The 70,968-nt window shown below is 45.2% G+C and overlaps 4 protein-coding genes across 14 annotated transcripts in view; 2 read left to right on the top strand and 2 right to left on the bottom strand.

Moving 5' to 3' along the window:
- Positions 1-892: 892 nt before the first annotated feature.
- LOC139563658 (RNA-binding protein 25-like) lies at positions 893-36,774 on the bottom strand. 2 transcript variants are annotated; one of them, XM_071382508.1, is made up of 18 exons: positions 36,624-36,774; positions 36,138-36,249; positions 34,056-34,105; positions 33,737-33,913; positions 30,666-30,723; positions 28,596-28,756; positions 27,810-28,004; positions 25,331-25,414; positions 19,663-19,958; positions 18,130-18,241; positions 16,459-16,548; positions 15,991-16,064; positions 11,507-11,657; positions 10,542-11,007; positions 7,810-8,120; positions 7,216-7,314; positions 5,818-5,865; positions 893-5,602 (listed from the first exon to the last, which is right to left on the bottom strand). In XM_071382508.1, exons 2-18 carry the CDS (start codon positions 36,229-36,231, stop codon positions 5,510-5,512), a joined length of 2,559 nt encoding a protein of 852 aa, XP_071238609.1. In that variant the 5' UTR covers positions 36,232-36,249; positions 36,624-36,774; the 3' UTR covers positions 893-5,509. The 2 variants fall into 2 exon arrangements, with proteins under 2 accessions (XP_071238609.1, XP_071238608.1); XM_071382507.1 differs by having other exon boundaries at positions 30,651-30,723.
- Positions 36,775-37,796: 1,022 nt separating this feature from the next.
- On the top strand, positions 37,797-49,207 carry arg2 (arginase 2). The gene is made up of 8 exons (XM_071382510.1): positions 37,797-38,047; positions 38,156-38,228; positions 41,636-41,810; positions 42,391-42,550; positions 43,311-43,405; positions 46,539-46,643; positions 47,311-47,447; positions 47,751-49,207. Exons 1-8 carry the CDS (start codon positions 37,937-37,939, stop codon positions 47,936-47,938), a joined length of 1,044 nt encoding a protein of 347 aa, XP_071238611.1. The 5' UTR covers positions 37,797-37,936; the 3' UTR covers positions 47,939-49,207.
- A 7,146-nt stretch (positions 49,208-56,353) lies between these two features.
- vti1b (vesicle transport through interaction with t-SNAREs 1B) lies at positions 56,354-68,503 on the bottom strand. 2 transcript variants are annotated; one of them, XM_071382516.1, is made up of 7 exons: positions 68,214-68,503; positions 64,040-64,098; positions 62,854-63,042; positions 62,253-62,426; positions 58,237-58,298; positions 57,953-58,078; positions 56,354-57,356 (listed from the first exon to the last, which is right to left on the bottom strand). In XM_071382516.1, exons 1-6 carry the CDS (start codon positions 68,308-68,310, stop codon positions 57,985-57,987), a joined length of 675 nt encoding a protein of 224 aa, XP_071238617.1. In that variant the 5' UTR covers positions 68,311-68,503; the 3' UTR covers positions 56,354-57,356; positions 57,953-57,984. The 2 variants fall into 2 exon arrangements, with proteins under 2 accessions (XP_071238617.1, XP_071238616.1); XM_071382515.1 differs by having other exon boundaries at positions 56,354-58,078.
- A 470-nt stretch (positions 68,504-68,973) lies between these two features.
- The window catches only part of LOC139563660 (retinol dehydrogenase 12-like), a 20,883-nt gene continuing 18,888 nt past the window's right edge, over positions 68,974-70,968 (top strand). For 8 of the 9 annotated variants that reach the window (XR_011672608.1, XR_011672607.1, XR_011672605.1 and 5 more), the window contains exon 1: positions 68,975-69,161. Coding sequence is in view for 2 of the 9 variants with exons in the window: in XM_071382511.1 (XP_071238612.1) it covers positions 69,085-69,161 (77 nt within the window). In the remaining 7 variants the exon portion in view is untranslated. Of the gene's footprint in view, positions 69,162-70,968 lie in introns of all 9 variants that reach the window. The other variant, XM_071382512.1, reaches the window with a different exon arrangement.

Raw genomic sequence — 70,968 nt, forward strand, 5'->3', positions numbered from 1 at the left:
TTGACTTAACCAGCATGGCCACCATAGCATTCTGCAGCGATACGCCATCCCATCTGGTTTACGCCAAGTTGGACTATCATTTGTTTTTCAACATGACAATGACCCAACACACCACCAGGCTGTGTAATGGCTATTTGACCAAGAAGGAGAGTGATGGAGTGCTGCATCAGATGACCTGGCCTCCACAATCACCCGACCTCAACCCAATTGAGATGGTTTGGGATGAGTCTGACCGCAGAATGAAGTTAAGCAGCAAAAAAGTGCTCAGCATATGTGGGAACTCCTTCAAGACCGTTGGAAAAACATTCCAGGTGAAGCTGGTTGAGATAATGCTAAGTGTGCAAAGCTGTCATCAAGGCAAAGGGTGGCTACTTTGAAAAATCTAAAACATAAAATATATTTTGATTTGTTCAACACTTTTTTGGTTACTACATGATTCCATATGTGTTACTTCATAGTTCTGATGTTTTCACTATTATTCTACAATGTACAAATAAAGAAAAACCCTTTAATGAGTAGATGTGTCCAAACTATTGACTGGTAGTGTATTCCGCGTAAACACACGAAACACGCATTCTGATTCCTTTTCTTCACCGACGGTTGACTGTTCACTGATTTTAAATGCAAAAATAACAATTATTTACAAAAATAAAACATGCTTTTTGTCCTGACTACAAAATATAAAAACATTTCAGCTGATTGTTATAAAGCCAAATGGTGGTTAATCTTTTCTTGGAATAAATAAACATATTTTCTCTCTCTCTCCCACTCCTGAAACTATCCTCTTTCCCACTCACTCCTGAAACTACCCTCTCCCCCAAAACGATCCTTTCTCCCTCCTACTATCCTTAGCGGAAAACAGAAAACGAAATAATTGCATCCAGTTCTGACATCACATTTCCACACGTTCAAATTTTAAGATAAATTGCACACTTCATTTAAAAATAAAAAGCTTCTTTCATTTTATCATTAGATCAGTGGAGCAAATTCTCCACCAGACAACACCAAGGAGACCGGTACAGAGTCTTCAGAAAGTATTCACACACCTTGATTTTCCCCCACAATTTGTTGTGTTACAGGCTTAATTTAAAATGGATTCAATTGCGATTTTGTGCCATTGATCTACATACAATATCCCATAATGTCAAAGTGGATTTTTTTTAATTTTAATTAATGAATTTAAAAGTTGTCTTGAATCAATATGTCTTCAACCCCTTTGAAATGGCAAGCCTAAATAAGTTCAAAAATCTCATAATAAGTTGCATGAACTAATTCTGTGTTCAATAAAATTGTTTACATGATTTTTTAAATGGCTACCTCAACTCTGTACCCCACACATACATATTATTGTAAGGTCCCTCAATTGAGTAGTGAATTTCAAGCAAAGACTCAACCACAAAGACCAGGGAGGTTTTTCAACCGATGGGTAGATGTGTAAAAATAAAAACAGCAGACATTGAATATCCCTTTGAGCATGGTGAAGTTATTAATTACAGTGTGGATGGTGTATCAATACACCCAGTCACTACAAAGATACAGGTGTCCTTCCTAACTCAGTTGCCGGAGAGGAAGGAAACCGCTCAGGGATTTCCCCATGAGAGCCAATGGTGACTTTAAAACAGTTACAGAGTTTAACTTCTCTAGGATAGGGGGCAGCATTTTTACTTTTGGATGAAAAGCATACCCAAATTCAACTGCCAGCTACTCATCCCCAGAAGATAAGATATGCATATTGTTAGTAGATTTGGATAGAAAACACTCTGAAGTTTCTAAAACGGTTTGAATCATGTCTGTGAGTATAACAGAACTTATTTAGCAGGCGAAACCCCGAGGACAAACCATTCCAAATTTTCTATTTTTTGAGGTCAGATCCTTTTCAATGGAATTTCATTGGGAATACAGATTTCTAATTGACCTTCTTGCAGTTCCTACCGCTTCCACTGGATGTCAACAGTCTTCAGAAATTAGTTGAGGGTTTTTCCTTTGTGTAATGAAGAAGTACGGCCATTTTGAATCAAAGTCACTTGACGTGTCCTGTTAGATAGAGACGCATCTCTATCGTAACAGTTTGTTGAGTTTGTTGAAGGCTGACAGTTGTCACCCACTTCCCTTGAAAAATAGTTTGTCCTACAGCCAATTCTGTCGATTCAAAAGAATTTGCAAAAAACAATCAGATTTCGACAGAAATATGGCTGAGACGCAAAGAAAGTTCAAGGAGAGGGGGTACAAAAATGATCAGATTAATATTGCCATTGAGAAAATTCAAAACAAAAGGAGACATGACCTTTTAAGGGCAGTCTCGCAAAAATACGCATTCTTGCATTGTAACTACCCGCTATTCAAAGCGCTCTGAACAAATTAAGGGAATCGTTCACAAACATTGGCACATTCTAAAATCCGATGATAGTCTCGGTAATGTGTTTTTGGACCTTCCCTTGGTCGTATTTTCGCGGGGCAGAAATCTCAGAGACCAATTGGTACACTCTGATTTACCATCCCAAGATATTCCTGAACAACGTCTATTTGTGCTCCTACTGGATGGAAACTACAAGTGTAATGGCTGTGCTCAATGCAATGGCACTTATAAATGGGGAAATCAGGGAAATCGATCCCAATCAAAGGTGTTATTACGTGCTCCACTAAGGCAGTTATTTATCTTATAACTTGTCCTTGTGGTAAAAATTATGTGGATAAAACAAAGCGCGAATTAAAAGTACGTATCTCAGAGCATCGTAGCACCATTAGGTGCAAAAACCTGACTTACCCAGATGCGGCTCACTTTTTGGAGGCAGGCCACTCGATTTCATCTTCGCGTTATATTGGCATCGAACATGTCACCCTCCCTAGGAGAGGGGGTAACCTTGATAATTTATTGTTAAAACGAGAGGCTGCCTGGATCTTTAACTTAAAGACCCTTGCTCCCTTCGGTCTCAACGTAGACTTTGATCTGAAGCCATTCTTGTGATTATTGTGACTTATTGTGACGTAGTTTGAATTTTTTTGCCATTGTAATTGTTTGTAAGCTTGTGTAGTCTAAAATGAATCTATGATCGTATGCTATCCATTTGTTTTTTGTATGCCATTTTTATATTTGAGAATTAACCAATGATATTAGGCCACTCTTGGCCATGATTACAGACACCTGTGTGTCTTTTGACATTATATAAACGAGTCATCCCGCAGTGTTTGTGATTATACCCTGATGAAGATAGCTTGGCTGTCGAAACGTTGGTAATTAAATTTTTGCATCTGAGCTCCTAGAGTGTGCGGCTCTCCTTTATTTTTAAGTTTTCTACTCCGCTAGCCAGCACCTCGCTTAAATAGGTGTGCGTTTCTCTTTCTTCTAGATAGGAGGCGCGTGACCAGAAAGCATGCTACAGATTGTTTTAATCCTGTATTGAACACAGATCATCCCGTCTTCAATTTTATCGATTATTAACGTTAAAAAATACCTAAAGTTGTATTACAAAAGTAGTTTGAATTTTTTGGGCAAAGTTTACAGGTAACCTTTGAGATATTTTGAAGCCACGTTTGAGCAAGTTGGAACCGGTGTTTTAATAAAATTTTGGGATATATATCGACGGAATTAATCGAACAAAAAGGACCATTTGTGATGTTTATGGGACATATTGGAGTGCCAACAACAGAAGCTCGTCAAAGGCATGAATTATATTTTTATTTCTGCGTTTTGTGTCGCGCCTGCAGGGTTGAAATATGCTTATCTCTTTGTTTACAATGGTGCTAACTCAGATAATAGCATCGTTTGCATTCGCCGAAAAGCCTATTTGAATTCTGACATGTTGGCTGGATTCACAACCAGTGTAGCTTTAATTTGGTATCTTTCATGTGTGATTTAATGAAAGTTTGATTTTTATAGTAATTTTTATAGTAATTAATTTGAATTTGGCGCTCTGCATTTTCTCTGGCCTTTTGCCAAGTGAGACATATAAATATGAACTTTACCGAACAAAACATACATGTATTGTGTAACATGAAGTCCTATGAGTGTCATCTGATGAAGATCATCAAAGGTTAGTGATTAATTTCTTCTCTATTTCTGCTTTTTGTTACTCCTCTCTTTGGCTGGAAAAATGGCTGTGTTTTTCTGTGGCTATGTACTGACCTAACATAATCTTTTGGTGTGCTTTCGCCGTAAATCCTTTTTGAAAACAGACATGTTGGCTGGATTCACAACAAGTGTAGCTTTAATTTGGTGTCTTCCATGTGTGATTTCATGAAAGTTTGATTTTTATAGTAATATATTTGAATTTGGCGCTCTGCATTTTTACTGGCTTTTGGCCAAGTGGGACGTTAGCGTCCCACATATCCTAGAGAAGTTAACGGCTGTGATAGGAGAAAACTGAGGATGGATCAACAACATTGTAGTTACTCCACAATACTAACCTAAATGACAAGAGTGAAAAGAAGGAAGCCTGTACAGAATAAAAATATTCCTTAACACGCATCCTGTTTGCAACAAGGCACTTAAGACTGCAAAAATGTGGCAAAGAAATTTACTTTTTGTCCTGACTACAAAGCATTATGTTTGGGGAAAATCCAACACAGCCTTGCCAATGACAAGCATACCCATAACATGATGCAGGCACTGCCATGCATGAAAATATGAAGAGTGGTACTCAATGTGGGAGGTTTTTTGGGGGATAAAAAGAAACGGAATAGAGCTAAGCACAGGTAAAATCCTAGAGGAAAACCTGGTTCAGTCTGCTTTCCAACAGACACGAGGAGACAAATGAACCTTTCAGCAGGACAATAACCTAAAACACAAGGCCAAATATACACTGGAGTTGCTTACCAAGATGACATTGAATGTTCCTGAGTGGCCTAGTTACAGTTTTGACTTAAATTGGCTTGAAAATCTATGGCAAGACTTGAAAACGGGTGTCTAGCAATAATCAACAATCAACTTGACAGAGCTTGATTTTTTTTTTTTTTTAAGAATAATGTCAAAATATTGTACAATCGAGGTGTGAAAAGCTCTTAAGAGACTTACCCAGAAAGACACAGCTGTATATCGCCGCCAAAAGGTGTTTCTAACATGTATTGACTCAGGGAAGTCTATACTTATTTAAAAGAGATCTTTTGGGGGGAGCGGTAGAGGAGGGTTGGGGCAAAGAAGGGGGTTGTGGGGGATAGAGGGGGGTTGGGGCAAAGAAGGGGGTTGTGGGGGATAGAGGGGGGTTGGGGCAAAGAAGGGGGTTGTGGGGGATAGAGGGGGGTTGGGGCAAAGAAGGGGTTTGTGGGGGATAGAGGGGGGTTGGGGACTGGTAATAGGCCCATGCTCATAGGCTCAACACCCTAGTGAGTGAGAGGGTGTCCGTGTGATCAGTCAAGAGAAATAAAAGAGACTTGAAGCCCAGAGGAAAAACTGTCCCTGACAGCAGTAGTACTGTTGTAGTACTAGATAGTAGTACTAGATAGTAGTACTGTAGTAGTACTAGATAGTAGTACTAGATAGTAGTACTAGATAGTAGTACTGTAGTCCTAGTCTTCATTTCCCCAGACCAATCTTCTTGGCCTCTGTTTCGTAGATCAACAGCCTCCACATTTTAACTATGAACACCTCTGCCTCCTCGTCCAGAACCTGCAGGTACAATACATCAGTTAGTGGTCTCGTCTCTTAATAACACACGTTCTAATACCTGTTATGTCTAGAGTACTGCACTGTTGACGAGAACAAACTTAGATTTAAAACTAACTCAAATGTAGGCTTACATTTAATAACATATGAACCATAAAACTGGTTAAGCCTATAAGATTGTTCCTATGACCATGTTTTAAAATCATTATTTAACTCACCATGGCAACATCATCCAAGATCCCCTGCGGTGTGCCGTGAGACATGACCTGAGGAGACAACAAGCTGTTAAAACACAGCGGAAGACCAGAACACTCACAAAGCATACTGCAGGGAATACATCACAGCCAGAGACAATGGGTCCTCAATACCTTTGTCTGCCTCTGGGAATACATGACAGCCAGAGACAATGGGTCCTCAATACCTTTTGACGTCTCTGGGAATACATGACAGCCAGAGACAATGGGATGTATTATAATGTATTATAATGTAATGTATTATAGCTTTAAGGTAAAGGAGTAGTCCCAGTCTTACAATGTAGTATAGCTTTAAGGTAAAGGAGTAGTCCCAGTCTTACAATGTATTTTAGCTTTAAGGTAAAGGAGTAGTCCCAGTCTTACAATGTATTTTAGCTTTAAGGTAAAGGAGTAGTCCCAGTCTTACAATGTATTATAGCTTTAAGGTAAAGGAGTAGTCCCAGTCTTACAATGTAGTATAGCTTTAAGGTAAAGGAGTAGTCCCAGTCTTACAATGTAGTATAGCTTTAAGGTAAAGGAGTAGTCCCAGTCTTACAATGTATTTTAGCTTTAAGGTAAAGGAGTAGTCCCAGTCTTACAATGTATTTTAGCTTTAAGGTAAAGGAGTAGTCCCAGTCTTACAATGTATTACAGCTTTAAGGTAAAGGAGTAGTTCACCCCCCACCCCCAAAATGACATATTGGTACCATTGACAAACATACACTGAGTGTACAAAACATTAGGAACACCTGCTCTTTCCATGACATGGACTGACCAGGTGAATCCAGTTGAAAGCTATGATCCCTTATTGATGTCACCTGTTAAATCCACTTCAATCGGTGTAGATGAAGGGGAGGAAACAGGTGGTTAAAGAAGGATTTTTAAGCCTTGAGAAAATTGAGACATGGATTGTGTCTGTGTGCCATTCAGAGGGTGAATGGGCAAGACAACATATTTAAGTGCCTTTGAACGGGGTATGGTAGTAGCTGCCGGGAACCAGTTTGTGCCAAGAACTGCAACGCTGCTGGGTTTTTCACGCTCAACAGTGACTGTGTGTATCAAGAACGGTCCACCACCCAAAGGACATCCAGTCAACATGAGCCAGCATTTCTGTGGAACGCTTTCGACCCCTTGTGGAGTCCATGCCCCGACGTCAGGTGTTCCTAATGTTTTGTACACTCAGTGGTATAGGTACATTGGATTTGTGCCAATAAATGCTAAAAAACGTAAAAGTGTTTGAAAACAGCGACCAGGTAAAACTAAACAAACGCATTGGGGTTGCAGTCATACCTTGTCTATAAACTTCTTACGAGGAAATCAATTGTCATCCATTCCTCAGACAATAAATTCTCTCTCTCCCCACTCAATCAGTTACTAACTAACCTTAGAACAGACAAAGTCGACTAGCGTAGCTTCCTCCTCTCCGATGTACTCGATAATCTTCTTATTGATCCAGGGCCTGATACGACGCTCCATCAGAGTCTGAGACGGGAAGAACAAAAGGTTTCAGACATATACGGTGACGTAACAGAGAATTGCTAGTTCTTCCACATAGCTTTTCAATTTCCAGTCGATCAAATGTGTCAAGAGTAGATTATGTTATCCGCAAGAGGACCAGAACCCATTGGACTTGTTAGTGTGTGAACCCTGCAGGATATTGGAACCACTCCTTAACGCTGCAACCGTCACGTTATTACCAACTGACCCACACCAGAGCTCTGGGGCCGACCTGCCTCGTCATCATCATCATCATCATCATCAGGGTAGCCTAGTGGTTAGAGCGTTGGACTAGTAACCGAAAGGTTGCAAGTTCAAATCCCCGAGCTGACAAGGTACAAATCTGTCGTTCTGCCCCTGAACAAGGCAGTTAACCCACCGTTCCAAGGCCGTCATTGAAAATAAGAATGTGTTCTTAACTGACTTGCCTAGTTACATAAAGGTACATTTAAAAAAAATCCTCCTCCTCATCCTCCTTACCGAGTCCACAGCAGTCCAGTCCAGAGGGTAGTTGAACAGATCAGGTCTGGCCGTAGGAATCTTCTCAATCAGACTCCGGATGTGCTTCCGTTTCTCCTCTGTGTTTGGTCCTCCCTTCCCTCCAGGTACCTCTGCCCCGTCCAGACCCAAACTCTTATCGTCCTCACCGTAGTCCAGCGGAACCAGCTTACGTTTACGAGGCGCCTCGTCGGCCTCCTCCTCTCCAAACTTGTTGAAGACGCTGTCGACGTTGGACAGTTTCTTACGTTTACTCCCGGTGTGGATCTGATGGTTGGGGCTGGCGCCGGCGCCTGGGGACGGAGAGAGACACGGGTTAAAGAGGGGACGGAGAGAGAGACGGGTTATAGTGGGGACGGAGAGAGAGAGACGGGTTATAGAGGGGACGGAGAGAGAGACGGGTTAAAGGGGACGGAGAGAGAGACGGGTTATAGAGGACGGAGAGAGAGAGACAGGTTAAAGGGGACGGAGAGAGAGACGGGTTATAGAGGGGACGGAGAGAGAGAGACGGGTTATAGTGGGGACGGAGAGAGAGAGACGGGTTATAGTGGGGACGGAGAGAGAGACGGGTTATAGAGGGGACGGAGAGAGAGACGGGTTATAGAGGGGACGGAGAGAGAGACGGGTTATAGAAGACGGAGAGAGAGACGGGTTATAGTGGGGACGGAGAGAGAGAGACGGGTTATAGAGGGGACGGAGAGAGAGACGGGTTAAAGGGGACGGAGAGAGAGACGGGTTATAGAAGACGGAGAGAGAGACGGGTTATAGAGGGGACGGAGAGAGAGGCGGGTTATAGAGGGGACGGAGAGAGAGAGACGGGTTATAGAGGGGACGGAGAGAGAGAGACGGGTTATAGTGGGGACGGAGAGAGAGAGACGGGTTATAGAGGGGACGGAGAGAGAGACGGGTTAAAGGGGACGGAGAGAGAGACGGGTTATAGAAGACGGAGAGAGAGGCGGGTTATAGAGGGGACGGAGAGAGAGGCGGGTTATAGAGGGGACGGAGAGAGAGAGACGGGTTATAGAGGGGACGGAGAGAGAGAGACGGGTTATAGTGGGGACGGAGAGAGAGAGACGGGTTATAGTGGGGACGGAGAGAGAGAGACGGGTTATAGTGGGGACGGAGAGAGAGAGACGGGTTATAGTGGGGACGGAGAGAGAGACGGGTTATAGTGGGGACAGAGAGAGAGACGGGTTATAGTGGGGACGGAGAGAGAGAGAGACGGGTTATAGTGGGGACGGAGAGAGAGAGAGACGGGTTATAGTGGGGACGGAGAGAGAGAGAGACGGGTTATAGTGGGGACGGAGAGAGAGACGGGTTATAGTGGGGACGGAGAGAGAGAGACGGGTTATAGTGGGGACGGAGAGAGAGAGACGGGTTATAGTGGGGACGGAGAGAGAGACGGATTATAGTGGGGACGGAGAGAGAGAGACGGGTTATAGTGGGGACGGAGAGAGAGAGACGGGTTATAGAGGGGACGGAGAGAGAGAGACGGGTTATAGTGGGGACGGAGAGAGAGACGGGTTATAGTGGGGACGGAGAGAGAGATGGGTTGGTGGGTTACAGTGGGTTATAGAGAATTAAGGGTCAAAGCTAGAGGGTTACACGCTGACTAGACCGGGCGCGAGTGTGCTCCATCGGACGCATGTTGAATTTGTCCACCCACACCAGACGCGATCAGAACACGCAGGTTAAAATTACAAAACGAACTCTAAACCAAATATATTAATTTGGGAACAGGTCGAAAAGCATTAAACATTCATGGATATTTAGCTATCTAGCTTGCAGTTGCTAGCTAATTTGTCCTATTTAGCCAGCTTGCAGTTGCTAGCTAATTTGTCCTATTTAGCTAGCTTGCAGTTGCTAGCTAATTTGTACTATTTAGCTAGCTTGCAGTTGCTAGCTAATTTGTCCTATTTAGTTATCTTGCTGTTGCTAGCTAATTTGTCATATTTATCTAGCTTGCAGTTGCTAGCTAATTTGTCCTATTTAGCTAGCTTGCTGTTTCTAGCTAATTTGTCCTGGGATATAAACGTTGAGTTGTTATTTTACCTGAAATGCACAAGGTCCTCTACTCCGACAATTAATCCACAGATAAAAGATTAAACCGAGTTCGTTTCTAGTAATCTCTCCTCCTTCAGGCTTCTTCTTCTTTGGACTTTATATGGCGGTTGGCAACCAATTTTAAAAGGTGCATTACCACCACCAACTGGAGTGTGGACCTCAGATCATCTTCCAATCACCCACGTGGGTATATGCTCCTAAAAACCAATGAGGAGATGGGAGAGGCGGGACTTACAGAGCGTCACAAATAGAACCAAGTTCTATTTTAGCGCCTGGCTACGCAGACGCTCGTTGACGCGAGCAGTGTGGGTGCAATGATTGAATAACATGAGTGCGCACATTTATTTTGTAACGCGAGCGGTGTGGTCAGCACATTGAAGCAGAGAGACGATGATGACGATTTAAGTAGTTACTTTCAGAAAGTCCAGTATCCTTCAGCATTACAGATGTGACATTGGCAACATACAAACGCTACCTAACCAGTTTGAGGATGAGGCCAATCTTGTTCTAACTAGTTCAATCTAGTTTTAACTCACCCAGTTTGAGGCTGAGGCCAATCTTGTTCTAACTAGTTCAATCTAGTTTTAACTCACCCAGTTTGAGGCTGAGGCCAATCTTGTTCTAACTAGTTCAATCTAGTTTTAACTCACCCAGTTTGAGGCTGAGGCCAACCTTGGGATGCTGTTCCTCAGTGGGCCGGGCTTCAGGAGAATTTTCATGAGGGATGATGATGCCGCAGGGAGACTCGTTGCCGGGGGAGTTGGGTGTGGCGCCGCCGCTGCCCGACGACACCGAGGGGGCCGATGTGATTGGCCGCATCGTGGGCTTCAGGTTTGGGTTTGGCCTGGCATCTGACGAGTCCTCCCTGTCACAATCATCAAGCTCCTCACCTTCCTCCAAGTCATCGTCTGATTGGGGTTGAAGGTGCTGGAGAGGAGGCCTGTCTGCTCCTCCTCCTCCTCCTCCTCTCCTGTCCCTGTGGTGCTCCCTCTCTCGGTGCTCTCTCTCCCGGTGCTCCCGGTGCTCCCTGTCCCGGTTTGGTTTTTCCTGCTGCACCTCCTCCTCTGGCTCCGGCTTCACTGGGGGCTGCCGTCTCCGCTCTGCCTCCTCCTCCATCTTCAAATCAAATGTATTTAAAGTGCATTTAAACAACAACAAAAAAGTCTCACACTTAAAATAAAAATATATAAAAAGGATGAATGTGCATTGTCGATTCCATGTTGATTCATGTTCATTGTCCCTATTTGACAGGTACAATGCACATTAATGCACATTGATCCACATTTCTCATGTCTGTTGATGTGCCAGTTAGCCAGCTGACAGACAGCAGGGTTGTGTTCAGGAGGGAGGAAATGGTTGGAAACTGGGAGGTACAACCTGAACAATAACAACACAGCGTTGACAGACAGAGACAGACAAACAGCCAGACGGACAGACAGCGATAGAGCCAGCCAGCCAGAAAGCCATCCAGCCAGACGAACAGACAGACAGCAATAGAGCCAGACGGCCGGCCAGACAGAAAGACGGCCAGCCAGACGAACAGACAGACAGCAATAGAGCCAGACAGACAGCCAGACAGACGGCCAGACAGACGGTCAGACAGACGGAGACATACCCTCTGCAGCTCGGCCTCAGGGTCCGGGTGTCCCTCAGCTAACAGTCTTTGTCTGATCTGATCATGCTCCTCCTTCTCCCTCTTCCTGTCTCTCTCATCCAGCTCCGTCTCCTTCTCACGGTCTCTCAGACGCTTCTGTAAAGCACTACCCCTGGAGGGACAGAGAGGAAGGCCAGTCAGTCATACAGCTCAAAGGGATACATCAGGATGTTGGCCCTACTTCCCCAGGGTCAGACGAACTCATGGATACGAACTCATGGATACCATTTTTATGTCTCTGCCTGCAGTTTGAAGGAAGTTGCAAATTAGCGTTAGCGCAATTGCTAACTAGCGTGTTAAGCGCAATGACTGAAGGTCTAAGCTAACTGCTAGCAGATACCATAGACTTCCAGTCATTGCGCTAACGCTGGTAGGCATTTGGCTCGTGAAACTAACTCCAACTTCCTTTATGCTGGATGCAGAAATATAAAAACGGTATCCATCAGTTCATCTCTCTGAGGAAGTAGATAAAGGGCCTCATCTCTCTCTGAGGAAGTAGATAAAGGGCCTCATCTCTCTGAGGAAGTAGATAAAGGGCCTCATCTCTCTCTGAGGAAGTAGATAAAGGGCCTCATCTCTCTCTGAGGAAGTAGATAAAGGGCCTCATCTCTCTCTGAGGAAGTAGATAAAGGGCCTCATCTCTCTCTGAGGAAGTAGATAAAGGGCCTCATCTCTCTCTGAGGAAGTAGATAAAGGGCCTCATCTCTCTGAGGAAGTAGATAAAGGGCCTCATCTCTCTCTGAGGAAGTAGATAAAGGGCCTCATCTCTCTCTGAGGAAGTAGATAAAGGGCCTCATCTCTCTCTGAGGAAGTAGATAAAGGGCCTCATCTCTCTCTGAGGAAGTAGATAAAGGGCCTCATCTCTCTCTGAGGAAGTAGATAAAGGGCCTCATCTCTCTCTGAGGAAGTAGATAAAGGGCCTCATCTCTCTCTCTGAGGAAGTAGATAAAGGGCCTCATCTCTCTGAGGAAGTAGATAAATGGCCTCATCTCTCTGAGGAAGTAGATAAAGGGCCTCATCTCTCTGAGGAAGTAGATAAAGGGCCTCATCTCTCTCTGAGGAAGTAGATAAAGGGCCTCTTCTCTCTGAGGAAGTAGATAAAGGGCCTCATCTCTCTCTGAGGAAGTAGATAAAGGGCCTCATCTCTCTGAGGAAGTAGATAAAGGGCCTCATCTCTCTCTCTGAGGAAGTAGATAAAGGGCCTCATCTCTCTCTCTGAGGAAGTAGATAAAGGGCCTCATCTCTCTCTGAGGAAGTAGATGAAGGGCCTCATCTCTCTCTGAGGAAGTAGATAAAGGGCCTCATCTCTCTCTGAGGAAGTAGATAAAGGGCCTCATCTCTCTCTCTGAGGAAGTAGATAAAGGGCCTCATCTCTCTCTGAGGAAGTAGATAAAGGGCCTCATCTCTCTCTGAGGAAGTAGATAAAGGGCCTCATCTCTCTCTGAGGAAGTAGATAAAGGGCCTCATCTCTCTGAGGAAGTAGATAAAGGGCCTCATCTCTCTGAGGAAGTAGATAAAGGGCCTCATCTCTCTCTGAGGAAGTAGATAAAGGGCCTCATCTCTCTCTGAGGAAGTAGATAAAGGGCCTCATCTCTCTCTAAGGAAGTAGATAAAGGGCCTCATCTCTCTCTGAGGAAGTAGATAAAGGGCCTCATCTCTCTCTGAGGAAGTAGATAAAGGGCCTCATCTCTCTCTGAGGAAGTAGATAAAGGGCCTCTTCTCTCTCTGAGGAAGTAGATAAAGGGCCTCATCTCTCTCTGAGGAAGTAGATAAATGGCCTCATCTCTCTCTCTGAGGAAGTAGATAAAGGGCCTCATCTCTCTGAGGAAGTAGATAAAGGGCCTCATCTCTCTGAGGAAGTAGATGAAGGGCCTCATCTCTCTCTGAGGAATTAGATAAAGGGCCTCATCTCTCTCTGAGGAAGTAGATAAAGGGCCTCATCTCTCTCTCTGAGGAAGTAGATAAAGGGCCTCATCTCTCTCTGAGGAAGTAGATAAAGGGCCTCATCTCTCTCTGAGGAAGTAGATAAAGGGCCTCATCTCTCTCTGAGGAAGTAGATAAAGGGCCTCATCTCTCTCTGAGGAAGTAGATAAAGGGCCTCATCTCTCTCTGAGGAAGTAGATAAAGGGCCTCATCTCTCTCTGAGGAAGTAGATAAAGGGCCTCATCTCTCTGAGGAAGTAGATAAAGGGCCTCATCTCTCTCTGAGGAAGTAGATAAAGGGCCTCATCTCTCTGAGGAAGTAGATAAAGGGCCTCATCTCTCTCTGAGGAAGTAGATAAAGGGCCTCATCTCTCTCTAAGGAAGTAGATAAAGGGCCTCATCTCTCTCTGAGGAAGTAGATAAAGGGCCTCATCTCTCTCTCTGAGGAAGTAGATAAAGGGCCTCATCTCTCTGAGGAAGTAGATAAAGGGCCTCATCTCTCTCTGAGGAAGTAGATAAAGGGCCTCATCTCTCTCTCAGGAAGTAGATAAAGGGCCTCATCTCTCTCTGAGGAATTAGATAAAGGGCCTCATCTCTCTCTGAGGAAGTAGATAAAGGGCCTCATCTCTCTCTGAGGAAGTAGATAAAGGGCCTCATCTCTCTGAGGAAGTAGATAAAGGGCCTCATCTCTCTCTGAGGAAGTAGATAAAGGGCCTCATCTCTCTGAGGAAGTAGATAAAGGGCCTCATCTCTCTCTGAGGAAGTAGATAAAGGGCCTCATCTCTCTCTCTGAGGAAGTAGATAAAGGGCCTCATCTCTCTCTAAGGAAGTAGATAAAGGGCCTCATCTCTCTCTGAGGAAGTAGATAAAGGGCCTCATCTCTCTCTCTGAGGAAGTAGATAAAGGGCCTCATCTCTCTGAGGAAGTAGATAAAGGGCCTCATCTCTCTCTGAGGAAGTAGATAAAGGGCCTCATCTCTCTCTGAGGAAGTAGATAAAGGGCCTCTTCTCTCTGAGGAAGTAGATAAAGGGCCTCTTCTCTCTGAGGAAGTAGATAAAGGGCCTCATCTCTCTCTGAGGAAGTAGATAAAGGGCCTCTTCTCTCTGAGGAAGTAGATGAAGGGCCTCATCTCTCTGAGGAAGTAGATAAAGGGCCTCAGTCATGTATGCATCTAAAGCACAGTGTGACAGAATAACAGAAGTCTCCTGTTTGTAGTTTCCACAAAGTAGGCCAACAAGGTTTGTGTGTGTGTGTGTGTGTGTGTGTGTGTGTGTGTGTGTGTGTGTGTGCAGGCTTGTATTACTATCCTGGTGGGTACCGGAAATCCCCAAAAGTCCTCACTAGGATAGTAAAACAACGAAAATGTTAAGGTTAGGGGTTAAGGATAGGGGTTAAGGTCTATTTCAGGTCATCTCTGGTAACCCCTAACCCTAAACTTACACCCTAACCTTAAAATGTAGGGGTTAAGGTTAGGGGTTAACGTTAGGTCCCCACAAAGACAGTCGCCTCACCTGTATTATTTCAGGTCATCTCTGTGTTATAAAGGTGTGACCTCACCTGTAGTATTTCAGGTCATCTCTGTGTTATAAAGGTGTGATCTCACCTGTAGTATTTCAGGTCATCTCTGTGTTATAAAGGTGTGTTCTCACCTGTAGTATTTCAGGTCATCTCTGTGTTATAAAGGTGTGACCTCACCTGTAGTATTTCAGGTCATCTCTGTGTTATAAAGGTGTGTTCTCACCTGTAGTATTTCAGGTCATCTCTGTGTTATAAAGGTGTGACCTCACCTGTAGTATTTCAGGTCATCTCTGTGTTATAAAGGTGTGATCTCACCTGTAGTATTTCAGGTCATCTCTGTGTTATAAAGGTGTGATCTCACCTGTATTATTTCAGGTCATCTCCGTGTTATAAAGGTGTGACCTCACCTGTAGTATTTCAGGTCATCTCTGTGTTATAAAGGTGTGACCTCACCTGTAGTATTTCAGGTCATCTCTGTGTTATAAAGGTGTGACCTCACCTGTAGTATTTCAGGTCATCTCTGTGTTATAAAGGTGTGACCTCACCTGTAGTATTTCAGGTCATCTCCGTGTTATAAAGGTGTGATCTCACCTGTAGTATTTCAGGTCATCTCTGTGTTATAAAGGTGTGACCTCACCTGTAGTATTTCAGGTCATCTCTGTGTTATAAAGGTGTGTTCTCACCTGTAGTATTTCAGGTCATCTCTGTGTTATAAAGGTGTGACCTCACCTGTAGTATTTCAGGTCATCTCTGTGTTATAAAGGTGTGACCTCACCTGTAGTATTTCAGGTCATCTCTGTGTTATAAAGGTGTGTTCTCACCTGTATTATTTCAGGTCATCTCTGTGTTATAAAGGTGTGACCTCACCTGTAGTATTTCAGGTCATCTCTGTGTTATAAAGGTGTGACCTCACCTGTAGTATTTCAGGTCATCTCTGTGTTATAAAGGTGTGACCTCACCTGTAGTATTTCAGGTCATCTCTGTGTTATAAAGGTGTGACCTCACCTGTAGTATTTCAGGTCATCTTTGTCATCGTCATAATCTTCCAGGAACTCTTTCAGACGCTTGCCTTCTTTAGTCTGGAAGAGGAAGAACAAATGATCGCATACATTTAGCTTCTATGAGGTAAACGGCACATTTAAAACGGCAAATATTATAGATTGTGTATAGGCTTGTCTCCCATATGAATCTTCTCTTTGTGTCCGACTGGTTTCAAATGTCTTGTTTCTCTTTTTCCTGTATTTATTTATCTGGATATGTATGTACATAGAACACCTACTCATTCCAGGTTTTTTCTTTATTTTTACTTTGTTCTACATTGTAGAATAATAGTGAAGACATCAAAACTATGAAATAATACATATGGAATCATGTAGTAACCAAAAAAGTGTTTAAAAATCTGTGGAAATCTGTCCTTTGGTCTGATGAGTACAAATTGGGAGATTTTTGGTTCCAACCGCGGTTGTCTACTACCATCTCACGCCGTCTCTCGTCCTCTCGTTGGTTCTCTTTGTCGTAGTCCCGAGCCTTCTTCCTCTCTCTCATCTCCCAGTTCTTCAGACGCTGAAACAAGAGGAGCAACAGCCAATCAGCATCCCTGAATCAAAACAGGCCTAATAAAACACACAGCTAGAACGCTGTTTCAGCCAATCAGCATCCCTGAATCAAAACAGGCCTGATATAAAACACACAGCTAGAACACCGTTTCAGCCAATCAGCATCCCTGAATCAAAACAGGCCTGATATAAAACACACAGCTAGAACGCTGTTTCAGCCAATCAGCATCCTTCTCATAATGTGCATGCACATAGACAGGTGTTATATTGAGGTCTCTTAAGACAGGCACTGTGTTCATACTGGCTCTGAGTCCCAAAAGACACCCTACACAGTGCACCAGGGCCATTAGGGCTCTGGACAAAAGTAGTGCACTATATACCACTGCAAAATTCTGTAGTGCACTATATAGAGAATAGGGTCATTTGGGTGCCTTAGGCCTGAGAGAATGGCACACCGGAAAAAGTAGACAGACTGGCTGTGTTCCATGCCGTTCCATGCTATGCCCGTATATTGCAGTGGTAGAGCCTCATTTACACCCTACACAAGTATCTAATGGAAAATAGCAATTAGCTAGGCAAAATGGCAATCCTGCATACAAACAAACAAACAAACAAACAAACATACAAACAATCCTCTTCACTGTTGACATTGAGACTGGTGTTTGCGGGTACTATTTAATGAAGCTGCCAGTTGAGGACTTGTGAGGTCGTCTGTTTCTCAAACTAGACACTAATGTACTTGTCCTCTTGCTCAGTTGTGCACCGGGGCCTCCCACTCCCCTTTCTATTCTGGTTAGAGCCAGTTTGTGCTGTTCTGTGAAGGGAGTAGTACACAGCGTTGTACGAGATCTTCAGTTTCTTGGCAATTTCGCACATGGAATAGCCTTCATTTCTCAGAACCAAATTAGACTGACGAGTTTCAGAAGAAAGTTCTTTGTTTCTAGCCATTTTGAGCCTGTAATCGAACCCACAAATGCTGATGCTCCAGATACACAACTAGTCTAAAGAAGGCCAGTTTTATTGCTTCTTTAATCAGAACAACAGTTTCCAGCTGTGCTAACACAATTGCAAAAGTGTTTTCTAATGATCAATTAGCCTTTTAAAATTATAAACTTGTATTAGTTAACACAACGTGTCATTGGAACACAGGAGTGATGGTTGCTGATAATGGGCCTCTGTAACGTCTATGTAGATATTCCATAAAAAATCATCCGTTTCCAGCTACAATAGTCATTTACAACATTAACAATGTCTACACTGTATTTCTGATCAATTTGATATTATTTTAAAAATTGACCAAAAAAAAAAGTGCTTTTCTTTCAAAAACAAGGACATTTCTAAGTGACCCCAAAGCTTTGAACAGTAGTGTACATACAAACAATCCTGCATACAAACATACATACAAACAAACAAACAAACACTCCTGTTGCGTTACAAGGCTGCCCAAATTTGTGGACTTTTACAACTAGGATTAGTTGCAGGATTACCATTCTTCAGTAGCTAATGTAGTTCTTGCGTTGCGTACTTGTGTAGGGGTATAAATTCGGCCTTAAGCCTTGTAAAACATGGGACTACATGTCAAACATACTTCCTGGTAGGCAACCTCCTTGTCCCTCATCTTCCTCTCCAGTTTCCTGCGTTCGTACGCCTCCTCCTGATCCTCCTCGCGGTCGTGTTTCTTCTCATCGCGGCTCCGTTCTCTACAGGGAAGAGACATAGACGTGAGTTCAAACACTCACCACTTCTACAGTTGACCAGCGCCTGTATTCAGAGCAAAAAACGCTGATCTAGGATCAGTTGCCCCGTCTGTGAGTGCTGATCTAGGATCAGTTGCCCCGTCTGTGAGTGCTGATCGAGGATCAGTTGCCCTGTCTGTGAGTGCTGATCTAGGATCAGTTGCCCCGTCTGTGAGTGCTGATCTAGGATCAGTTGCCCTGTCTGTGTTGTCTTATTCATTATGATCTAAAAGGCAACACTGATCCTAGATCAGCACTCCTACTCTGACTACTCAGAGATGCTTTATGAATATGGGCCCAGATGATTGTATAACACTACCCCTGGAAGGAGAGAGGATAGGCCAGGCTTTCAGCGTTAACCTCATACCAACCTGGATCTGTGTTAACTTCTCTAGGGTAGGGTGCACTATTTTCACTATTTTCATATTTTCGGATGAAAAAACGTGCCCAAATTAAACTGCCTGCTACTCAGGCCCATAAGCTAGGATATGCATATAATTAGTATATTTGGATAGAAAACACTCTGAAATTTCTAAAACTGTTTGAATGATGTCTGTGAGTATAACAGAACTCGAAAACCGGAGAAAAATCCATCCAGGAAGTAGGATTGTTTTTAGTTTTGTAGTTTTCTATTCAGTGCCATTACAATATCCATTGACTTAGGACTCAAATTGCAGTTCCTATGCTGTCCACTAGATGTCAACAGTCTTTAGAAATTGTTTCAAGCTTGTATTCTGAAAAATGAGGGAGTAAGAGCAGTCTGAATGACTGGACCCTAAAGTGTCAGAGAGCTTTTTCATGCGCCCGACTGAGAGTGTGCCTTTCTTGTTTACCTTTTATATTGACGACGTTATTGTCCGGTTGAACTTTCATCGATTTATTTAGGCTAAAAACAACCTGAGGATTGAATATAAACATCGTTTGACATGTTTCTATGAACTTTACACATACAATTTCGATTTTCAAACGCGAACAAAACTGAGGTTTTTGTATATAAAGAGAGACTTTATCGAACAAAACAGACATTTATTGAGTAAATTAATGTCTTCTGAGTGCAACCATATGAAGATCATCAAAGGTAAGGGATTAATTTTATCTCTATTTCTGACTTGTGTAACTTCTACTTGGCTGGTTACTGTTTGTAATGATTTGTCTGCTGGGCGATGTTCTCAAATAATCGTAAGGTATGCTTTCGCCGTAAAGCATTTTTGAAATCTGACACCGTGGTTGGATTCACAAGAAGTTCATCTTTAAACCTATGTATAATATTGTATGTTTTCTGAATTTTTATAATGAGTATTTCTGTTTTTGAATTTGGCGCTCTGCAATTTCACTGGATGTTGGCCAGGTGCCCACATCCCTAGTGAGGTTAACCTCATACCAACCTGGATCCACTGCGGTCTTTGCTGACTTCTCGACTTCTCTCTTTCACGCGCTCCCTCTCTCCTCTGTCTCCCCTCTCCCTCGTTCGTTCACGGTCCCGATCGATCCGGTCTCGATCCCGCTCTCTGTCCCGCTCTCTCTCCTTGTTGTCGTTTCGTTCCTTCTCCTTCTCTCTCTCCTTCTCCCTCTCGCGGTCCCGGCGCTCCCTCTCTCGCTCCCTCTCTTTGTCCCTCTCCCTCCTGTCCTTATCGATCTCTTGCCGTTCCTGCTCTTTCTTTCCCTTCTCCTCCTCCAGTTTCTACAGGTAGAAGAGGAGTATCCTGTGTTAATCACTCTACAGTTGTATTCACCATGGACAAAACAGTTTCTACAGGAAGGAGGAATACACTGTGTTAGTCTGTCTTCCTGCATCGGAAGAGATGTCTTCCGTTTTACGGGCTCCTAATCATAATTGTGTGATTTTTCACGTTGTTTGGAACTTATTTTGTACATAATGTTTCTGCCACCGTCTCTCTTTTGACTGAAAACAGCTTCTGGGTATCAGAACACCGATTACTCACCTCGGACTGGACATAGATTTTTTTCCCCTTTAACGAGCCGGACATGAAGGAAATCCCTGTCATTCGCATGAAGAGAAGATGTCGATACAGGGGACGTAGGTCCGGGTGCCTTGTGAGGAATTTGTTTGGCGAGTGGTTAACCCGCCTCTACCGTCCATCCTATTGGCCAACGTGCAATCACCGGGGGAATAAACTGGATGAGCTCCGTTCAAGACTATCCTACCAACGTTGGACATTGAAAACTATAATATCTTATGTTTCATCGAGTCGTGGCTGAACGACGACATGGATAATATACAGTTGGGCTGAGACAGAACAGCTGCCTCCGGTAAGACAAGGGGCGGAGGTCTGTGTCTTCTGTAAATAACAGCATGAAATCTAATATTAAGGAACTCTCTTTTGCTCATCTGAGGTAGAGTATCTCACGATAAAATGTACATCACACTATTTACCAAGAGAGTTTGCGTCTATATTTTTCGTAGCCGTCTATTGACCACCACAAATCGATGCTGGCACTAAGACCGCACTCAACGAGCTGCATAAATCCATAAGCAAAGAAGAAAATGCTCATCCAGAAGCCGGGCTCCTAGTGGCCGGGGTCTTTGATGCAGGGAAACTTAAATCCGTTTTACCAAATTTCTACCAGCATGTTACATGTGCAACAAGAGGGGGAAAAAAACTCTAGATCACCTTTACACAGAGACGTGTACAAAGCTCTCCCTCGCTCTTTATTTGGCAAAGCTGACCATAATTCTATCCTCCCGATTTCTACTTACAAGCTAAAACTAAAGCATGAAGTACCAATGACTCGCTCAATACGGAAGTGGTCAGATGACGCAGATGCAAAGCTACAGGATTGTTTTCCTAGCACAGACTGGAATATGTTCCGGGATTCATCCAATGGCATTGAGGAGTATACCACATCAGTCACGGGCTTCATCAATAAATGCATCGAGGACGTCGTCCCCACAGTGACTGTACGTACATACCCCAAACAGAAGCCATGGATTACAGGCGGCATCCGCACTGAGCTAAAGGCTAGATCTGTCGCTTTCAAGGAGCGGGACTCTAACCCGGACACTTATAAGAAATCACGCTATTCCCTCCGACGAACCATCAAACAGGCAAAGCGTAAATACAGGACTAAGATTGAATCCTACTACACCGGCTCCAACGCTCGTCGGATGTGGGAGGGCTTGCAAAGTATTAGACTACAAAGTGAAGCCCAGCCACGAGCTGCCCAGTGACAAGCCTACCAGACAAGCTAAATTACTTCTATGCGCGCTTCGAGGCAAACAATACTGAAGCATGCATGAGAGCACCAGCTGTTCCGGATGACTATGTGATCACGCTCGCTGTAATCGATGCGAGTAAGACCTTTAAAACAGGTCAACATTCACATTGTAATCCATGATAGTTTGCAAGCACTGCCACATCCATTGTGCATCAGAGCCGGTGTCGTAGGATTCGATCTTAGTCCTGTATTGATGCTTTGCCTGTTTGATGGTTCGTCAGAGGTCTTGGCGGGATTTCTTATAAGCATCCGGATTACTCTCACGGCTCCTCGAAAGCGGCAGCTCTAGCCTTAAACTCAGTGCGGATGTTGCCTGTAATCCATGACTTCTGGTTGGGGTATGTACGTACGGTCACACTGTGAAGACGACTTCGTCATTGCACTTCTTAATAAAGGCGGTGACTTTATCAGAGCCAAAATATCGCAATCTGGAGACGGTGGAAACCACTTTATCTAGTTACCATAAATCATTTAGCTAGCGGCTTTCATAAGATTTCAAAGTGAACCAAAACAACTTTGTTGTTGTTTTATGTATTTTAACAGCACAGAAACACAAATCAAGGTTCATTTCTCAATGAAACAGGAAATAGAGATGGATCCTCTGTGGAGCTAATTGGTTGTTTGTGACTTACAGGTGATGAATTATGGACTCACTCAGCGCGTCTGTCTCTGCCCCTACAAGCCTACAAGCTACTCCTGTGAGGAAGAGCAGGTCAGGTTCACAGAAACAAACTAAAAATTGTAAAAATATCTGTCCATCGATCCCTTACGATGACCAGTGATTAAATTTACTGTACACATTATCCAGTTATATCACAACACATTAAAGACTAGTGCTTAGATACAAAATGGTGATATTTTACATTGGTGTTAGAGAGAATCACAATGCAGGTATGTATTCCAGTTTAGGTAAAAGGAATGAAATCATAGAGCGGGTCTTACCCAGAGGTAGTCTTCTGATGTCCATCATCAGATCGTCTCAGACCAACAGAGTGATTAACACAAAACTCACACACCAGACAGAGAGGGAGACAAGAGTGCCAACAGCCCTTACATACATAGAGATACGGTACCTCACTAATACGGTACCTCACTAATACGGTACCTCACTAATACGGTACCTCACTAATATGGTACCTCACTACTACGGTACCTCACTACTACGGTACCTCACTACTACGGTACCTCACTACTATGGTACCTCACTACTATGGTACCTCACTACTATGGTACCTCACTACTATGGTACCTCACTACTATGGTACCTCACTACTATGGTACCTCACTACTATGGTACCTCACCAATATGGTACCTCACTAATATGGTACCTCACTAATATGGTACCTCACTAATATGGTACCTCACTACAAAAAAATGCTATGGCTATATGCCATTCATTACGATGGCAATAGATTTGAGCTGGTCAAATGCCATTGAATGATGTTTGTCAATTTTGTGCAGGATAGTGGGATCAGTATAAGAGAAACTACAACGTGTAAAAGCTGAACTAAACTGAACTGTGGGTCTCCTGTTCTGTCAGAGAAGAAGAAGGAGAGGAAATAGAAAAGAGAAAGATGGCGCTGAAAGAGATTTAGCGAAGAGTTCCATCCACTACATCTCTCACTTCCCTTTGGATTAAACTGATGTTCTAGAATGTTCCCTGTCCTGTCTGGACTTACCTCTGTCTCAACAGTGTCCTGTCTGGACTTACCTCTGACGCAACAGTCCCATATCCTGTCTGGACTTACCTCTGACTCAACCGTCCCCTGGCGATGAGGTAAAATAGGATCCTGTCACTAGATGTGTGGTGATAAGTTTGGCTAATGTTTACTGTTCTTAACATGTTTGGGCCTTCACGTTCCACCTACACACTGTCTATGGTGGGAATATTGTTCTTCTTAACCCTAAAAACTTCCAAGTCTATTAGATTTGGAAAATAAGCAGCATAAAACAATATTTGACCTTTCTGTGATGTCCCTAAACAAGGTTTTTCTTTAACATAATATAGAGATAGGTAAGACAGATACAAATATAAGAGAAGTAGAAAGGAAAAAGTAAGAGCAGAAAGCTGGAGCGAGAGAGAGGGAGAGAGGGAGAGAGAGAGAGAGAGAGGGGGGGAGAGAGAGCAGGGGAGAGAGGGAGAGAGAGCGGGGGAGAGAGAGCGGGGGAGAGAGCGGGGGAGAGAGCGGGGGAGAGAGAGCGGGGGAGAGAGAGCGGGAGAGAGAGCGGGAGAGAGAGCGGGGGAGAGAGAGCGGGAGAGAGAGCGGGGGAGAGAGAGCGGGGGAGAGAGCGGGGGAGAGAGAGCGGGAGAGAGAGCGGGGGAGAGAGAGGGGAGAGAGAGCGGGGGAGAGAGCGGGGGAGAGAGCGGGGGAGAGAGCGGGGGAGAGAGCGAGGGAGAGAGAGCGGGGGAGAGAGAGAGGGAGCAGGGGAGAGAGAGAGGGTGAGAGAGCAGGGGAGAGAGAGGGTGAGAGAGCAGGAGAGGGGGAGAGAGGGAGAGAGAGAGAGTGAGAGAGAGAGGGAGAGCAGGGGAGAGAGCGGGGGAGGAGGATAAAAGACAGACAGAAAGTCTTACCTGTCTAGTCTTCAGAACTCAAAGTGCTGCTGTGGAGGGACGCTCCCTGCTTTTAGTACCCTACACTACAGACTGCTTAAGCAGCGGCCGTGGTTAATCACTCAGTCTCTACCTTTGGGTTGCAAAATCACAGGTAGTTTCCCCCCCCCAAAAAAATAGCCTGGTTTTCCAAAAATCCCTCGAAATTTCATAAATCTTTTAACCGGGAACTCTGTAAAACTGGGCCATAATTTTGAGTCCCTCATCTGCCTTCCTCAAAACACAACACAAGGACCTGCATCGGTTCACTAGGCTCTCTGGCTTTTGTATTCACACAACCAGTAAGGGCCTTCTTTTACACATGCCAACTAGCTAAAAAGACATGGGTGTATTCAAAATGGAACCCGATTCCTTATATATATACACTGTAGCATATTAACAGTCTCAGAGCCAGTTGCCCCTTTGCAAGTCCTCCAGAAGGGAGCGCCCGAGACGAGAAAATAAATTAAAAGATGATACTTACATTCTATCCTCGCATACTTTTCCCCCCTCAAAAGCTCTGAGATTCATCTTGCTTTAGTCATCATATGATGTCTACCATAATGGTGGGGTTATAATCAATAGATTAGCTTTGAGGAATTTTTAACATTTCGTTCAACCTATCAGGACTTGGGGGGGGGGGGGGGTAACTCCAGTCCTCAAGGGCTTGATTAGTGACACACTTTTGCCCCAGCTAACACACCTGACTACAATAATCAAGCTCTTCAGTTTAAAAATGCAATTAAGTTTAAAAATGAGGTGTGTTTGCTAGGGATGATGGGGGGGGGGACACCAATCAGACCGCCGAGGACTGGAGTTGCCCTGTCCTGCGTCTAACTGGTAGTTCTACTGTAATACTTTCATCCCAAGTCACTGTTGTTAACAGATGATCCTATAACTCCTATAAAACTGTTGGGGAAACTGAAATATATCTGTTGTTGACTTGACGGACATTCCACATATTGTTTATAAAATCCTCAATTTTTTATCAAGTTCAATTGAACAAAATGTACAACAAAATTAGCAAATATCTGAACTATTTGAAATGAATGTTAGGATGTTAGAAATGGGGGGGGGGGGGGGGGGATCAATACATTAATTTGTAGTCCAGTCCTTGACAGGGATGTTGAAACTACACTAGGTATAATCTAGATGTGGGTATTGTAGTTTCTTTCTCCAAAGCCTAAAGTGAAGGTGTTAAGAGAACAATGGACGGGTGTGTTACCTTGTGAGTGTCTCTGAATTTACTGATCTCTCTGGATATCAGGTCTCTTTTGTCATCTTCCATGTCCATCACATTGATGTCCTCCTGAGACACAGGTAAACAAACATGATATCAGGTTCATAACATGTCCCTTCTCCCATCACCAAACGATACTACTGAACAAGGTCCAGGCCGGCCCAGAAGTAGCGTAGCACTTTACAGAAAAGAAAAACAAAATGGGTGCAGGTATAGCGCCTCCTCCTGGAAAACAAGTAAAGAAACAAAAACACACTCCATGGACAACACATTGACAATCGCTCATCACTCGCTTTAAAACAGGAGAAATGGACGCTACTACCTCCTCTCTACGGTGGAACGGACGCTACTACCTCCTCTCTTCGGTGGAACGGACGCTACTACCTCCTCTCTTCGGTGGAACGGACGCTACTACCTCCTCTCTTCGGTGGAACGGACGCTACTACCTCCTCTCTTCGGTGGAACGGACGCTACTACCTCCTCTCTACGGTGGAACGGACGCTACTACCTCCTCTCTACGGTGGAACGGACGCTACTACCTCCTCTCTTCGGTGGAACGGACGCTACTACCTCCTCTCTACGGTGGAACGGACGCTACTACCTCCTCTCTACGGTGGAACGGACGCTACTACCTCCTCTCTTCGGTGGAACGGACGCTACTACCTCCTCTCTACGGTGGAACGGACGCTACTACCTCCTCTCTACGGTGGAACGGACGCCTACTACCTCCTCTCTTCGGTGGAACGGACGCTACTACCTCCTCTCTTCGGTGGAACGGACGCTACTACCTCCTCTCTTCGGTGGAACGGACGCTACTACCTCCTCTCTTCGGTGGAACGGACGCTACTACCTCCTCTCTATCGGTGGAACGGACGCTACTACCTCCTCTCTTCGGTGGAACGGACGCTACTACCTCCTCTCTTCGGTGGAACGGACGCTACTACCTCCTCTCTTACGGTGGAACGGACGCTACTACCTCCTCTCTTCGGTGGAACGGACGCTACTACCTCCTCTCTTCGGTGGAACGGACGCTACTACCTCCTCTCTTCGGTGGAACGGACGCTACTACCTCCTCTCTTCGGTGGAACGGACGCTACTACCTCCTCTCTTCGGTGGAACGGACGCTACTACCTCCTCTCTTCGGTGGAACGGACGCTACTACCTCCTCTCTTCGGTGGAACGGACGCTACTACCTCCTCTCTTCGGTGGAACGGACGCTACTACCTCCTCTCTTCGGTGGAACGGACGCTACTACCTCCTCTCTTCGGTGGAACGGACGCTACTACCTCCTCTCTTCGGTGGAACGGACGCTACTACCTCCTCTCTACGGTGGAACGGACGCTACTACCTCCTCTCTACGGTGGAACGGACGCTACTACCTCCTCTCTACGGTGGAACGGACGCTACTACCTCCTCTCTTCGGTGGAACGGACGCTACTACCTCCTCTCTTCGGTGGAACGGACGCTACTACCTCCTCTCTTCGGTGGAACGGACGCTACTACCTCCTCTCTTCGGTGGAACGGACGCTACTACCTCCTCTCTTCGGTGGAACGGACGCTACTACCTCCTCTCTTCGGTGGAACGGACGCTACTACCTCCTCTCTTCGGTGGAACGGACGCTACTACCTCCTCTCTTCGGTGGAACGGACGCTACTACCTCCTCTCTTCGGTGGAACGGACGCTACTACCTCCTCTCTTCGGTGGAACGGACGCTACTACCTCCTCTCTACGGTGGAACGGACGCTACTACCTCCTCTCTACGGTGGAACGGACGCTACTACCTCCTCTCTACGGTGGAACGGACGCTAATACCTCCTCTCTACGGTGGAACGGACGCTACTACCTCCTCTCTACGGTGGAACGGACGCTACTACCTCCTCTCTACGGTGGAACGGACGCTACTACCTCCTCTCTACGGTGGAACGGACGCTACTACCTCCTCTCTACGGTGGAACGGACGCTACTACCTCCTCTCTACGGTGGAACGGACGCTACTACCTCCTCTCTACGGTGGAACGGACGCTACTACCTCCTCTCTACGGTGGAACGGACGCTACTACCTCCTCTCTACGGTGGAACGGACGCTACTACCTCCTCTCTACGGTGGAACGGACGCTACTACCTCCTCTCTACGGTGGAACGGACGCTACTACCTCCTCTCTACGGTGGAACGGACGCTACTACCTCCTCTCTACGGTGGAACGGACGCTACTACCTCCTCTCTACGGTGGAACGGACGCTACTACCTCCTCTCTACGGTGGAACGGACGCTACTACCTCCTCTCTACGGTGGAACGGACGCTACTACCTCCTCTCTACGGTGGAACGGACGCTACTACCTCCTCTCTACGGTGGAACGGACGCTACTACCTCCTCTCTACGGTGGAACGGACGCTACTACCTCCTCTCTACGGTGGAACGGACGCTACTACCTCCTCTCTACGGTGGAACGGACGCTACTACCTCCTCTTTCTTCTCTCTCTTCTTCTTGCGGGGCTGGTTGTCCCCGTCCTGAGAAGGGGCGTTGAGCTCACTGCCGTACTCCCGGATCAACCCCTCGATCGCCCCTTTTACTATCTGGTCACGACGCTTTGTGTCTTCGTCAAGAACCTCTTCCTCATCCTCTTCTTCCTTGGGCCCGTCCTCAGACTTGGCTCCCTATGAGACATAAAAAGAGAGTAGAAATACCATATATATATTTTTTTTAAGTCTTCATGTTGGATTTTCCAGTGTGTACCACACAGAAGCCATGTTAAAACCCTGCTCTTCCCTGACGAAGACAAGGGCCAGGATAATACCACTATCGCAATATTTTTTCCCCCATGACAAACATAAAAACACAAAGCAGACCAAACTCTACGATGCTAAAAAAATAAATAATCTGCTTTATGTAAAATATTGTGTGTGCTATAGCTAAAAAATATATATTTTTGGACTCTGGATAGAAAACATGTTTTGTTTCCAACAGGCTGTTTTCATAAAGAAGTTTAAAATCTGCTTTTTGTTTTATTTCCTTGCCGTGATACTAACGAGTATCGTGATACTGGTATCGTCCCGGACCTCATAAAAGACCTGAGAGACTAAATGTTGGTAATGAAGCTCACTGCTAGGAGAGAAAATGTGTGTAACTTATATTTTATGAACCCAGTCTGCTCTCCTCCATCACTTCTCATGGTAGACAGGGTGTGTGTGTGTGTGTGTGTGTGTGTGTGTGTGTGTGTGTGTGTGTGTGTGTGTGTGTGTGTTCACCCCGTTGGCACTCCTCTTCTTAGCCTTCCATTCTTCTAGCTGGGCCTTGGTCTTGGCATCCACCTTGACCAGCAGCTTCTTGTCTCCCAGCAACAGCTCATGTAGCAGACGCAGGGAACGCAGGGTGGACTCTGGCTCCTTGTACTCACAGAATCCAAACGCTACAGAGAGAGACAGAGACAGAGAGAGAGAGAGTTTTATAGTCACTGGGAGGGAGAGAGAGAGAGTTTTATACAGTCACTGGGAGGGAGAGAGAGTTTTAGTCACTGGGAGGGAGAGAGAGAGAGTTTTATACAGTCACTGGGAGAGAGAGAGAGAGAGAGAGAGAGAGAGAGAGAGAGAGAGTTTTATACAGTCACTGGGAGAGAGAGAGAGAGAGTTTTATACAGTCACTGGGAGAGAGAGAGAGAGAGTTTTATACAGTCACTGGGAGAGAGAGAGAGAGAGTTTTATACAGTCACTGGGGAGAGAGAGAGAGAGTTTTATACAGTCACTGGGAGGGAGAGAGAGAGCGTTTTATACAGTCACTGGGAGAGAGAGTTTTATACAGTCACTGGGAGAGAGAGAGAGAGAGTTTTATACAGTCACTGGGAGAGAGAGAGAGAGAGTTTTATACAGTCACTGGGAGAGAGAGAGAGTTTTATACAGTCACTGGGAGGGAGAGTTTTATACAGTCACTGGGAGAGAGAGTTTTATACAGTCACTGGGAGAGAGAGAGTTTTATAGTCACTGGGAGGGAGAGAGAGAGAGTTTTATACAGTCACTGGGAGAGAGAGAGAGAGAGAGAGAGAGAGTTTTATACAGTCACTGGGAGAGAGAGAGAGAGAGAGAGAGAGAGAGAGAGAGAGAGAGAGAGAGAGTTTTATACAGTCACTGGGAGAGAGAGAGAGTTTTATACAGTCACTGGGAGGGAGAGAGAGTTTTATACAGTCACTGGGAGAGAGAGTTTTATACAGTCACTGGGAGGGAGAGAGAGTTTTATACAGTCACTGGGAGGGAGAGAGAGAGAGTTTTATACAGTCACTGGGAGGGAGAGAGAGAGAGAGTTTTATACAGTCACTGGGAGGGAGGGAGAGAGAGAGAGAGAGTTTTATACAGTCACTGGGAGGGAGAGAGAGAGAGTTTTATACAGTCACTGGGAGGGAGAGAGAGAGTTTTATACAGTCACTGGGAGAGAGAGAGAGAGAGAGTTTTATACAGTCCCCTCCCTTATCCTTACTTCATTTGCACACACTGTATATAGACTTTTTCTACTGTGTTATTGACTATGTTTGTTTATTCCATGTGTAACTCTGTGTTGTTGTTTTTGTCGCACTGCTTTGCTTTATCTTGGCCAGGTCGCAGTTGTAAATGAGAACTTGTTCTCAACTGGCCTACCTGGTTAAATAACTAAAAAATTACTTGCGTGGCGGTAACGTGGCGGTAACTACACAGACGTGGCGGTAACGTGGCGGTAACTACACAGACGTGGCGGTAACTACACAGACGTGGCGGTAACTACACAGACGTGGCGGTAACTACACAGACGTGGCGGTAACGTGGCGGTAACGTGGCGGTAACGTGGAGGTAACGTGGCGGTAACGGTAACGTGGCAGTAACGTGGAGGTAACGTGGCGGTAACGTGGCGGTAACGGTAACGTGGCGGTAACGGTAACGTGGAGGTAACGTGGCGGTAACGTGGCGGTAACGTGGCGGTAACGGTAACGTGGCGGTAACGTGGCGGTAACGGTAACGTGGTGGTAACGGTAACGTGGCGGTAACGTGGAGGTAACGTGGTGGTAACGTGGAGGTAACGTGGTGGGTAACGTGGCGGTAACGGTAAGGTGGCGGTAACGTGGAGGTAACGTGGCGGTAACGGGGCGGTAACGTGGAGGTAACGGTAACGTGGAGGTAACGTGGCGGTAACGTGGAGGTAACGTGGCGGTAACGGTAACGTGGAGGTAACGTGGCGGTAACGTGGAGGTAACATGGCGGTAACGTGGAGGTAACGTGGCGGTAACGTGGCGGTAACTACATAACAAGGAAAGGAGGGAAAGTATAATAGAAGTGTTGTACCTGTTTTGTTTTTACCTTGCAGTTTCCCAGAAGCCCCTTGGACCCTCTTCCAGCTCAGGACCAGGCCACATTTCTACAGGACGGAGGAAAGGACAGGCAGAGGGGAAATCACTCATCTGAGAGTAAAGACCAAAATGTCTTTATAAACTTCATGTTAGGGTTATTACGACACCAGGATCACGATACACAGAAAAAGTTACCCAGAGTCACATGTTTTCTTCTTCCAGAGCTACAGTGAATTTCGGAAAGTATTCAATAGTTTTTCTTCATCAATCTACACACAATACCCCATAATGACATCACAATACCCCATAATGACATCACAATACCCCATAATGACAAAGCAAAAACAGGTTTTTGTAGAAATGTATACTAATTTATTAAATATAAAAAACGGAAATATAAAATGTTATACAAGTATTCGGGCCCTTTACTCAGTACTTTGTTGAAGCACCTTTGGCAGAGATTACAGCCTTGAGTCTTCTTGGATATGATGCTACAAGCTTGGCACACCTGTATTTGGGGAGTTTCTCCCATTCTTCTCTGCAGATCCTCTCAAGCTCTGTCAGGTTGGATGGGGAGCGTCGCTGCACAGCTATTTTCAGGTCTCTCCAGAGATGTTCGAACTGGCTGGGCGACTCAAGGACATTGAGACTTGTCCCGAAGACACTCCTGCGTTGTCTTGGCTGTGTGCTTGGCTCGTTGTCCTGTTGGAAGGTTAACCTTCTCCCAGTCTGAGGTCCTGAGCAGGTTTTCATCAAGGATCTCTCTGTACTTTGCTCCGTTCATCTGTCCCTCGATCCTGTCTAGTCTCCCAGTCCCTGCCGCTGAAAAACATCCCCACAGTATGATGCTGCCACCACCAAGCTTCACCATTGGGATGGTGCCAGGCCAAAGAGTTCAATCTTGGTTTCATCAGACCAGAGAATCTTGTTTCTCATGGTCTGAGAGTCTTCAGGTGCCTTTTGGCAAACTCCAAGCGAGCTGTCATGTGCCTTTTACTGAGGAGTGGCTTCCGTCTGGCCACTCTACCATGAAGGCCTGATTGGTGGAGTGCTGCAGAGATGGTTGTCCTTCTGGAAGGTTCTACCATCTCCACAGAGGGACTCTGGAGCTCTGTTGGAGTGACCATTGGGTTCTTGGTCACCTCTCTGACCAAGGCCCTTCTCCCTCGATTGCTCAGTTTGGCCGGGCGGCCAGCTCTAGGAAGAGTCTTGGTGGTTCCAAACTTCTTCCATTTAAGAATGATGGAGGCCACTGTGTTCTTGGGGACCTTCAATGCTGCAGACCTTTTTTGGTGGACTCCAATCAAGTTGTAGAAACATCTCAAGGATGAGTCTCATAGCAAAGGGTCTGAATTGTTACACTACCAGTCTAAAGTTTGGACACACCAACTCATTCAAGGGTTTTTCATTATTTTTACTATTTTCTACATTGTAGAATAATAGTGAAGACATCAAAACTATGAAATAACACATATGGAATCATGTAGTAACCATAAAAGTGTTAAAAGAAATCAAAATTAAATTTTATTATTTGATATGAGGCCCAAATAATTTCATAGTTGATGTGTCCAAACTTTTGACTGGTACTGAATGTAAATATGGTATTGCTGGGGGGGGGGGGGGGGGGAATTTATTTATAAATTTGCAAAAAATTCTAAAAACCTGTTTTTGCTTTGTCATTATGGGGTATTGTGGGTAGATTGATGAAAAAAACAATTATTTTAATCAATTTTAGAACAAGGCTGTAACTCAACAAAATATGGAAAAATGCAAGGGGTCTGAATACTTTCCCGAATGCACTGTATATCACACAATATTTGACCTACACCAGGTTGGGTGTTTAGTCCTCTTTAAAATAACCGATCTCAGTCCTTTTAAAAGTGAACTCTGGGCTAAAAATAACTCAGTTCTCGTTGTATTCACACTGCCTTTGAATGAGGACTCAAACTATTTTGCCAGTTCAACAATTTTGTGAGAGAGAGAGAGTCCTCTTTGCATTCACATTGCTATGGTTACAAAGGAACCAAGAATTGTTTTTCTCTCCAACATTCACTCAATGCACTCTGGGATTTTACAAAAGTGCAAGACAAGCCATTAAATGGGAACGTGTTATCAGACAGCTAGATATACCAACTTACATTTTGGAAACTAATATAAAGATGACACATAATAATTATAATCAGAAGATCATATTAACATGGAAATATTACTGTAAACAGAATAAAATGGCAAAAGAATACAGGTAGATTAAATAATGCTGTAATTGAAAATTGTACACTCAAAATGTAGGCTACTGTCCCTTTAAGAGCTAGCATTGATTTTTGTACCCTGTCGTGATTCTCACCAAATATATTGGTCTTCTCACACTATCCAAACTACAAAAATAATAAAACAACTGATGAAGCTCTCTTAGCCTGTTGATCACATATTACAAACAAATACATCTGATGCAAACCAATAATCTCAACATTGTGTCAGTACAAAACTCCACAAATATTTATGGTATGTCTGTGTATCCTTTGACAATCGCTTAATCAATATCCAAAAAAAAGCACGTGTTTCTTTCCCACGAACCTGCACACCATTTTGTCTCTTTTGTGGCACCAACGTAAAAGGGGTTTATATGGGAAGGGAACAGGATCGCGGAATTCAAGCGTTACCGAACTCAGAACACCTCTCAAGATGGTCTCAGTTCGGGTTCCCTTCAGAGGCTCTTTTGAAGGGTCTGAGTTCCTTGAGAGAGTGTTCACACTGCACCAAAAATGATTTAAGCGAACCGCACTGAGTTGACAAAAATTGGCTGAGGAACATACGAGTTTTGTCTGCTTCATTCTTTCTTTTTTTGCCATGAAAAACCCAGTATTGTGGAAGCGCAATACTGGTACTGTGGACAACCCTACTTTATAAACAGCAATTTTTACATAAACTGTTGTTACAAAGTGCTTTACAGTAACGCGGCCTAGAAACCAAGAACCAAGCAGAAGCGCAGTGGCAAGAAAAAGCCTCAAGAGGACCCAGATCACAAATAAAACACAAACAGAAGGTTAAATCCCCTGTTTCCGTGCGCTGCTCAGTGCTCACCGCTAACAGCTGTCTGACCAGCATGTCTGAAGCCTTCTCTGAGATGTTCCCTACAAACACTGTAGTGGTGGGGCCTCCACCGCCCCCCTCCTCGTTCTCCTTGACTCTGACTGGGTTCAGTTCCTTCCTAGGGGCAGGAGACATCTGGACCATAGACACTGTGGTAGGAACCAGGACCTGCAATACAACACACACATTAGGAGAGGGGAGTTTGTGTGTGTGTGTGTCTGTGTGTGTTTGTTTATTTGTTTGTGTATGTATGTGTTTGTGTGTTTGTTTGTGTATGTGTGTTTGTGTAACCACAGCAGTCGAGGCTTACAGCGGGTGCAGAGGTCATAATCCCCATGTGGACTGGAATCATGGGCGTACCTCGAAGAAGACACAGAGAAACATCAGACGACTGTGCAGTAAGACATTGGCACGGTTCTCTCCCTAATAAACCACTGCACTTGACCATCAAAAGGTATGTGTTGATTGGATTTTTATTAGGATCTCTTTTAGTCCTCATTTGGACTAATCTTCCAAGAGTCCTTAAACATTAAAATACAATGTATAATACAAAAATCACATGTTGACATTTAACCCACTGTTACAAACTGCAGACATAATACTCTGACATATTGACCAGATAGATTGGTTCATTCATCTACCATAGTCCTGCATAACCTTCACATGTATTTGATTTTACAAATACTTTTAAAAGTATTGCTTGCATTTATACATTGAAAGGTTTCTGGTTTGCTCAGATAAATTAATTACATTTCTTTATTTCTTTGAATCTAAATGTTATTTTGTCTATTTCTCTTTTCTGTCTGGATAACACATACATCCTGGCTGTATCACAACCGGCTGTGACCGGGAGTCCCGTAGGGGCGGCGCACAATCGGCCCAGAGTCGTCCTGGTTTGGCCGGTGTAGGCCGTCATAGTAAATAAGAATTTGTTCTTAACTGACTTGCCTCGTTAAATTAAAAAATAGACGGTGGACAATCTATTCCTAGTATTGACTGAATGTGTGTCTCTTAGCAACTGAACATTGTTGTGAATGGAGTTATGAAATAAAATAAGACCGTTTTTATTTATTTTTTCAATTATCAATGACCTGCCAAGTGCACTGTGCATGGCGGCAACAGAAGAACCACATCTCCACCTTAAAACAATCCGTGCTGCTTTGTTCTGTCCAATCTGCAGCCTCCTAATGTCACTTGCTGTTGCATTTCCCCAGACCACAGAACCGTAGTTCACCTGACTCCCAATTAATGCTTGGGTTGTTTGCTTAAGAATCTTGCCTGGTAACTATTTAGCTATCCTTCTGATCATGTCAACCAATGCAGTGGAATGTTTTTATGCGATAAGAATGCTGATCGGCTGTCTACTCACAATACCCTCCAATATCTCACTGAGTGTACGGAGTAGACTGATTGGTCGACTATTGGCAGGAGTTCTTTGCCGTCTTTCGGGATTGGACATACATTTGGAAATGGCCCCTTTTCCAGTGACCAATTAAATATGAATTTCAGTGGAGCTGCAATCTGGGGAGCAGCATAGCGAAGTAAAATAATTGTCCATAAGATCATACACCTGTAGATTTACCATCAGGTAATGAATTCAATAGGTTTAACACCTCCTCTACTGACACCATTTGTAGACTAAAAAAAAGCAGGTCTTATTGCTCGTAATATGATCATCAATCCATTGGACAATAGCTTGTTTGGAAGAATTGGTGTTTACATTATCTCTCAGTAAATTAGTTTTCCAGTCAACCTCCACACAAGATGGGCATTATGAGATAGATGTATCAAGTAAGCCCTTCACTGTATTCCATACCTTTTAACAATCAATCAATCAATAAAAGCATTTTTATAAAATAACGCTTTTTCCCCCCCTTATAATTTCATTTAACGGCATAATTACGTAATATTAAGTTAAGTCTTTTGTCATATTTCTTTGAGAAAACGCCTCATCATCAGTCCATGGAGACGGACGAGTCCCAACAGTACTTGTTCTTACTGATGCATGATGGTCCATTACCTCAGTGAGCAAATCAATAAAACATTCTGTAGTGTGATTTAAATCATTCTCTAGATAAATCAGCTCCCAGGGTGCAGCAGCCAAATGATTAAAACATTATAATAAAAATTAAAAAAATGTATCTTGACCACAATCCTTGGGTGTTTCTTTGGAATCTTGGTGCTCAACATTATAGTCACAATATTATGGTCTGTCCAGACCACTGGCATTGATCTGGCCTTTAAGCATTGCAATAGTATATAACAGAAGATCAGATCAATGCACGTAAGACGCCTTTAATCAACATAGCAATAGATCATTAAAAAACTGAAAAGGGTTCTGGTAGCCTCTGATAACATCCAGTTTGATCACTCAGACTAAAATGTATCTCACCTGCTGGTACTCCCTGGGGGAACCCCGCGAATTGGGGAGGGCAAATCCCGGGGGGCAACTGGGGGAGGCGGTTCAGGTGAGGGGGGTACGACATCTTGGGAGGTGCAGTGACCTGGATGAAATGTAAAGGAAAAACAGGTTCAAGGATTACCATGGCATGGGGGTATCCATGAATACATTCTGGCCTGCGGAGATAGCTAGCTAGGCTAACTTAGTTAAGCGCTAAGCTGGGTGTTTGGTTAGCCTACATTACCTACAATTTACTTTAAACATTACACTAATGAAGTTAAATCTTGTAGGCCAACTGGCTGCCTAGTTAATAGAATTTAATAGAATAAGCTTTTTCTATTACACACTTCCTATTAGCCATCGTTAGTTAAGCTACTGAAGCTATCACGCAAGCTAAATAGCTAGCTAACTAATGTTGCTAACTTGCTAGCTATTCTAACGTTATAAACGTTTGCTAAAAGAGTGGGACGTACATACCTGAAACCGGGCGACGTATACACACACTGTAACCTTGTATAACCTTAATGAACAATATTTTATCGGTCTTCAATAGCTAATTTGCTAGCTACGTTATGCCGCTAAAAATGATGTTTTTCGCAATGCATTGTGGGATATGTTTTTTTTTTAAGCGCGTTAATATTTTTCAACGCTTGAGGTCGACAGAAATGTATATTCTGTATGAAAATTACCCTGCTTATTATAGTAAACTTGGCTTCATACCGGTTTTTGTTTTTGCTCAAAAACAGATAACACAACACAGGATAACAGACACAAACCACTGTATTTGTACCCTTTTGGCAATTGGTGTGCTACTTTCTGTTAAATTCTATTTTTCAATATAACAGCTAGCTTCCCATTTGTAAGCCAATGCCTGTACTAGCCTAGGGGGCTACCGCACAGCATAAACTCTCCTTATCAAATTAACAGAGACACCGGCCCAGCCATCACCATGGAGAGCGGCACAAGTACTCTTTGTTTGTTTAAATTAGTTTTTATGTTAACCTAGCTACTATGTTTATGTTATTTATTCATTTTATGAACCACTCCAAAAAGAAGTTTCCTTGAGGGGAAAGTTATTCTATTCTAATAATATATTCATATTTCAAGAAGCCTAGGACCCTAGGCTATACCTGTAGCCTACCAACTATTTTTAGGGGAAGGCAGAATAGCCACTAGTAAGGCACGTCGTTTATGGTCAGCTGGTCACTTACATGTAAACATGGGGTGCAGGCCGACATCTGATAGGCTATGTTTTGAACGATTATGGAAGGCAGACATCCAGGTTATGTCAACCACGGTTTGCTGTGGAAATGTCTGCCCCTTAGAAATTGCGGGATAAGGGGTGCATTTTGGAAACACAAGACACGCCTTTGGAACAAACCCATCTATTGGATACACGTTTTACACTATTGACGCATGTCTTCCTTAATGAGGTAACGGGATTTCTGAATAAGGACACGGAATTAATTATTGTGTTTTCAGATTTAACGCGTGGCATTGGGTGAATTTACATGTGATATAGGGTTAAAATATTTTCAAACTCTACAAGGTATTTAGAGACAAATTTCAGTTGCTCGTGCTCTTAATCCTGACCGCCATTCATCCCCTCATGAATATTAATGAGATCAAAAGAGCATAAAACCATCCCCCCCGACGTGCGCTCACATCAAAGCGTCACCATCGTCGGAGTGGGATCCTACAAGAAGAGCGTTTGAATTCACGTTTGAATCTCAGCCTTGGTCGTTATAAATTATTTTGAAGTCAACGGATAAATTAAATAGGATTTTAAAATGGCTTTGAGAGGCCCACTGCGTCGTCTTCTACGGACTCAACTCAACAATACCTGTCAGAGCAGAACGCATTCTGTGGCTGTTTTAGGAGCCCCATTTTCAAAAGGACAGGTATGGAAAAAGCTCATATCCTATTAGAAACCATTCGTTTAATATGGTTATTTGATTAGGGTATTACGTTTACCAGAATTATTGAACTTTGCTGTTATTTTCCTGTAGAAAAGGAGAGGGGTGGAGCATGGACCCAAAGCCATCAGGGATGCCGGTCTGATCGAGAGGCTTTCAAATCTGGGTAAGTGATGGAACATCTTATTTAATGTGTTTAAAAACAAACTGCTAAATGTACTGTTGGATTAAAATGATCTTGTAATACTTATTCTAACCCTAAAATAGGTTAATGATTCATGCAAGAGCTGCTTCCCTGAGTCATTCAGTTCTCGGAAGTAAAACCATTGGGCTTTAGGCTATGTATTACGTCAGTCTTTAACATAAGTATATATTGTCAAAGAAATCAAACACAGGTATTGCTCATACCTTGAATGCTGGCGATCAACACAGATTATTTATTTTTTATCTAAAAGGATAACGTTCTTGTAATTAAAAGAACGGTTTTGTTGGGTCACACGGGCGAGAAAGGGTTGGCAAGTCTGCTGTCGTCACTGTACAGTCAGTTATGCAATCAACCGTTCCCGGGGCCCGGCATGCACAGAGCTTTCTCCGAAAAACAAGTTCTCTCCTCCCATTGCAACCATCCCTTTGTACACTTCTGCCTATCATAGATGAATAGGGGGCCCTATCGCTGCCTTGAATGCTTGAAAGACGATACGAACTTTTTGTTTTTTGTGTGTAACAGCGAGACTGCATCACATAGCCGGCTCCGTGTGACCGTAAACACCCAGACTGTGGGTTCCAATCCAGAGTAGACCACGGGCTTGTTTTAACGACCATTGACCAATCTGAGCAAGGAGGCGCACAAATTTCGTCAGACAAGATGCTGCCACATCTAAACCAATGGATTATGATCGAAGTCATACATAACATATTATGTGGTCAGATCCTAATTGTGAGAAGAGAAACCCCATCAGTATATGCTAGGCTAGGAATCCCCCATTGAACGGTTATTTATCAGCATAACAGGCCATGTTTAAAGCGTCAGTTAGTTGGGTAGTCTAGAAACATTGTTAATGTGGCAGACAACCCATCTGCCTGGGGAGACTATAGCCCGGTCTGAGCAAAGATACGCACTCATTTCGTCAGACAAGATGGTGACCCTTCTAAACCAGTAGATTATTATCAGTTCGTTTAAAAAAAATGAGGACTGGGATGTCCCAGAGTGGATATTTATCAGACACAAACAATCTCATAAAGCTTTTCACTTCAAGTTCAGGTTAAATTCTGGAATGTGCAAATCACGTCCCTGTAATCTTAGCCCGGCTTGTGTCCCTGAGCACTCAGCTGGAGCGCGCACATGGCAAGACAAGGGCGCTTCTTGTCCGTTTCTAGGCAGTTACGCAATCGACGGTTCCTGTGGCCGGCCGGCGGTGTAATACGAGAAGCCTATCTTTAGATGCCGTTTTTCCCCCGTTGTCGGATGTGGACGACTGACATACTTTCTGGAAAGACATCAAACCCCCATATTCTTTAAAAAAAACAATAATTTTATGAAGATACTAGTTTTAGGAGATTTTATGGCATTTAAGCCTAAACCCTTTTTCTAGCCTAGTTGTAGGCGTAGTGTTAGGCCTAGTCTGGATGGGCCTCATGTAGTCTGGATGGGCCTCAATTGTAATTTGCAGCTCCTTGGATACTAAATGTTCCATTTTACACATCCTTGAGTATGGCCTATAGTCTAGTCTATAGAGAGCTTGGTGCTCAACTGCTTTGGGCATCTCCTGCTGTGCCCAAGCATGTACATATGGTGCTATTTTAGTTGTCTCTAAAAATGGACTTCAAACTGCTAAAATGGGCCGTTTATAAAAAACGAAAGTATGGATAGTAAATAGCCTTACTTCTGCTGATGCCAATTTGGCAACAAGGGAGACTATAAATTGTATCCTCCTTATAGCTGAGATGATCTGACATTGTGCACTTGCCAAGAAGGGAAACTCTACCCCTGTCAACTGCATTAAATATCACTGACATTGAGTCAAGTTCAAAAACATATTAGATTATGATTACATTAACAGAGAGGCACTGGGTTGAGCTATTCCTGTCCAAGGGGTCTAAGATGGTAACATGGGGAGAGATCTTTTATCTGGGAGAGCAATTCCAGTCCCCAAGGTGACCTGATTGGTGTGATACTTTTGCCTCAGCCAACACATCTGACTCCAATAATTAAATATTCATGATCTTCGGTTTAGAATGCAATTAGTTTAATCGGCTGTGTTTGCTAAGAATGGGGGAGGGGGGGGGGGTGGTGTGTGACACTACTCTGGCCCCTGATGACTGGAGTTTTCCACCCCTGTCTTAGATGGTAATGAGGCACCACATTGGTCCCCTCCCGACCAGCAGAGTGACACGACACCGCTATCAAATGGAACATTGTCACCTACAAGTGGCGTCTCAAATTTGTTGTTTACTTCAACTCATAAGTCATTAGTCCCGAGGTGCCAATACCAGTACCGTCGGTGCAGCCCACTTTCTGGAGAAAATTCCTCTGTTTACTCTGCCCGTTGCCGTGGTATCAGAGGGTGATCTGGTCTTGGAGAAACCTGAGAGGACACACATGGGAAATGGGACACGTGGAAAGTAGTGCCCAGTCAGACAGACAGCGGTTCCAGCAAACGGCTTGAATGACTCCACCTCGTCAATCAGAGATGATAGGAGAGGGGTGTGAGGAGAGCCAGGGGTAGAGGGGGTTGGACATCAGATGATAGCAGAGGGGTGTGTGAGGAGAGCCAGGGTAGAGGGGGTTGGACATCAGAGATGATAGGAGAGGGGTGTGTGAGGAGAGCCAGGGTAGAGGGGGTTGGACATCAGAGATGATAGGAGAGGGGTGTGTGAGGAGAGCCAGGGTAGAGGGGGTTGGACATCAGAGATGATAGGAGAGGGGTGTGTGAGGAGAGCCAGGGTAGAGGGGGTTGGACATCAGAGATGATAGGAGAGGGGTGTGTGAGGAGAGCCAGGGGTAGAGGGGGTTGGACATCAGAGAGGGGTGTGTGAGGAGAGCCAGGGTAGAGGGGGTTGGACATCAGAGATGATAGGAGAGGGGTGTGAGGAGAGCCAGGGGTAGAGGGGGTTGGACATCAGAGATGGTATGGAGAGGGGTGTGTGAGGAGAGCCAGGGTAGAGGGGGTTGGACATCAGAGATGATAGCAGAGGGGTGTGTAAAGTCAGCCAGGGTAGAGGGGGTTGGACATCAGAGATGATAGCAGAGGGGTGTGTGAAGTCAGCCAGGGTAGAGGGGATTGGACATCAGAGCCTGGAGAAAGAGTTGAACTAATGCCTCAAAGACATGTAGCCTACCTAACGCTTAATGTGACAGTGGAAATTCTGCCCTGACAAACCGGAGCACGAACTGGCCAAGGCCATTTATGAATCTGGGGCCACAGTACTATCTCTCAGGATCTGGGGCCACAGTACTTCTAGCTGCACTAAGCCATCTGCTACATTGCCATTCATGCTCCAATTCATTCATACCATTTGCTGTTGAATTAAGCCAGTGTGTAGTAAACCATACCTTTTTATTTCCTTGTGCAGATTACCCAGTGCATGACTTTGGAGACCTGAGCTTCCAGCATCTGGAGAAGGACGAGCCCTACATGAATGTCCCCTTCCCTCGCACTGTGGGCAGAGCTAACAAACTGCTGTCAGGGGCCGTCAGCAACGCTGTGGGAGCCGGACACACTACCGTCATGCTGGGAGGAGACCACAGGTACCCCACAACAACCCCTTCATGTTCTCAGCGAACCAACACAGTATTGTTATTTTAGCAACATTGACAGAGTTAGGAAATGAGGCATTAGGCAGGCTTAGGACCTAGAGACGTAAGGCAGCACACAATTGGCCCAGCGTCGTACGGGTTAGGGGAGGGTTTGGCCCGGGTTAGGGGAGGGTTTGGCCCGGGTTAGGGGAGGGTTTGGCCCGGGTTAGGGGAGGGTTTGGCCCGGGTTGGCCCGGGTTAGGGGCGGATGTTGCCGCTGGCCAGGTTGAGGGAGGGTTTATCCGGATTAGGGGAGGGTGTGGCCGGGTTAGGGGAGGATTTGGCCGGGTTAGGAGAGGATTTGGCCGGGGTAGGCCATCATTGTAAAATAGGAATTTGTTCTGAACTGACTTGCCTAGTTAAATAAAGGTTAAATAAAAACATAGCGACAGCAGGTTTATCAGTGGGTTGTGTAACAGTCAGCGTTGCCCTGGGGGGGGGAACAAAGAAAACAGAATGTATTACATGTCATTAAAATCTATTAATAACAGAGATTGTATTCTAACCCACTTCCTGATCTTTACCCCCGCAGCCTGGCCATTGGTTCAGTGGAAGGCCACGCCCGGCAGTGTCCTGACCTGTGTCTGATCTGGGTCGACGCCCATGCTGACATAAACACGCCCCTCACCTCGCCCTCAGGGAACCTTCACGGACAGTCGGTTGCCTTCATGCTCAAAGAGCTGCAGAACAAGGTAAGATGACAGAGTTAGTTAGACATGCATTCTTGTGACATGCATTCTCACTACCCTGACCCCTAACCCCAGGCCATGCTTACTTCTCTGGTTGCCTGGGTAACCACCGGAAGTCTGTGGGTTTCAAATGAAGGTGCCATGTCCAAGTGGTTACCCCTGTGGCCTCAGTGACCATAGAGTTGGCTATACAGCACTAACAGATCTGGATACCAGGCTATATTCCCCCTACAGCCTCAGTGACCATAGAGTTGGCTATACAGCACTAACAGATCTGGATACCAGGCTATATTCCCCCTACAGCCTCAGTGACCATCGTGTTGGCTATACAGCACTAACAGATCTGGATACCAGGCTATATTCTCCCTTCAGCCTCAGTGACCATAGAGTTGGCTATATAGCACTAACAGATCTGGATACCAGGCTATATTCTCCCTTCAGCCTCAGTGACCATAGAGTTGGCTATACAGCACTAACAGATCTGGATACCAGGCTATATTCTCCCTTCAGCCTCAGTGACCATAGAGTTGGCTATACAGCACTAACAGATCTGGATACCAGGCTATATTCTCCCTACAGCCTCAGTGACCATAGAGTTGGCTATACAGCACTAACAGATCTGGATACCAGGCTATATTCTCCCTACAGCCTCAGTGACCATAGAGTTGGCTATACAGCACTAACAGATCTGGATACCAGGCTATATTCTCCCTACCATCTGATACTGACCTGTTACTTGTTGTTTTTGTTGTTGTGTCTGTAGATGCCAGAGCTGCCAGGGTTCAGCTGGATGAAGCCCTTCTTGTCAGCCAAGGACCTGGTCTACATTGGCCTGAGAGACGTCGACCCTGGAGAGTAGTAAGTACACAACTCTGTATACTACCAAGTACACTACTCTGTAGATTACGATTTATAACACGGTTAAAACGCATTACATTTTAATTTTTTGTCATTTAGCAGACGCTCTTATCGAATTATAGTTGAACTTGGTGCATTCAACCACATACCACTGTCACACCACAGTATACCAGGGTTGGGCAGTATCTAGATGTTCATACCATCTCTGTGAGAATTCGTCGGCGAGTGGGTAACCCGGCCTCTACCGTCCGAATCTATTGGCCAACGTGCAATCACTGGAGAATAAACTGGATGAGCTCCGTTCAAGACTATCCTACCAACGTTGGACATTAAAAACTGTAATATCTTATGTTTCACCGCGTCGTGGCTGAACGGATAATATACAGTTGGCTGGGTTTTCCGTGCATCGGCAGGACAGAACAGGTCTGGCAAGACGAGGGGTGATGGTGTGTCTCTATTTGTCAATAACAGCTGGTGCGCGATGTCTAATTTTAAGTAAGTCTCGATGTATTGCTCGCCTGAGGTAAACAACCTCATGATAAGCTGTAGATCACACTATCTACCAAGAGTTTTCATCTATTTTTCGTAATGGAATATCTACATAGGCGTACAGAGGCCCATTATCAGCAACCATCAGTCCTGTGTTCCAATGGCACGTTGTGTTAGCTAATCCAAGTTTATCATTTTAAAAGGCTAATTGATCATTAGAAAACCCTTTTGCAATTATGTTAGCACAGCTGAAAACTGTTCTGATTTAAAGAAGCAATAAAACTGGCCTTCTTTAGACTAGTTGAGTATCTGGAGCATCAGCATTTGTGGGTTCGATTACAGGCTCAAAATGGCCAGAAACAAAGACCTTTCTTCTGAAACTCGTCAGTCTAATTTGGTTCTGAGAAATGAAGGCTATTCCATGTGAGAAATTTCCAAGGAACTGAAGATCTCGTACAACGCTGTGTACTACTACCTTCACAGAACAGCGCAAACTGGCTCTAACCAGAATAGAAAGAGGAGTGGGAGGCCCTGGTGCACAACTGAGCAAGAGGACAAGTACATTAGTGTCTAGTTTGAGAAGCAGACATCTCAAGTCCTCAACTGGCAGCTTCATTAAATAGTACCCGGAAAACACCAGTCTCAACGTCAACACTGAAGAGGCGACTCCGGGATGCTGCCCTTCTAGGCAGAGTTGCAAAGAAAAAGCCATATCTCAGACTGGCCAATAAAAATAAGAGATTAAGATGGGTAAAAGAACAGACACTAGACAGAGGAGTGGCCAGCACATTCACCGGGTCTCAACCCTATTGAGCTGTTGTGGGAGCAGCTTGACCGTATGGTACGTAAGAAGTGCCCATCAAGCCAATCCAACTTGTGGGAGGTGCTACAGGAAGCACGGGGTGAAATCTATTCAAATTACCTCAACAAATTGACAACTGGAATGCCAAAGGGCTGTAATTGTAAAAAAAAAAAAAAAGCAAAGTTTGAAGGACACAATTATTATTTCCAAAAAAAAATTTAACCATTATTTATAACCTTGTCGACATCTTGACTATATTTCCTATTAATTTTGCAACTCATTTCATGTCTGTTTTCATGTGAAAACAAGGACATTTCTAAGTGACCCCAACAGTAGTGTATATATAGTTCTATTATGTAAAATACGAATGAATAATTATGTGATCTTGCAAGACATTGATTCAGCTTTGATCTAACTTTACTAAAAAGAGCACCATTGTGAGAAGTGATAATCTTCTATTTATAATAATATTAAGTGATTATGACTATTAGTCGTAGGCAAACGAATCTTGTTAAAATGTCATTTTAAGTAAAAAGACAAAAAGGCCATTTTAAGTGAAAGGTGCCGAAAGGACAGCGCCAGGACCTGGAGTGATGAATCACGGTTCACCATCTGGCAGTCTGACCAATGAATCTGGGTTTGGCGGATGCCAGGAGAACTTTACCTGCCCGAATGCATAGTGCCAACTGTAAAGTTTGGTGGAGGAGGAATAATGGTCTGGGGAAGTTTTTCATGGTTCGGGCCCCTTAGTTCCAGTGAAGGGAAATCTTAACGCTACAGCATACAATGACATTCTAGACGATTCTGTGCTTCCAACTTTGTGGCAACAGTTTGGGGAAGGCCCTTTCCTGTTTCAGTATGACAATACCCCTGTGCACAAAGTGAGGTCCATACAGAAATGGTTTGTCGAGATCGGTGTGGACGAACTTGACTGGCCTGCACAGAGCCCTGACCTCAACCCCATCTAGTGGAAAGCTTTCCCAGAAGAGTGGAGGCTGTTATAGCAGAAAAGGGGGGACCAACTCCATATTAATGCCAATGATTTTGGAATGAGACGTTCGACCAAGCAGGTGTCCACATACTTTTGATCATGTAGTGTATCTGAGACCAACAAGATGCATATCTGTATTCCCAGTCATGTGAAATCCATAGATAAGTGATTAATTTCAATTGACTGATTTCCTTATATGAACTGTAACTCAGTAAAATCTTAGAAATTGTTGTATTTATATTTTTGTTCAGTACAAATGCATTATTAACTCTAAATTGGCCCAATTTTCAATTTCAATTTCCCACCCTGACATACCAAGCTAGAATGGGCCCTGTGTCTCATCCTATAGACAATGTAGACTAGATATCCCAGGCAGAGCTACAGCAACTTCCAGAGAGAGTCAGGCTCCTTGGACTTAGCTGTGGCCACTCTGGTTTGGGTGTCCTAGGCACTACGGGTGTTGCCTTAACCAAGTGGTCACATATTGTTCTGGGTTCCTCTGCGCAGAGAGAGCAGAGAGAGCGGAGAGAGCGGAGAGAGAGAGCGGAGAGAGAGAGGGGGGAGAGGCAGAGAGAGGGGGGAGAGAGGTCTGGAGTTTTATGAGCATCCTCAAGGCAGACACAGTGATTTGTTTATTTATTTTTCTTCTGATTGGTCAAAGTGGTCAAGATTCTGACGGGCCTCCGCAGTACACACAGGTAGCCTGAAAGTTGTTCATCAGGTGATCTGGATAAGAGTGTCTGCTAAATGTGAAATGAAAATTAATCTGTCCACAAAATTCCACCTGTTTTTTTAAAAATACACTTCCTGACATCCTCCTCGTGACATTATACTCTCCTTTCTCCTCACAGCGACATCCTAAAGGACTTGCGTGTCCAGTACTTCACAATGAGAGACATCGACAGGCTCGGCATTCAGAGAGTCATGGAAGTCACTTTTGACCATCTCTTGTCAAGGTAATTGAATTACTGTTAAAGATTTAAGGAGTAATGTTATAAACTAAATAAGCAGCTTACTGTATAGACTGACTTTGAGCCTTTTCGTTGTGTCAATTACATCAGGCCCCATAGATGTATTGAGGCGGCGGTTTGGAATGTGTTGAGGCGGCGGTTTGGAATGTATTGAGGCGGCGGTTTGGAATGTGTTGAGGCGGCGGTTTGGAATGTGTTGAGGCGGCGGTTTGGAATGTGTTGAGGCGGCGGTTTGGAATGTGTTGAGGCGGCGGTTTGGAATGTGTTGAGGCGGCGGTTTGGAATGTGTTGAGGCGGCGGTTTGGAATGTGTTGAGGCGGCGGTTTGGAATGTGTTGAGGCGGCGGTTTGGAATGTGTTGAGGCGGCGGTTTGGAATGTGTTGAGGCGGCGGTTTGGAATGTGTTGAGGCGGCGGTTTGGAATGTGTTGAGGCGGCGGTTTGGAATGTGTTGAGGCGGCGGTTTGGAATGTGTTGAGGCGGCGGTTTGGAATGTGTTGAGGCGGCGGTTTGGAATGTGTTGAGGCGGCGGTTTGGAATGTGTTGAGGCGGCGGTTTGGAATGTGTTGAGGCGACGGTTTGGAATGTATTGAGGCGACAGTTGACTGATTCACTGAACTGTATTCTGAACACTTATTGTCTTTTGTCCAACAGGAAGCAGCGGCCGATCCATCTGAGTTTTGACATTGATGCGATGGACCCGTCTTTGGCCCCGGCCACAGGAACACCAGTAAACGGAGGTCTGACCTACAGAGAAGGAATCTGGATCACAGAGGAGATCCACAACACAGGCACGCAATAATGATCTATAACACAGGAACACTATAACAATACATTTATAAGAAATTATGGGGAAAGGTCTGTCATTAAACTTAAACTTTTCCTCTAAGCTATGCCAGACTCTTGGTAGGATGAGAATAGTTATTGAATTGCTTGAGTGGTTTATATACTTACGCTGTTGGTACGATAAGACCAGTTTTCTATGAAGTAACATTTCAATATGTAACATTCTTTGAAGTACATTTTCTGTCTGCAACATTCTACAAAAAAAAAGGTACTGAAACTAATATATTGTGTTTGTGTTTAATCTCCAGGGTTGTTGTCGGTGATGGACCTTGTGGAGGTCAACCCAGCCCTGGGGGCGAGTCGTGAGGCGGTGGCGAGCACCGCTTCCATGGCGGTAGACGTCATCGCATCATCCCTGGGCCAGACCCGCGAGGGAGGTCCCATCACCCAGGAGTCGCAAACGCTCAAAGACGACACGGAACAGCTTCGACTCTAGAACCACATTCTAGAACCACATTCTAGAACCACTTCTAGAACTCAAAGGACGTTCAACATATAACCACTTGCATTCCTGAATATAAAAAAAAAAAAAGACTTTACATACAGAGTAGTTGAATTGTTTCAAAGCATTTTGTTGCATCCTCTGTGTGTATGTGTATATATATATATATATAGTACTGTATGGCAACCTGTTCAACAATCAGTCAAACAATCATGACTGAACTTAGAAAGCCCTGTTGAAGGATTATATAGCTAATTTACTATGGATGGCGTGAAAAGCTTTAGCCTGGTACCAGATCTGTGCTTTCATGTCAACTGTTTGGCATGACAAGACTGGCAAAATAGTAGTACAAACAGACTGATACCCAGGCTATTAAAAGCCCTCATCTCAAATTTAAACTGTAATTGATGTGATCAACAGCTGGTCGCCCTGGCCTTGACAGGACAGTCTCCCTAGCTCCACTATTTAAATGGTGACTGTATTTGATGTGATCGGTGGTGTGCGCCACAGACACGGCGATCGGTGGTGGTGCGCCACAGACACGGCGATCGGTGGTGGTGCGCCACAGACACGGCGATCGGTGGGGTGCGCCATAGACACGGCGATCGGTGGGGTGCGCCACAGACACGGCGATCGGTGGGGTGCGCCACAGACACGGCGATCGGTGGGGTGCGCCACAGACACGGCGATCGGTGGGGTGCGCCACAGACACGGCGATCGGTGGGGTGCGCCACAGACAATCACTAAAACTCAGTATTGCTCATGACTGGATACTGCAGCTCTGCAATATAACAGGGTTGTAGTATGAAGCCGAGTTTACACGACAAGCATGAAACCGTCTCAAACAGAGATGCAGACTGTGCTTTAAAAAAAATAATTATAATACTAATGTGGCCATAGTGTGGTTTGGACACAAATACCTCAGCTCGAGCTAGTGGCTGTGCCAGTTGAGTTGTCGTAGTGATGCGTTTGCACTTTTGGACCAGATGTGGGGTTTGATGTATTTTTCTTCTCTAGAATGATTCTGTTTTGTAGTTAATAATGACTATTACGAATCCATGTTGGTGTATTTACTGTCTGGTGTAATATTAGTCAGTATTAAATGACCAGTTAATTTTTAATAAGTTAAAATGAGTGTATGTAATGGTTAAATGCTGAGTGAAATAACTATTTTATTTACTAAATATAACAAATGCCTTTTTTGACATGACCACTGAATGACTGTCTTTTTTTAATAAATATAATTAGTCTTCCACAATGAAATCAGTCTGTGTTTTTGCTTTGTGGTCTCCATGGTGACATGTGGCGTACACTGGCAGAGAAAGTCTAGTTGGTTTTATTCTTACAATAGACATCAAGGTCAATACGGAGAGTGCCGTCTGTGCGCCGCCCTTCAGCTTAATAATATCGGTATTGTATCTCAACAAACCACAAAAAATACATACACTACCAGTCAAAGGTTTGGACACACCTACTCATTAAAGGGTTTTTATTTTTACTATTTTCTACACTAACTATGAAATAACACATACGGAATGATGTAGCAACCAAATCAAAGTAGCCACCCTTTGCCTTGATGACAGCTTTGCACACTCTTGGCATTCTCTCAACCAGCTCCATGAGGTAGTCACCTGGAATGCATTTCAATTAACAGGTGTGCCTTCTTAAAATAATTTGTGGAATTTCTTTCCTTAATGCGTTTGAGCCAATCAGTTGTGTTATGACAAGGTAGGGGGTTATACAGAAGATAGCCCTATTTGGTAAAAGACCAAGTCCATATTATAGCAAGAACAGCTCAAATAAGCAAAGAGAAACGACAGTCCATCATTACTTTAAGACATGAAGGTCAGTCAATGTGGAAAATTAAGAACTTTCAAGTGCTATGATGAAACTGGCTCTCATGAGGACCGCCACAGGAAAGAAAGACCTAGAGTTACCTCTGCTGCAGAGGATAAGTTCATTAGAGTTAATTGCAGCGCAAATAAATGCTTCAGAGTTCAACAGAAACATCTCAACATCAACTGTTCAGAGGAGACTGCGTGAATCAGACCTTCATGGTTGAATTGCTGCAAAGAAACCACTACTAAAGGACACCGATAAGAAGAGACTTGCTTGGGCCAAGAAACATGAGCAATGGACATTAGACCGGTGGAAATTTGTCCTTTGATCTGGAGTTCAAATTTTGGGTTCCAACCGCCGTGTCTTTGTGAGATGCGGTGTGGGTGAACTGATGATCTCCGCATGTGAGCTATTGCTCGCCTAAGGTAGAGTATCTCATGATAAGCTGTAGACCACAGTACCTACCGAGAGAGTTTATCTGTATTCTTTGTAGCTGTTGAGATGGTTTGGGATGAGTCGGACCGCAGAGTGAAGGAAAAGCAGCCAACAAGTGCTCAGCATATGTGGGAAGTCAATCAAGACTGTTGGAAAAGCATTCCAGGTGAAGCTGGTTGAGAGAATGCCAAGAGTGTGCAAAGCTGTCATCAAGGCCAAAGGGTGGCTACTTGAAGAATCTCAAATATAAAATATATTTTGATTTGTTTAACACTTTTTTTGGTTACTACATAATTCCAAATGTGTTATTTCATAGTTTTGATGTCTTCACTATTATTCAACAATGTAGAAAATAGTAAAAATAAAAACCCTTGAATGAGTAGGTGTTCTAAAACGTTTGACCGATAGTGTACATAAATCACAAGCAACAACTACAGCATCTGGCTACAGCTTACTGTTCATAATTCACCTCAGAAATTCTGCAGTAATTTGTTCAATTGACTGATACTGGTGGGGACGAATGCTTTCTGGGCTCTGGCAGTTTTGTGGACATGGGGTTCTGTATCGCCGGCCTGATGGTAGGAGCTGGCACTCCTTCCTGGTTGAGTGGGGTCAGGTCGCTTCTAAAACAGAACAAGGTTTAGGGTTACTTCAACGTACTAAAACTCAGCCATGCCTCAACATGTTCTGGAATAATCCCCATAAGAGCTTTATGGTCTTTCCAATCACTCTCAAAAGTTCAGTAGGATGCAAGGGGAGGATTCAAGGAAAGGAAACAAGGAATTGAGGGGGAAAAAACATGGGAGAGTCTGAATTTCATTTCCTTGAGTCCTCACGTCCTCTCTCCTTGCCTCCTCCTCAAAACCCATTGGATGAGAATGTCAGAGGTCCCTCCCCTCTCACCTTCTCATTCAATGGGTTTTGAGGAGAGAGGAAGCGAGGAAGCGAGGAATCAAGGAAATTATATTGAGATTCTCCCCATATAGGTTAGGAGCCCTGATAACAACAGACCACACCTCCTCCAGTCTAGACTGTTGTTGAACCACAGTAACAGACCACACCTCCTCCAGTCTAGACTGTTGTTGAACCACAGTAACAGACCACACCTCCTCCAGTCTAGACTGTTGTTGAACCACAGTAACAGACCACACCTCCTCTAGTCTAGACTGTTGTTAAACCACAGCAACAGACCACACCTCCTCTAGTCTAGACTGTTATTGAACCACAGTAACAGACCACACCTCCTCTAGTCTAGACTGTTGTTGAACCACAGTAACAGACCACACCTCCTCTAGTCTAGACTGTTGTTGAACCACAGTAACAGACCACACCTCCTCCAGTCTAGACTGTTGTTGAACCACAGTAACAGACCACACCTCCTCCAGTCTAGACTGTTGTTGAACCACAGTAACAGACCACACCTCCTCCAGTCTAGACTGTTGTTGAACCACAGTAACAGACCACACCTCCTCTAGTCTAGACTGTTGTTAAACCACAGCAACAGACCACACCTCCTCTAGTCTAGACTGTTATTGAACCACAGTAACAGACCACACCTCCTCTAGTCTAGACTGTTGTTGAACCACAGTAACAGACCACACCTCCTCTAGTCTAGACTGTTGTTGAACCACAGTAACAGACCACACCTCCTCCAGTCTAGACTGTTGTTGAACCACAGTAACAGACCACACCTCCTCCAGTCTAGACTGTTGTTGAACCACAGTAACAGACCACACCTCCTCTAGTCTAGACTGTTGTTGAACCACAGTAACAGACCACACCTCCTCCAGTCTAGACTGTTGTTGAACCACAGTAACAGACCACACCTCCTCCAGTCTAGACTGTTGTTGAACCACAGTAACAGACCACACCTCCTCTAGTCTAGACTGTTGTTGAACCACAGCAACAGACCACACCTCCTCCAGTCTAGACTGTTGTTGAACCACAGTAACAGACCACACCTCCTCTAGTCTAGACTGTTGTTGAACCACAGTAACAGACCACACCTCCTCTAGTCTAGACTGTTGTTGAACCACAGTAACAGACCACACCTCCTCCAGTCTAGACTGTTGTTGAACCACAGTAACAGACCACACCTCCTCCAGTCTAGACTGTTGTTGACCCACAGTAACAGACCACACCTCCTCCAGTCTAGACTGTTGTTGAACCACAGTAACAGACCACACCTCCTCTAGTCTAGACTGCTGTTGAACCACAGTAACAGACCACACCTCCTCCAGTCTAGACTGTTGTTGAACCACAGTAACAGATATCCATCCACGCTGGGCTGCGACCCAAATATATTGCTATGTAGAGAACGAGCTTCCATTTGGGTTGCAGCCAGTGTAGACTGACACATGGTGTTGGGCAGACAACAGGAGATGTCTATCAGACACAGAGACATGCTGTAGTGGGCTGTCTATCAGACACAGAGACATGCTGTAGTGGGCTGTAGTGGGCTGTCTATCAGACACAGAGACATGTTGTAGTGGGCTGTAGTGGGCTGTCTATCAGACACAGAGACATGGTGTAGTGGGCTGTATATCAGACACAGAGACATGCTGTAGTGGGCTGTCTATCAGACACAGAGACATGCTGTAGTGGGCTGTAGTGGGCTGTCTATCAGATACAGAGACATACTGTAGTGGGCTGTAGTGGGCTGTCTATCAGACACAGAGACATGCTGTAGTGGGCTGTAGTGGGCTGTCTATCAGACACAGAGACATGCTGTAGTGGGCTGTAGTGGGCTGTCTATCAGACACAGAGACATGCTGTAGTGGGCTGTCTATCAGACACAGAGACATACTGTAGTGGGCTGTGTATCAGACACAGAGACATACTGTAGTGGGCTGTAGTGGGCTGTCTATCAGACACAGAGACATGCTGTAGTGGGCTGTAGTGGGCTGTCTATCAGACACAGAGACATACTGTAGTGGGCTGTATATCAGACACAGAGACATACTGTAGTGGGCTGTAGTGGGCTGTCTATCAGACACAGAGACATACTGTAGTGGGCTGTCTATCAGACACTGAGACATACTGTAGTGGGCTGTAGTGGGCTGTCTATCAGACACAGAGACATGCTGTAGTGGGCTGTCTATCAGACACAGAGACATACTGTAGTGGGCTGTCTATCAGACACAGAGACATACTGTAGTGGGCTGTCTATCAGACACAGAGACATACTGTAGTGGGCTGTCTATCAGACACAGAGACATACTGTAGTGGGCTGTAGTGGGCTGTCTATCAGACACAGAGACATGCTGTAGTGGGCTGTAGTGGGCTGTCTATCAGACACAGAGACATGCTGTAGTGGGCTGTCTATCAGACACAGAGACATACTGTAGTGGGCTGTAGTGGGCTGTCTATCAGACACAGAGACATATTGTAGTGGGCTGTAGTGGGCTGTCTATCCGACACAGAGACATACTGTAGTGGGCTGTAGTGGGCTGTCTATCAGACACAGAGACATGCTGTAGTGGGCTGTAGTGGGCTGTCTATCAGACACAGAGACATACTGTAGTGGGCTGTCTATCAGACACAGAGACATACTGTAGTGGGCTGTAGTGGGCTGTCTATCAGACACAGATACATACTGTAGTGGGCTGTAGTGGGCTGTCTATCAGACACAGAGACATGCTGTAGTGGGCTGTAGTGGGCTGTCTATCAGACACAGAGACATGCTGTAGTGGGCTGTAGTGGGCTGTCTATCAGACACAGAGACATACTGTAGTGGGCTGTCTATCAGACACTGAGACATACTGTAGTGGGCTGTCTATCAGACACTGAGACATACTGTAGTGGGCTGTAGTGGGCTGTCTATCAGACACAGAGACATGCTGTAGTGGGCTGTAGTGGGCTGTCTATCAGACACAGAGACATGCTGTAGTGGGCTGTAGTGGGCTGTCTATCAGACACAGAGACATACTGTAGTGGGCTGTCTATCAGACACAGAGACATGCTGTAGTGGGCTGTAGTGGGCTGTCTATCAGACACAGAGACATACTGTAGTGGGCTGTCTATCAGACACAGAGACATACTGTAGTGGGCTGTAGTGGGCTGTCTATCAGACACAGAGACATACTGTAGTGGGCTGTCTATCAGACACAGAGACATACTGTAGTGGGCTGTAGTGGGCTGTCTATCAGACACAGAGACATACTGTAGTGGGCTGTCTATCAGACACTGAGACATACTGTAGTGGGCTGTCTATCAGTCACTGAGACATACTGTAGTGGGCTGTCTATCAGACACAGAGACATACTGTAGTGGGCTGTAGTGGGCTGTCTATCAGACACAGAGACATGCTGTAGTGGGCTGTAGTGGGCTGTCTATCAGACACAGAGACATACTGTAGTGGGCTGTATATCAGACACAGAGACATACTGTAGTGGGCTGTCTATCAGACACAGAGACATGCTGTAGTGGGCTGTAGTGGGCTGTCTATCAGACACAGAGACATGCTGTAGTGGGCTGTCTATCAGACACAGAGACATGCTGTAGTGGGCTGTATGTCAGACACAGAGACATGCTGTAGTGGGCTGTAGTGGGCTGTCTATCAGACACAGAGACATGCTGTAGTGGGCTGTAGTGGGCTGTCTATCAGACACAGAGACATGCTGTAGTGGGCTGTATATCAGACACAGAGACATACTGTAGTGGGCTGTCTATCAGACACAGAGACATGCTGTAGTGGGCTGTAGTGGGCTGTCTATCAGACACAGAGACATGCTGTAGTGGGCTGTAGTGGGCTGTCTATCAGACACAGAGACATGCTGTAGTGGGCTGTATATCAGACACAGAGACATGCTGTAGTGGGCTGTAGTGGGCTGTCTATCAGACACAGAGACATGCTGTAGTGGGCTGTAGTGGGCTGTCTATCAGACACAGAGACATGCTGTAGTGGGCTGTCTATCAGACACAGAGACATGCTGAGGGTAAGATATAATAATAAATGTAGAGGGTAGATCAGCTTTAATATAGCAGATAGATTATAGTGTAACGGTTAACTTCAATACTACATTTCAATAATACAAAACACATGACTTTAAAATCACACGTTCATGCTTAACATTTGTTTTCATATTATTTTGGCACAAGTTGGACTATAGCCCTTTAAAAAACCTGGTCTCAAAACGATGCTGAATGTTTTTGTTATCAGTATTTCTGTCCTTACCCTGTTCTCCTCAGTCCCCAACCCCTCCTCCTCGGTCCCCAACCCCTCAGTCCCCAACCCCTCGGTCCCCAACCCCTCCTCCTCGGTCCCTAACCCCTCCTCCTCGGTCCCCAACCCCTCCTCCTCAGTCCCCAACCCCTCCTCCTCGGTCCCTAACCCCTCCTCCTCGGTCCCTAACCCCTCCTCCTCGGTCCCCAACCCCTCCTCCTCGGTCCCCAACCCCTCCTCCTCGGTCCCCAACCCCTCCTCCTCGGTCCCCAACCCCTCGGTCCCCAACCCCTCCTCCTCGGTCCCTAACCCCTCCTCCTCGGTCCCTAACCCCTCCTCCTCGGTCCCCAACCCCTCCTCCTCGGTCCCCAACCCCTCCTCCTCGGTCCCCAACCCCTCCTCCTCGGTCCCCAACCCCTCCTCCTCGGTCCCCAACCCCTCCTCCTCGGTCCCCAACCCCTCCTCCTCGGTCCCCAACCCCTCAGTCCCCAACCCCTCCTCCTCGGTCCCCAACCCCTCGGTCCCCAACCCCTCCTCCTCGGTCTCCAACCCCTCCTCCTCGGTCCCCAACCCCTCCTCCTCAGTCCCCAACCCCTCCTCCTCAGTCCCCAACCCCTCCTCCTCAGTCCCCAACCCCTCCTCCTCGGTCCCCAACCCCTCCTCCTCGGTCCCCAACCCCTCGGTCCCCAACCCCTCCTCCTCAGTCCCCAACCCCTCCTCCTCAGTCCCCAACCCCTCCTCCTCGGTCCCCAACCCCTCCTCCTCGGTCCCCAACCCCTCCTCCTCGGTCCCTAACCCTTAACCCCTCAGTCCCTAACCCCTCAGTCCCTAACCCCTCAGTCCCTAACCCCTCGGTCCCTAACCCCTCGGTCCCTAACCCCTCCTCCTCAGTCCCTAACCCCTCCTTCTTTCAACTTCTCAGCTTTGGCCACAGAGAGACCGTACCAAAGATAAAACACGACAACAAAAAATACATTTAGAAACCACATTTATATCAATTCATTGCTTTTTGTTATTGTTAGTACATGTCAAAAGGTATTTCTATAGAGGGAATTCAGTAAAGGAGAATGCATATTTCAATTTCATGCATTTCAATGAAAGACTAGGAGTAGTTCACAAAGTTAGTATGGATAAATCCTTTAACTGCTCAGCCCTCAAGGTGTTGTCATAACAGCAGCATAAGCAGTAGTGTTCATATTTATTTATTTATTTATTTATTTATATTTTAACCCCTTTTTTTCTCCCCAATTGGTAGTTACAGTCTTGTCTCATCGCTGCAACTCCTGTACGGACTCGGCAGAGGCTAAGGTTGAGAGCCGTGCGTCCTCCGATACACGACCCAACCAAGCCGCACTGCTTCTGGACACAACGCCCACTTAACCCGGAAGCCAGCCGCACCAATGTGTCGGCGACCTGGTCAGCGTGCACTGCGCCCGGGCCCCATCACAGGAGTCGTTAGTGCGCGATGGGACAAGGACATCCCTGCCGGCCAAACCCTCCCCTAAACCCGGACGACGCCGTGCCAATTGTGCGCCGCTCCATGGGTCTCCTGGTCGCGGCCGGCTGCGACTAGAGCCTGGACTCCAACACAGAATCAATGCAGCACCTTAGACCACTGCGCCACTCGGAAGGCCCCTACAGCAGTAGAGTTATGTCGAGACTAAGAGTAAAGGAGCGTGGGTAGGATTGATTTGAGGCCTTAACGCTCAGACCTGAGAGACAAAAACACACACAAAAAAAAATCCATCCTACACAGCAACTCAAGTCAGTAAATAAATGACTGCAGAAATGATAAAGTTCTCCATGATAAAACAGAACCGAACCACGGCAGTTCACTCCTGGATCAGACGACAGTCAGACGTCTGTATCACATCCATGTCCAGTATTAATATAACATTCACGGGTTTGGTTCGGTCCATACATCCTGGATTGAAACACGTTGACTCGTTGAGTCTTAGATACACTCCCCCAGTCCTGAAGAACAGAAACGATCATTCTTTCTCACACTGTTCCTCATCTTCAGTCAAGAAAACCATGTTGTGTCCTCATGCGCACTACCCAGGCCCAGGGATATATTACAAGAGTTTAATGGTTTAGCTCAGGTCAGGAACAGCATAGTGAGGTATATGTGGACAGAGAAGAGATAAGACAGGGGAGAGGAGAGAGAGGAGAGGGGAGAGAGGACAGGGGAGAGAGGACACAGAAGGAGGGGAGAAGAGAGAGGGGAGGACAAGGGGAGAGAGAGAGGAGAGGGGGGAGAGGACAGGGGAGAGGGGAGAGAGGACAGAGAAGAGAGAGGGGAGGACAAGGGGAGAGAGAGAGAGAGAGAGAGAGAGAGGAGAGGGGAGAGAGAGAGAGAGAGAGAGAGAGAGAGAGAGAGAGAGAGAGAGAGAGAGAGAGAGAGAGAGAGAGAGGAGAGAGAAGAGAAGAGAGAGGGGAGGACAAGGGGAGAGAAGAGAAGAGAGAGGGGAGGACAAGGGGAGAGAGAGAGGGGACAGGACATGAGAAAGGACAGAAAAGAGAGCGGAGAGGACAGGGAGAAGAGAGCTTTGCTGAGCGCTGGCTGCGACCTGTATTGCTTGTTGCCGCGTCAGCGGGTCTACTACTTGCGGAAAAACTTGAGGTAGACGACTGCACCCAGTATGACCAGCTCCATCAGAATGATGACGGATAACAACAGCTTGTTGGTCATCAGTCTAAAAGAGGAAGGACAGACACACACAGCAACTCAATGACAAGAGGACAGATTCAACAAAAAGGCCTCTTTTACACTAACATGAAGACATGGGCCATAGTGTAACAGCGCTGTCAGGGGTGACCCGTCTGACCAGACAGCACAGCTGACGGGACTCACCGTCGAGACATGGCTCGTAGGATCTTCCTGGTCCGGCTGAGGTTCTCCCCAGTGTTGACCAGCTAACAGGTGGAACACAACAAGGAAAGACAACAAGAGGGCATCAGAATTCAACAACTTGTCGAGAACTCCCTCTCTGATCTAGGATCTGTCCATATACCCTCATTATGATCTAGGATCTCTCCATATACCCTCATTCTGATCTACGATCTGTCCATATACCCTCATTCTGATCTAGGATCTGTCCATATACCCTCATTATGATCTAGGATCTGTCCATATACCCTCAGTCATTCTGATCTAGGATCTGTCCATATACCCTCAGTCATTCTGATCTAGGATCTGTCCATATACCCTCATTCATTCTGATCTAGGATCTGTCCATATACCCTCAGTCATTCTGATCTAGGATCTGTCCATAACATCTCCTTCAATCTGATCTAGGATCTGTCCATATACCCTCATTCATTCTGATCTAGGATCTGTCCATATACCCTCAGTCATTCTGATCTAGGATCTGTCCATAACATCTCCTTCATTCTGATCTAGGATCTGTCCATATACCCTCATTCATTCTGATCTAGGATCTGTCCATATACCCTCATTCTGATCTAGGATCTGTCCATATACCCTCATTCATTCTGATCTAGGATCTGTCCATATACCCTCTCTCTGATCTAGGATCTGTCCATATAATCTCATTCATTCTGATCTAGGATCTGTCCATATACCCTCAGTCATTCTGATCTAGGATCTGTCCATATACCCTCATTCATTCTGATCTAGAATCTGTCCATATACCCTCATTCATTCTGATCTAGGATCTGTCCATATACCCTCATTATGATCTAGGATCTGTCCATATACCCTCATTCTGATCTAGGATCTGTCCATATACCCTCATTCATTATGATCTAGGATCTGTCCATATACCCTCATTCATTATGATCTAGGATCTGTCCATATACCCTCATTCTGATCTAGGATCTGTCCATATACCCTCATTCATTATGATCTAGGATCTGTCCATATACCCTCATTCATTCTGATCTAGGATCTGTCCATATACCCTCATTCATTCTGATCTAGGATCTGTCCATATACCCTCAGTCATTCTGATCTAGGATCTGTCCATATACCCTCATTCATTCTGATCTAGGATCTGTCCATATACCCTCATTCATTCTGATCTAGGATCTGTCCATATACCCTCAGTCATTCTGATCTAGGATCTGTCCATATACCCTCATTCATTCTGATCTAGGATCTGTCCATATACCCTCATTCATTCTGATCTAGGATCTGTCCATATACCCTCATTCATTCTGATCTAGGATCTGTCCATATACCCTCATTATGATCTAGGATCTGTCCATATACCCTCATTCTGATCTAGGATCTGTCCATATACCCTCATTCATTCTGATCTAGGATCTGTCCATATACCCTCATTCATTCTGATCTAGGATCTGTCCATATACCCTCATTCATTCTGATCTAGGATCTGTCCATATACCCTCATTCATTCTGATCTAGGATCTGTCCATATACCCTCATTCATTCTGATCTAGGTTCTGTCCATATACTCTCATTCATTCTGATCTAGGATCTGTCCATATACCCTCAGTCATTCTGATCTAGGATCTGTCCATATACCCTCAGTCATTCTGATCTAGGATCTGTCCATATACCCTCAGTCATTCTGATCTAGGATCTGTCCATATACCCTCAGTCATTCTGATCTAGGATCTGTCCATATACCCTCAGTCATTCTGATCTAGGATCTGTCCATATACCCCTCATTCTGATCTAGGATCTGTCCATATCATCTCATTCTGATCTAGGATCTGTCAATATACATCTCAATCTGATCTAGAATCGGTCCAGATACCCTCAGATCAGCACTCCAGGATCTATCGGTAGACCCGCATTCATGATGATATAGAACCCTGTCCACATACCCTCAGAGCCTTATGATCTCCAGGAGCTGTCCCACTCAGAGCCTTATGTCTGATCCAGGAGCTGTCCATACACTCAGAGCCATTATGATCTCCAGGAGCTGTCCACATACCCAGAGCCATTATGTCTCCAGGAGCTGTCCATACACCCAGAGCCATTATGATCTCCAGGAGCTGTCCATACACCCAGAGCCATTATGATCTCCAGGAGCTGTCCATATACCCAGAGCCATTATGATCTCCAGGAGCTGTCCACATACCCAGAGCCATTATGATCTCCAGGAGCTGTCCACATACCCAGAGCCTTATGTCTCCAGGAGCTTCCATACACTCAGAGCCATTATGATCTCCAGGAGCTGTCCACATACTCAGAGCCATTATGATCTCCAGGAGCTGTCCATACACCCAGAGCCATTATGATCTCCAGGAGCTGTCCACATACCCAGAGCCATTATGACTCCAGGAGCTGTCCCACCCAGAGCCTCATTATGATCTCCAGGAGCTGTCCCACTCAGAGCCTTATGTCTGATCCAGGAGCTGTCCATACACCCTCAGAGCCTTATGATCTCCAGGAGCTGTCCATACACCCTCAGAGCCTTATGATCTCCAGGAGCTGTCCATACACCCTCATGATGACCTTATGATCTGTCCAGAGCTATCCTCACTCAGAGCCTTGTGATCTGTCCAGATGCTCTCACTCACTCAGAGCCTTGTGATCTGTCCAGATGCTCTCACTCACTCAGAGCCTTGTGATCTGTCCAGAGCTTCCCACAGTCATTCTGAGCCTTATGATCTGTCCAGATGCTCTCACTCAGTCAGAGCCTTATGATCTGTCCAGAGCTTCCCAGTCAGAGCCTTCTGATCTCCAGGAGCTGTCCATACACCCAGAGCCATTGTGATCTCCAGATCTGTCCCATACCCTGAGCCATTCTGATCTCCAGGAGCTGTCCATATACCCTGAGCCATTCTGATCTCCAGGAGCTGTCCCACTCAGAGCCCTTATGTCTCCAGAGCTTCCCACTCAGAGCCTTATGTCTCCAGAGCTTCCCACTCTGAGCCTTATGATCTGTCCAGAGCTTCCCACTCTGAGCCTTGATGTCTCCAGAGCTTCCCACTCAGAGCACTTGTGTCTCCGAGACGCTTCCCACTCAGAGCCTTATGTCTCCAGAGCTTCCCACTCAGAGCCTTGTGTCTCCAGAGCTTCCCACCCAGAGCCTTATGTCTCCAGAGCTTCCCACTCAGAGCCTTATGTCTCCAGAGCTTCCCACCCAGAGCCTTATGTCTCCAGAGCTTCCCACCCAGAGCCTTATGTCTCCAGAGCTTCCCACCCAGAGCCTTATGTCTCCAGAGCTTCCCACCCAGAGCCTTATGTCTCCAGAGCTTCCCACCCAGAGCCTTATGTCTCCAGAGCTTCCCACCCAGAGCCTTATGTCTCCAGAGCTTCCCACCCAGAGCCTTATGTCTCCAGAGCTTCCCACTCAGAGCCTTATGTCTCCAGAGCTTCCCACTCAGAGCCTTATGTCTCCAGAGCTTCCCACTCAGAGCCTTATGTCTCCAGAGCTTCCCACCCAGAGCCTTATGTCTCCAGAGCTTCCCACCCAGAGCCTTATGTCTCCAGAGCTTCCCACCCAGAGCCTTATGTCTCCAGAGCTTCCCACTCAGAGCCTTATGTCTCCAGAGCTTCCCACTCAGAGCCTTATGTCTCCAGAGCTTCCCACTCAGAGCCTTATGTCTCCAGAGCTTCCCACCCAGAGCCTTATGTCTCCAGAGCTTCCCACTCAGAGCCTTGTGTCTCCAGAGCTTCCCACTCAGAGCCTTGTGTCTCCAGAGCTTCCCACTCAGAGCCTTGTGTCTCCAGAGCTTCCCACGCAGAGCCTTATGTCTCCAGAGCTTCCCACTCAGAGCCTTATGTCTCCAGAGCTTCCCACTCAGAGCCTTGTGTCTCCAGAGCTTCCCACTCAGAGCTTTATGTCTCCAGAGCTTCCCACTCAGAGCCTTACGTCTCCAGAGCTTCCCACTCAGAGCCTTATGTCTCCAGAGCTTCCCAATCCCACTCACTCGGTCTCTGGTGCGGTCCAGCTGTTCTCTCTGCTCTCCCAGCTCCTCGATGATGTCCACGCCGATCTGGTCTGTCTCTGCGGCGATGCGCTGACTCCTCTCTATACTCTGACTGGCGTTGTTCAGGTGCTCGTGTCCCTGGAGCAGCAAGACCCTCTGAGACTGAAGCTGGGTCTGAAACGAAAACAGATAATAATAAATCCTCAATTAATAATCAAATCAATCAATACCTGCACAGAAAGTGCAATAAGCTGTCGGGTGAACGTAGATCTGAATATATACTTTACTGTGTCCCTTTTAGGAACGTTGTCTTGTATTTTAATATCTCAACAGCATCACCACATATCAGGGCTGTATGGTCTTTGCCACTACCAGTTGTAACAGACACAACTCGTCCTACTGTAGGGCTAAGGTGAATGGATGGTGTATGTAAACAGCTCCAGGGTGAAGATCCCTCTAGGTACAGATCTAGGATCAGCTTCCCTTCCTCCAATTCAAACCTTAACCATTATTAGGAAAAAAATGCTAAACTGACCCCAGATCAGCAACTCTAGGGGCAACTTCACCCTCCTTGAACCAATGTAAGTCAGTCTAGACTCACGCTGTGTTCGTTCTGAGAGGAGTAGATGCCGTAGGCGCCCTCTACTGGCCGGGTAGAGGAGGACAGATCAGAGCTCTTCACCTCTCTCTGGAGCTTCCCCAGGTCTCTGCGGTACAGACGCAGCTTGGTGGACATGGTGTTGCGGTAGGACGAGGGGACACCGACCAACTCCTGCTCCATCCCTTGCAGCTGGAGATCCACCGGGAGAAACAGGAGTCATTTTCATACCGCTCTGAAAGTGACATTATAGCTGCCCTCTGCTCCGGCCTTTGCAACCTAATGCATGGTTGTGTGGTCGTGTGTGTGTGTGTGTAAATATATATATATATATAAATAAATATATAAATATAAATATATACCAAACATATAAAACGCAACATGCAATAGTTAAAAAGATTTTTTACAGTTCATATAAGGAAAGTAAATTTAATGATCTGACAAGTCTGGATAATCAGCTATAACCAGTGCTGTTGCTGTCAATTTAAATCGATTCATTAGGGCCCTAGTCTATGGATTTCACATGAATAGGCAAGAGCGCAGTCAGGACGATCCCGCAGGTGAAGAAGCCCTAATGTGGAGGTCCTGGGTTGGCCTGGTTACACGTGGTCTGCGGTTGTGAGGCCCGGTTGGACGTACTGACAAATTGGCAAAAGATAAAATGCTCACTAACAGGGATGTAAACTAATTTGTTCACAACATTGGAGAGAAATAAGCTTTTTGTGCGTCTGGAACATTTTCTGTGATCTTTTATTTCAGCTGATAAAACTTGGGACCAACATTTTACATGTTGCGTGTATATTTTTGTTCAGTATATATATATATATATAAACACACACACGAGATGTTGGGTACTGAAGACAAAACACTATCTCATATGGATTAATTCAGTATTCTTCATTAAAACAGTTCACTTGTGAAATGTTAAGCCATGTTATTGTAGTACTAGTTCATTCCTTCAAATCCATGCCAGTAGCATTTCCATCTGATCAAAAGGTTTTATTAGTGAACCACAAGCGATCAGGTTTTACTATGTTTCACTACAGATCACTAGTGCCAGCCGGTGGACATATAGAATAATGTGCTAGAAATTTTTAGCTATAAAATCGATACAGATGAGATTTGCGACAGAGTCATTCGAAAAAGCTAACGTATAGAATAAAATACAAAATGGCACAGTACCACTTACCACTTCCAGTGCTTCTCCATGTCTTTCGTCAAAAGTTCGCACCAACCTCTTCTTCTCCTCTGTAAAACAGGAACACCTCTGTATTAACTTCTTTTTATTTATTTTTTTAAAGGCTGAGCTGCATTGTTAGTGGTTGTTGTCAGTTTACTTTGAAAACATTCTCTATGTTCATTATGATATGCAAGCATACCTAGGCACCAATGTGTCATTAACAACATTAGCTTGAGCAACACTAGTGGAATAGCGGTTCGCCTTCAAAATAAAAGTCCCCCATTGAAACTGACGCAAACAGCGGTTCCCCTTCAAAATAAAAGTCCCCTATTGAGACTGATGCAAACGGATAAAAATAGTGGAATCATGACACAATTGTAGTAGGGCTGGATCGATATTAGTATCGCAATGTTTTTTCCCATGATAAAAATAAAATTAAAACTTTGCTACGCCTTGGAACATAACTGACTGTGGATTAAAACATAATGTTTTGTTTCCAACAACAGGGCTGTTTTCCTTAAAGAATTTAAATCCACTTTGTGTTTTGTTTCCTTCAAAATCAAACTATATTTGTCACATAAAGTGTAGACTTTACCGTGAAATGCTTACTTACAAGCCCTTAACCAACAGTACAGTTCAAGAAGAGTTAAGAAAATATTTACCAAATAAACTAAAGTTAAATTTTTTAAATAAAAAGTAACAGTGTTAGCTGTGTCACTAGAGATTCTGGGTTCGAGTCCAGGCTCTGTCACAGCCAGCCGCGATCGGGAGACCAATGGGGCGCCGCACAATTGGCCCAGCGCCGTCCGGGTCAGGGGTGGGTTTGGCCGGCAGGGATGGCCTTGTCCCATCGCGCACTAGCGACTCCTGTGGCGGGCCGGGAGCAGTGCACGCTGACACGGTTGCCAGGTGACCGGTGTTTCCTCCGACACATTGTTGCGGCTGGCTTCCGGGTTAAGCGGGCGTTGTGTCCAGAAGCAGTGCGGCTTGGTTGGGTTGTGTTTCGGAGGACGCACGGCTCTCGGCCTTCCCCTCTCCCGAGTCCGTACGGGAGTCGCAGCGATGAGACAAGACTAACTACCAATTGGATACCCCGAAATTGGGGAGAAAAGTTTTTTTTTAAATCTGCTAAGGAGCCTTTTGATCCTAGACTTGGCGCTCCGGTACCGCTTGCCGTGCGGTAGCAGAGAAAAACAGTCTACGGCTTGGGTAACTGGAGTCTCTGACAACTTTATGAGCTATCTGACACCGCTTATTATATAGGTCCTGGGTGGCAGGAAGCTTGGCCCCAGTGATGTACTGGGCCGTACACACTACCCTCTGTAGTGCCTTGCGATCAGATGCCAAGCAGTTGCCATAAAAGGCGGTGATGCAACCGGTCAGGATGCTCTCGATGATGCAGCTGTAGAACTTTTTGAGGATCTGGGGACTCATGCCAAATCTTTTCAGTCTCCTGAGGGGGACTGTCTTCACGACTTTCTTGGTGTGTTTGGACCATGATAGTTTGTTGGTGATGTGGACACCAAGGAACTTGAAACTCTCGACCCGCTCCACTGCAGCCCTGTTCGGCCCGACTTTTCCTGTAGTCCACGATCATCTCCTTTGTCTTGCTCACATTGAGGGAGAGGTTGTTGTCCTGGCACCACACGGCCAGGTCTCTGACCTCCTCCCTATAGGCTGTCTCATCGTTGTCGGTGATCAGGCCTACCACTGTTGTGTCGTCAGCAAACTTAATGATGTGTTTGAGTCGTGTTTGGCCATGCAGTCGTGGGTGAACAGGGAGTGCTTAGTCCCTTCCTGTACTCCCTGTTCACCCATGACTTCGTGGCCAAGCACAACTCAAACACCATCATTAAGTTTGCTGATGACACAACAGTGGTAGGCCTGGTCACCAATGAAAGCCTATAGGGAGGTCAGAGACCTGCCATCTCTCCCTCAACGTCAGCAAGACAAAGGAGCGGATTGTGGACAACAGGAAAAAGGAGGGCTGAGCACGCCCCCATTGAGATCGACAGAGCCGTAGTGGAGACGGACCACATCAATAAGGACCTATCGTGGTCCAAACACACCAACACAGTCGTGAAGAGAGCACGACAACGCCTCGTCCCCCTCAGGAGGCCGAAAAGACTTGTCATGGGTCCTCCGATCCTCAGAAGGTTCTACAGTTGAGAGCATCTTGATTGGCTGCATCATTTATTGGTTTGACAACTGCTCGGCATCCAACCGCAAGGCGCTACAGAGCTAATGTGTACGGCCCAGTACATCACTGGGGCTGAGCTCCCTGCCATCCAGGACCTCTATACCAGGCGGTGTCAGAGAAAGGCCCTAAAAATTGTCAAAGACCCCAGCCACCAGTCATAGACTGTTCTCTCTACTACCGCATGGCAAGCGGTACCAGAGTGCCAAGTCTAGGACAAAAAGGCTTGTCAACAGTTTTTACCCACAAGCCATAACACTCTTGAAAAGGTAATGAAATGACTACCCGGACTATTTGCACTCTTTTACGCTGCTGCTACTCTCCGTTTATCATATATGCATAGTCACTTTAACTATACATCCATGTACATACTACCTCAATCAGCTTCCGCACATTGGCTAACATGGGCTAACTGAATTGTGTCCCACCACCCGCCAACCCCTCTTTTACGCTACTGCTACTCTCTGTTCATCCTATCAGTATAGTCACTCACTGTATAATCACTAACCATATCTACATACTACCTCAATCAGCCTGACTAAGCGGTGTCTGTATATAGCCTCTCTACTGTATATAGCCTCTCTACTGTATATAGCCTCTCTACTGTATATAGCCTCTCTACTGTATATAGCATCTCTACTGTATATAGCATCTCTACTGTAATTTTTCACTGTCTTTTTACTGTTCTTTTTATTTCTTTACCTACCTATTGTTCACCTAATACCTTTTCTGCACTATTGGTTAGAACCTGTAGGTAAACATTTCACTGTAAGGTCTACCTACACCTGTTGTATTCTGCGCACGTGACAAATAAACTTTGATTTGATATGTGCCAAAGGATTTGGACACTCCGAGTATGGAACCCGGTAGTGAGCGCTGCAAACGAGAACAGACGATTTTTACACGCTTCGCGCTTCAGCACTCAGCGGTCCCGTTCTGTGAGTTTGTGTGGCCTACCACTTCGCAGCTGAGCCGTTGTTGCTCCTAGACATTTCCACTTCACAATAAAAGCCCTTAAAGTTGACCGAGGCAGCTCAAGCAGGGCAAAAAATTGGACGAAACTGACTTGTTGGAAAGGTGTCATCCTATGACGGTGCCAAGTTGAAAGTCACTAAGCTATTCAGTAAGGCCATTCTACGGCATGGCTGATCGCATGGCTGTGTGCTCGATTTTATCCACCTGTCAGCAACGGGTGTAGCTGGAATATCCCGAATCCACTAATTTGACGGGTGTCCACATCCTGTGTCATATATAGTGTATGTATTCCCCCAATGCAAAGTCTATACATCCTACGTGCGATTTAAACAGATTTTGTGTTTGTCGAATTAACAAACTGTCTTTTGTTGAATTTCTCTAAACAACATTCCAACCTTGTTTATCATTATCTAGTCCAAGTGTGGCAAGACTCCACTATTACTATCCGTTTGCATCAGTTTCAAATGAGGAGGACTTTATTTTGAAGACGAACCGCCGATTCCACTATTGTTGCTCACGCCAATGTTGTCGACGACACTCATCTGCTCGGCCTAGCAACCTCCTCTTATAATTAAGCGATAAGGCCCGAGGGGGTGTGGTATATGGAAAATATACCACGGCTAAGGGTTGTTCTTAAACACGACACAGCCCATAGCCGTGGTATATTGGCCATATATCACAAACCGCCAGAGGTGCCTTATTGCTATTATAAACTGTTAACCAACGTAATTAGAGTACAAATAAACGTTTTGTCATACCCGTGGAATACGGTCTGATATACCACGGCTGTCAGCTAATCAACATTCAGGGCTCGAACCACCCAGTTTATAATTTATATTTGATAGCAACCATATTTTAGACATTCAGCAGCAGTGGTCGGCTAAGCAGAAGTAAAACTAAAGCAAGACAACGGGGGGGGTCAGCTAATGGTAGTGGATTTGAGAGATATTTAGAATGCAAAATACATATTTACAGATACAGATACAGATGTAAATTCAACTGTTTTTTTACCTCCTTGACATTTCAGTAATCTGTCGGGCATCAACTTCAGTTCGTCATACAAGGATTTGAAGATCTCCTGCAGCTTTTCAAACTCTTCCGATGACATTTTGCTTTTATTTTAGCAGCAGGGTTTGTGTTTTCAATTGTCCGTTTCTTCCTTGACAACACAAACGCCCAAATATTAGAAAATTAAACCGTTTAATTGCCGCTTATACGCTTTGTTGATAAACCGTAAACCCCCTAACAAGATCCTCGGGACTCTTTCCGCATTCTGGTGATCTTGTGTCACGTGTCTAGCGTTACTGCCTGCCTGAAGTCAATATCCTGCCCAATTATCACAAATGAAATGTCAAGTACATGCTTTTAAAATCAAAGTAACTTCAAATGTATTACGGCAGCGTATGTTGTATACTTCTAATATGAATAATGGTTAAAAAAAATTGTGGTTAAACTGAAATAATATGTTAGATATTTATATACGGGCTTTGAACGGGTAACTTTCCCTGATGCATTGTGGTCAATGTCGTTTTTGTAATAATCATAACTGATATATTTACCATCTTTCAGAACAATTATTGTTTTCATCTGAGGGTGAATATATAGACTAGTATCTTACAAACCAAATAGCAGTTATTAGATTCAACTTCACTTTCGTTTTTGTTTTCTTTAAAACATAATAAATAAAAAAAAATCCATAATTAATATGGAAATAAAACTACAATCACAGGTTCCATTGAACGAGCATGTGACACAACCCCATCCACCTACACTTCACCATAAAGTATGACATCTCAGATCAGCTGTGTGGTCGCTGGAGAACAGAACTATGATGGAACAACAGTGAAGAAGACCTACGAGAGAGAGAGAGCGGATTCGTGTCATGATGGTGCTCGTATTGATTGTCGCAGGTCTTGTGGTTGTCGCGCTGCTCGTGGTTTTATTCGCACCCCACATTAGGTAAGAATGAGCGGTGTATGTTCAAAGGCTATAGCCGATGCATCATCCGCTACTATGCTTGGCATCTCATATTGCCTAATTAGTCGAACAATGATTGTCAGGCTACCGAAAAACGAAGAGATTGTGACAGGCAATTGGGTCGCTAAATGAATCGACATCAGTGTTGATGATAAAAAATATATATATTTTATTTTTCTGCAATAATAAAACCTAAAGAACCCCCCCCCCCCCCCCCCCCACTCCCCCCATCATAACGAAGATAACCTTCTTCAGTACAACGTTCATTTGTTGTTGTTTGGACCAAAGGCTCGAAATGCACTGTCAATTGAATATGGTCCAATTGTGAATTATAGGCATCTCATATTGCCCTAATTAGTCGAACAATGATTGTCATTGTCAGGCGACCCGTACTGCTGAATAATGCACAAAGAGTAGGCTCGAGCGCTATCATATTCATGATTACGCATAAGAAGCGTTGCGCGCGTGGTTGGAGGTTAAATGATGTTTCCGCGAGCCATTGGTTAATCGGTACCTAGCCAGGCTTTGTGGTGTAACTGTTGGACGAGTTAATGTTTGATCATTGTTGCCAGATTGATCCTTGCATATTGAGGAACAATATGTTTCATGTTAAATAGTAAATAAAAGTTATAAATAATAAATTCCTCCCCCTAAAAATTGTATACAATTTTTAACCAGTAATTTATTTTCTGTGTAGGAGGTCCATCCAAAATGGCAACCTATTCCCTATATAGAGCCCCTATGATCCCTGGTCAACAGTAGAGCTCTATGATCCCTGGTCAACAGTAGAGCTCTATGATCCCTGGTCAACAGTAGAGCCCTATGATCCCTGGTCAACAGTAGAGCTCTATGATCCCTGGTCAACAGTAGAGCTCCATGATCCCTGGTCAATAGTAGAGCTCTATGACACCTGGTCAACAGTAGAGCTCTATGATCCCTGGTCAACAGTAGAGCTCTATGATCCCTGGTCAACAGTAGAGCCCTATGACCCCTGGTCAACAGTAGAGCCCTATGATCCCTGGTCAACAGTAGAGCTCTATGATCCCTGGTCAACAGTAGAGCTCTATGATCCCTGGTCAACAGTAGAGCTCTATGACACCTGGTCAACAGTAGAGCTCTATGATCCCTGGTCAACAGTAGAGCTCTATGATCCCTGGTCAACAGTAGAGCTCTATGATCCCTGGTCAACAGTAGAGCTCTATGATCCCTGGTCAACAGTAGAGCTCTACTGTTGACCAGGGACCATAGGGCTCAACAGTAGAGCCCTATGATCCCTGGTCAACAGTAGAGCCCTATAATCCCTGGTCAACAGTAGAGCTCTATGATCCCTGGTCAACAGTAGAGCCCTATGATCCCTGGTCAACAGTAGAGCTCTATGACCCCTGGTCAACAGTAGAGCTCTATGATCCCTGGTCAACAGTAGAGCCCTATGGTCCCTGGTCAACAGTAGAGCTCTATGACCCCTGGTCAACAGTAGAGCCCTATGAGCCCTGGTCAACAGTAGAGCTCTATGATCCCTGGTCAACAGTAGAGCCCTATGATCCCTGGTCAACAGTAGAGCTCTATGATCCCTGGTCAACAGTAGAGCCCTATGGTCCCTGGTCAACAGTAGAGCTCTATGGGCCCTGGTCAACAGTAGAGCTCTATGATCCCTGGTCAACAGTAGAGCTCTATGATCCCTGGTCGACAGTAGAGCTCTATGATCATTGGTCAACAGTTGAGCCATTTTGTAACGCAGCCTGTGTGGATATTTCACAATGTGCCAGTGCCAACCTTACCAACATAGACA

This window comes from Salvelinus alpinus, chromosome 34, assembly GCF_045679555.1.
Source record: "Salvelinus alpinus chromosome 34, SLU_Salpinus.1, whole genome shotgun sequence".
In the NCBI taxonomy this organism is placed as follows: Eukaryota; Metazoa; Chordata; class Actinopteri; order Salmoniformes; family Salmonidae; genus Salvelinus; species Salvelinus alpinus.

Excerpts from the sequence above, each read along its gene's own strand:
- vti1b (XM_071382516.1), bottom strand. The coding sequence starts at position 68,310 with ATGTCATCGGAAGAGTTTGAAAAGCTGCAGGAGATCTTCAAATCCTTG. Across the intron at positions 64,099-68,213 it reads ATTACTGAAATGTCAAGGAG|AGGAGAAGAAGAGGTTGGTG; the intron begins GTAAAAAAACAG and ends CCTGTTTTACAG. Across the intron at positions 63,043-64,039 it reads ATGGAGAAGCACTGGAAGTG|CTGCAAGGGATGGAGCAGGA; the intron begins GTAAGTGGTACT and ends GTGGATCTCCAG.
- LOC139563658 (XM_071382507.1), bottom strand. The coding sequence starts at position 36,231 with ATGTCGTACCCCCCTCACCTGAACCGCCTCCCCCAGTTGCCCCCCGGG. Across the intron at positions 19,959-25,330 it reads AATTCAGAGACACTCACAAG|AAACTGGAGGAGGAGAAGGG; the intron begins GTAACACACCCG and ends TTCTACCTGTAG. Across the intron at positions 5,866-7,215 it reads TCGACTTTGTCTGTTCTAAG|GTCATGTCTCACGGCACACC; the intron begins GTTAGTTAGTAA and ends TTGTCTCCTCAG.
- arg2 (XM_071382510.1), top strand. The coding sequence starts at position 37,937 with ATGGCTTTGAGAGGCCCACTGCGTCGTCTTCTACGGACTCAACTCAAC. Across the intron at positions 46,644-47,310 it reads TTTGACCATCTCTTGTCAAG|GAAGCAGCGGCCGATCCATC; the intron begins GTAATTGAATTA and ends TTTGTCCAACAG. Across the intron at positions 47,448-47,750 it reads AGAGGAGATCCACAACACAG|GGTTGTTGTCGGTGATGGAC; the intron begins GCACGCAATAAT and ends TTTAATCTCCAG.